Source organism: Pongo abelii, chromosome 16 (genome assembly GCF_028885655.2).
Source record: "Pongo abelii isolate AG06213 chromosome 16, NHGRI_mPonAbe1-v2.0_pri, whole genome shotgun sequence".
Classification (NCBI taxonomy): Eukaryota; Metazoa; Chordata; class Mammalia; order Primates; family Hominidae; genus Pongo; species Pongo abelii.
In genome coordinates, this window is record NC_072001.2 from 327,624 (window position 1) to 399,712 (window position 72,089).

At 43.8% G+C, this 72,089-nt stretch overlaps 1 protein-coding gene, 1 long non-coding RNA gene and 2 pseudogenes across 3 annotated transcripts; 3 read left to right on the forward strand and 1 right to left on the reverse strand.

Moving 5' to 3' along the window:
* Nucleotides 1–17,592: 17,592 nt before the first annotated feature.
* Nucleotides 17,593–41,729, forward strand: LOC134760185 (protein FRG2-like-2). Of its 2 annotated transcripts, XM_063716085.1 has the most exons (5): nucleotides 17,593–17,694; nucleotides 39,759–40,125; nucleotides 40,387–40,464; nucleotides 40,694–40,771; nucleotides 41,095–41,729. In XM_063716085.1, the coding sequence occupies exons 2-5, from the start codon at nucleotides 39,948–39,950 to the stop codon at nucleotides 41,607–41,609; spliced, it is 849 nt and encodes a 282-aa protein (XP_063572155.1). In that variant the 5' UTR covers nucleotides 17,593–17,694; nucleotides 39,759–39,947; the 3' UTR covers nucleotides 41,610–41,729. The 2 variants fall into 2 exon arrangements, with proteins under 2 accessions (XP_063572155.1, XP_063572154.1); XM_063716084.1 differs by lacking the exon at nucleotides 17,593–17,694 and having other exon boundaries at nucleotides 39,618–40,125; nucleotides 41,095–41,650.
* LOC129054815 (angiogenic factor with G patch and FHA domains 1-like) lies at nucleotides 23,928–26,566 on the reverse strand (annotated as a pseudogene).
* Nucleotides 28,514–29,411, forward strand: LOC129054816 (retinoic acid receptor responder protein 2-like; annotated as a pseudogene).
* An 11,172-nt stretch (nucleotides 41,730–52,901) lies between the features above and the next one.
* LOC129054822 (uncharacterized) lies at nucleotides 52,902–56,124 on the forward strand. Its single transcript, XR_008519441.2, has 4 exons — nucleotides 52,902–52,984; nucleotides 53,604–53,760; nucleotides 55,489–55,605; nucleotides 55,693–56,124. It is a non-coding gene; the product is annotated as an uncharacterized LOC129054822 (long non-coding RNA).
* Nucleotides 56,125–72,089: the final 15,965 nt, after the last annotated feature.

Sequence of the window (72,089 nt, forward strand, 5' to 3'; positions counted from 1 at the left end):
GGAAGAGAGGCCCACCTGCTTCTGTTTGACTTCAGGGCAGCCTCTCAGGGCAAGAACCCAGAGCAGATGGAGGCCTCACAGAAGGCTGTGGCAGGGCTCTGGGCTTGGTGGCTGAGCATCTCCCTCTCTGCTGCCAGCCATGGGGCCCAGAACCACCCATTCAAAAGGTTCACCACCACATTGCAGGTGTGCAGCTGGACGGCTCCCCAGGCAGAGCCTGCCATGGACTCCATGCACACAGAGGACGCACACCTTGAGGCTGGACTATGAGGAGAACATTCATGAAGAGGTGCATGCAGCCTGGTCCTGCCCTCACTGGGAACCCCCTTCCCTCTGGGTACCAGACAGAATTCTATGCACTTTCCTGGAGGCTCCATGCTGGTCTGTTCATTTGGAAGTTTGAGGCTGTCCATGAGGAAGTAACAAAAGAGATATCTCAGAGCAGCTTGTGGGTCACAGGCTGAGCCCTTACCTAGTCCCTCCCTAGTCCTTTTGCAGAGCCGGGGCTGGAACAAGGACCTGTGGATAATGAGGGAACTGCTCTGCAATAACCGGCCTGAGCAGCTGCTTCAAGAAACAGCCACAATCAAGGCGCCTATAGCCCCTGGTGAGTGACTGGCAGCCTCAGGCCCACCTGCCATCTGTGAGCAGGTTTTCTTGCTAACAGGATGAAAGCAAAGAAAGCTGGAATAAGCCCAGCCCTCTCAGGTACCTTGAAGGCTGTTGGGATTCCTTGCAAAGCCTTCTAGCCTTCTGCTTCTTGGCAGCCCACCCAAGCACTTTTTTCCGGCCTCTAAGACTTTGATGCTCTGGAAGGAGAGGGCCCTACTTTTCACTAGGCTATGGGGCCAGGCCCATCCAGCTCCCTACTTCCACTACCTACTTCCACTAACAACCATAGGGCACACACTGCCCAACCATGGCCCTTCTAAGGCAGAAGATCATTTGTCTTGCAGTTTCACCTTGCTAGGGCTTAAAAGTTATCAGTGCTGTTATTAAGATAGAGAAGTGAGATCATCAGCACAGGTGACAGCACAGGCCGGGCTGCTGGGGAGGCTGAGGGAGAGTGTCCAGCCTATTCTGCCAGCGGGGCCTTGCCAGAGGTGTCTCGTGACCCAGTCCCTCAGAGAAGCATGCAGACTTCTCAGCAAGGAGCTGGAAGGTGCAGATCAGGGCAGCCCAGCACCACTGATGGTGGAGTGGTGCTACCTCCCATCAAGCTGTGTCTCCACAGCTGACCCGTGGAGTCAGGAAGTGATTTAAAACACCTGCAAGGCAGTCAGCTCTGTCATCTGTATACCCTTCAACGTTCACTTCAACTCAAACATCCCACCGGAAAGCAGTGGGGACTGGCCAATGCAGAAGCCCAGCAAAGTGGAATAGAGCATCCTGGGGTGGGGGATCTGGGGCCTGCCTGCTCATCTGAGCGCTGCTCCCTGGGATTGTGCTCTGCAGGCTCACTGAAGGACGGCCGTGAGCTCATCAGGGAGACCCTGAGCCTGTGGAACATGCCTGAGGCCATGCCCAGGGGGATTTGTGCCTTCTTGCACCGGCTTGCTCATCTCACTACGCAATTGGTGACTGTGCTGAGGTGGGCCTCGAGAATCTCCTGGGCTGTGTCAGCACAGGGCTCTGGGCCTGGCCTGGCATTGAGGGATGGCAAATAAGGGGCCTGGGTTTGCATTGTCACCTGCTATGGTTCCAGAAAATATGGAAGTCCAGACCTGCAGGACTGGAACCCTATCAAAGGGGTTAGGAGGCTGCTCACTTTCCCTCAGGGCCCCATGTGGAAGAGCTGAGGGAGGTTAAGGAGACCCTGGGGACTCACTTGTTCTGTCTGGGCTTCCCCCAGCTCCACCCTTTGAAAACCATTTTCTGGGAAGAGCTCAGGAACCTCTTGTGCTCTAGTGAGGTGGGGCCTTCCCTCACAGGGTATTGGTGAGGAGGCATTCTGAGACTCTGTGAGTGAGAAGCTAACACAGTGCCTGAGAATACTCATGGGAGCTGTCATCCTCTGTGACCATCAGGTGACCTTGTAGTGTTCAGACTGCCTGGCCTGGCCTTGGGCTTGGTGAGGCTGTTTTGGGGTCAGCTGCTTTAGACTCCCACTTTCTCTGCATTCAAACAGTGACTGTTTTAGTGTTTGTTTATGGGTTTAAAAAATCCTAATATTTCATTTATAATAGTTTCAGCTTGTATGTGTGTATTTGTATAAATTTTATTAGAAGAAAGAGGGCTTAAGACAACAGCATTTTAAGGAGGTCTTAATGGGGCATAGACTTTTATGTCACAACAGCTAATACTGATCTCTTTTTCTACCTTTGCATAAAGTATACATAGAAAGTGTAGCCAGAGGTGGTGAGGCCAAGTGTCTGGAGCTGAGCTGCTTGGGCTTGCTTGCTGGCCTGCAGTCAGGTGGACTCTGGCTGCGAGGCGGTGCCCACCCTGGATGTATACCCCCCACCCCCTCTCCTTAGTTCCTGAGTAACCAACACAAGGCAGTGCTAATGAGCAGGGGAGTGATGGGCATCGGGAACCCCAATACTATCCGGGAAGATCTGAATGCCATCTGGGCTGGGGCTGTTGGGGGTAGGGGCTGTGACTGCCTTGGCTTGTCATGGTGCCACCCACAGATGTGCTTGCCCTGTGCTGCTTCTCCAGCAGCTGGCTGCCTATGGCCCTGAGCCTGTCACACCATGCTTGCTACCTCATGCTACTTGTGTTCGAAAAACCATCCCAAGATGGTGCTGCTGGATGTGAGTGCTGAAAAGGGGGCAGCACCTTTGTCCTGGGGGATTAGAAGCTGACCAGATTCCTCCTGACTCCCTCCCAAAACAAGTGGGGCTGGTGATGCCATTAATGATGCCCCCCAGAAGATGTGTTTGCACTGGCTGAACAAATACACGATGCACAGCCCTAAATGAAGACACATGAATGGGGTTTGTGGACATCAGTCAGCAGCTGGGAAACAGGTGCCTCTCAGGCCTCTCATTCTTCAGCAAGTGTGGAATGTGCCCATGCCCTTGAGTGTATACATCTGGAGTGTATACATCTGGAGTGTAGACATCTGGAGTGTAGACATCTGGAGTGTAGACTTCTGCCTGTTGATATTGCTGCCACTATCCCCAGGCCCAATCTGGCTTAAAGTCCAGGTTTTAAGTAAAAAAGATAAGAGGCTTTTCTGTGTTCTGGGATAGGAAGCCAGGGATCTGTGTAGGGCTGGGGTTGTGTGCACATTAGTTTTGTGACAGGATGAGAGCTGCAGTGGTTTTATTAATCGTGAGAGCCTGGCCTGGTTGTAGCTCCTGGTGAGGGGGAGGGAGTCAGCAGTGTTGGTCCGGGAGACATCCATGTGCCCAGCCCTGGCCTTCCTGCCCTCAGGCACAGCAAAAGGCACCGCCACAGGCCCCGACTTCCTTCCCTACTCTCTGCAGCCCAGATAGGAATAATTGGAGGCTACAATCTCAATGTATTTTTCTCCCATTTTAACCCAAGCTGCCTAACACACAGTGGGGGTAGGGTGGGTGAAGGGCCTGGGGGAAAGCAGGGCTGGATCATGGATCCTGGGTGAAATTTCGAGATACAGAAGTGGTTGTCACCTCTCTGTGGAACCCAGTTCCATACCTGGTCCTTGTCACACAGCCCTTTCTACAGAGAATAGCTCTGGGGCATTTGGGGATCCCTATGGCCCCGGGTGGCTTCCTGGCCCCCGCTGCCTGTGCTCCTTCCCTTGTCTGCTGTCAGAGCCCAACATAGAGGAGGAGGTTGCTGCCCTGGGAGCCTGAGGGAGCTCTTCCCTTGCCTGCTGGCAGAGCCCAACATGGAGGAGGAGGTTGCCGCCCTGTAAGCCTGAGGGAGCTGTGTCTGACTGGGGCTTCTGCCTGGGGTTTTGCAAAGAGCTACCAATGAATATAGTCTTTCCAGATACCTTGTTTCAAAGGAAGTGAGCATGAGCTAGCAAGTGTAGCAATCCCACAGCTGATAAACAACTTTGTCTTGGTTTTAAACCATCACATCTTCATTTCACATTGGAATAAAGTAAGTGAAACGTGCTACCCCTGCCTCGCCCGTGTGTTCTGTAACCCAGTCTCCTTTGGTTGTGAGGGCTGTTGTCAGAAATGTTATAAGAAAAGATTATGCATAAATTAAATCAAATGTAAAATTATGCTTATAATGTCACTTGAGTGAAAGGTAAGAGGGTAGAGTCACAGGCACTCAGCTGGGGTTTACCCACCCATCACTTACCAGGCTCATGAGAGTGTGGCACAGGTGAATGTCACCTGACATTGGTGACAGAAGAGAAAAGGCCGGCATGAAGGCTAGGTAGGGGAGAGGTGCCAGGCTGTGGGGCCAGGCCCTGAGCATGCTGGACCTGTGAGGTCACTGAACATCTAACTGCCCAGGCACCGGCCCTTTTCACATCAGTTGAGGTAAGAGGATGGGGGAGCACTCTCTGGAAGTCACACTGCGCTGGGAGAATGAAGGAGAGTCTACAACTCACCATCCTAGGGTAGGTTTTAGAGTGAGATGGACTGTCTTGGAGAGCTAATGAGACGGGAGGAAGGCAGTCCCCCAGGTGCATCTGAGGGCCACAGCCTATGAAGTAACCGGTGTGTGTGGGAGTGGCCTGTCCCTGTGAGAGGAGAAGTTTAAAGCTATTACAGCTGGTGGCTGCTGCTCAGCCTTCCCTCTGCAGAGCAGGCAGGTCTCAGCTGCATGTGTATCTGAATGTCTTTTGGAGTGTTTAGAGAGTCCTCTATGTCTTAGAAATTTTGAAAAGAAAAACAAATTTCAATTCTAATGTTTATTAGTTTCCCTGAGCTAATTGGAAAAAAAAAAGTCCTTCACCTCGAAGTTTTAAGTGACACCCAAGGGTAGCCACCAGTGTCTCGGCCACTGAAGCCTTGTGCATGCTCCCACTACCAGTTTGATTTGCAGCCTCATGGTTGCGTTGTGCTACATGTTCTTTCCTCTGGCCTTGTCCAGTGAAAACGGTTCACGTGGCTAACACCACTTCTTGAGATACGGGCACCATGTAAAGCTGAGAATGGATTGGGTTTAGTTACTATTGTGCCTCCTCCTCACCCGAGAGGCCCATTTTTCCTGGTTGATTCATTAAGTGTATTAGTGCTGTCAGTCGCCTTTGGACAACTCAAATGACAAGAGGCTGTTGTTTCATAAAGAAAATGAAGGCTTTATATGTGAAACCCTCCTTTTCTCTTCTGCTTCTCTTAGGTGAAAGATTTTATTTTTTTAAAAAGGGTACATAGTGGTATCCCAGAAGGTGTAGTGTGATAACTGGCATGTGCTAGGCTATGGTTTCGGTGTGGATGGGCAATTCTTCAAGATGGAAAACCAAGTTTCACTGAGTTGCTGGAGCCGCACTCACCTTTCTCCACATCCCCCAGCATGGGCTTTCACTTTTCTCCCGGGCTTGAATTTTTTTCACATCCATATTGTTTACACACACACACACACACACTCACACACACATCTGTCTGTCAGTGCAGTGGCTGAATCAGGGGTCAGTGCAGCCTCAAACTCTTAGGCTCAACTGATCCTTTCACATCAGCTTCTCAAAGAGCTAGGATTACACTACAGGCATGCAATGCTACACCCAGCCAATTTTAAAATTTTTTTGTAGAGGCTGAGCCTACTTATGTTGCCCAAACTGGTCTTGACTCATAGGATCCAGCGATCATCCCACCTTGGCTTCCCAAATTGTTTACATTCCAGGTGTGAGCTACCAAACTCAGCCAAAAATATTTTTTAAAGAACAGTTACAACCAAATTATGAGTTATGATTGTGCCACTGCCCTACAGCCTGGGCACCAGAGCAAGACCTTGTATCCAAAAACAAAGCAAAACAAAACAAGAACAAAAAACCTTATAACCAAATTAAACTTCGAAGATTGTGTCATCTGTGTCCCTCTCTGCCCTCCAGTTATCACTGTTAAATATAATGGTTATTGAGAAAACAGTTAGATATTATTAAGAAATTTCTATATCTACTCCAGCTGAGAATAGGTATTCTGATGTGGCCGAAACACTTTCTCACTGCTACCTTCAGGGTCTGAACTAGCAAATCAAATCAGGACACCTGCAGAGGACAGTTGGCCATTTTCAAATAGAAAGAGAAATACCCCCATTAATGAGAGTAATCCAGTGATTTTCAAAAAGACAAGTCAGACTGAGACGCAGCACAGTCAGGGCACAATTACCCTGGAATAATCACTTCGCACAGAATGGTTGTGGAGCCTTTCTAAGATGAGCAAATTTGGGCAACATCATTCTTGCTTATTTATTCCCAGCCCCCGCTGCCCACCTGATTCCTAACGGCCACCCCACAATGTGGTCAGCAGTGAGGTGCAGCGTGGTGAGAGAGGGGCTCAGAGATGGGATGAGGGTCTTTCCTGCATCATGAAAATGCCTAATAAGTTGTTTAAAAGATGTCCAAATGTTCTACTTCCTGCCCTTAAATAGCTGTTAAGATGCATGACACAACAGATCCTGGTAAGGGAAAGAGCATGCGCATTTCAAGTCTCAGCTCACTTCTTAATTAGCTGTGATACTCTGGGAATGTGACCCCAACTATTCGAGCCTGTTTGTCTGTCCACCCAAGACAATCCTAAGCAAAAACAACAAATCTGGAGGCATCATGCTACCAGACTTCTAACTATACTTCAAGGCAACAGTAACCGAAACACCATGGTATTGGTACCAAAACAGATATATAGACGAATGGAACAAAACAAAGACCTCAGAAATAACACCACACATCTACAACCATCTGATCTTCGACAAACCTGACAAAAACAAGCAATGGGGAAAGATTTTCTATTTAACAAATTGTGCTGGAAAAACTGGCTAGCCATATGCAGAAAACAGAAAGTGCACGCCTTCCTTACACCTTATACAAACATTATCTCAAGATGGATTAAAGTCTTAAATGTAAAACCCCAAACCATAAAAACCCTAGAAGAAAACCTAGGCAATACCATTCAGGACATATGCATGAGCAAAGAATTCATGACTAAAATACCAAAAGCAATTGCAACAAAAGCCAAAATTGACAAATGAGATCTAATTAAAGAGCTTCTGCACAGCAAAAGAAGCTATCATCAGAGTGAAAGCAACCTACAGAATGAGAAAATTTTTGCAATCTATCCATCTGACAAAGATCTAACATCCGGAATCTACAAGGAACTTAAACAAATTCACAGGAAAAAAAAAACATCAAAAAGTGGGCAGAGGATATGAACAGACTCTTCTCAAAAGAAGATATTTGACTGAGTGTGGTGGCTCATGCCTGTAATCCCAGCACTTTGGAACGTGGAGGCAGGTGGATCACGAAGTCAGGAGTTTGAGACCAGCCTGGCCAACATGGTGAAATCCTGTCTCTACTGAAAACACAAAAAATTAGCCAGGCATATTGGCAGGTGCCTGTAATCCCAGCTTCTCGGGAGGCTCAAGCAGGAGAATCACTTGAACCCGGGAAGCAGATGTTGCAGCTAGCCAAGATCCTGCCACTGCATTCCAGCCTGGAGCAGAAATACCATTTGACCCAGCAATCCCATTACTGGGTATATACCCAAAGGAATATAAATTTTTCTACTATAAAGACACATGCACATTTACGTTTATTGCAGCACTGTTTACAATAGCAAAGACTTGGAACCAACCCAAATGCCCATCAATGATAGACTGGAAAAAGAAAATGTGGCACATATACATCATGGAATACTATGCAGCCATAAAAAAGAATGAGTTCATGTCCTTTTCAGGGACGTGTGTGAAGCTGGAAACCATTATCCTCAGCAAACTAACACAGGAACAGGAAACCAAACACCATATGTTCTCACTCATATGTGGGAGTTGAACAATGAGAACACATGTACACCGGGAAGGAAACATCACACACCAGGGCCTGTTAGGGGGTTGGGGTCAAGGGGAGCGAGAGCATTAGGACAAATATCCAATGCATGTGGGGCTTAAAACCTAGATGGCAGGTTGATAGGTGCAGAAAACCACCATGGCACATGTAAACCTATGTAACAAACCTGCACGTTCTGCACATGTATCCCAAAACTTAAAGTAAAACAAAGAAACAAACAAAAATGCACTAACGCTCAGGGTGAGTGGGGGTAGGGGCTGGGGTGGGGCACGGGTGGGTGGGTCCTGGTGTTTTATTCAATCAGTGGCGCTGATGTGGGAACCACCAAATCAGGCGCGCAGTTTGAGAGGAGAGGAGGGCGTGGCTTCTGCCGTTTGGCGGGGCCTTTGTCTCTCGCTGGTGCTGGTGCAGGAGCTTGGGATGCATCTCCTCTTTTGGCTCCTTCACCTTGGGAAATCCGGACAACTCCCTCACAGCCCCTGTTGCCCTGTGATCTGTAGGTCCTTGGGGACGCATAGTTAAGGTGCTGTTACCATGGGGTGGTCCTTGCTCCCAGAGCTCCCAAGATGGTGGCGGGTGGCTTCCATAATTTCAGCAGGCCACTTCCAACATGGTGGCAAGCCTCCTGTTCTCTGACCTGGGGCTCTTGGCCTCACGGATGCCAAGGAATGGAATCTTGAGCCATGCGGTGAGTGCTATAGCTCTATTAGAAGCTGTGGGTCACGGAAGAGAACCGTGGAACCCAGTGACTAGTGTTCAGCTTGATTAGGATGAACCGAGGCACTTAGCTGTGCAGGAACAATGGCAAGCCTTTAGCCCTATTGGGAGTGGCAATGGGTGCCTTGCTGGATCAGGAGCACAGCGGACACCTTGCTAGCCAGGATGGTCTTGATCTCCTGATCTCGTGATCCGCCCGCCTCAGCCTCCCAAAGTGCTGGGATTACAGGCGTGAGCCATCGTGCCCAGCCAAGAACTGTCTTCACAACAATTGGTGCTGGGGAAATTGGGTACCCACATGTAAAAGAATGAACCTGGGCCCTTCACTTATACTGTAAGAAAAAATTAACTAACTGGATCAAATACCTAAATGTAAGAGCTAAAACTACAAAATTCTTAGAATAAAATATAGGAGAAACACATCATAACACTGGATTTGGCAGTTTTTTTTTTTAAACAGGGCACCCAAAACACAATAAACAAAAGAAAAATAGATGAATAGGACTCTATCCAGAATATGCAAAGAACAATTCAGCAACAATAAAACAAACTACTTGTTACATAGGCATGGGCAAGGACTTCATGTCTAAAACACCAAAAGCAACGGCAACAAAAGACAAAATTGACAAATGGGATCTAATTAAACTCAAGAGCTTCTGCACAGCAAAAGAAACTACCATCAGAGTGAACAGGCAACCTACAAAATGGGAGAAAATTTTCGCAACCTACTCATCTGACAAAGGGCTAATATCCAGAATCTACAATGAACTCCAACAAATTTACAAGAAAAAAACAAACAACCCCATCAAAAAGTGGGGGAAGGATATGAACAGACACTTCTCAAAAGAAAACATTTATGCAGCCAACAGACACATGAAAAAATGCTCACCATCACTGGCCATCAGAGAAATGCAAATCAAAACCACAATGAGATACCATCTCACACAAGTGAGAATGGTGATCATTAAAAAGTCAGGAAACAACAGGTGCTGGAGAGGATGTGGAGAAATAGGAACACTTTTACACTGTTGGTGGGACTGTAAACTAGTTCAACCATTGTGGAAGTCAGTGTGGTGATTCCTCAGGGATCTAGAACTAGAAATACCATTTGACCCAGCCATCCCATTACTGGGTATATACCCAAAGGACTATAAATCATACTGCTATAAAGACACATGCACACGTATGTTTATTGCAGCATTATTCACAATAGCAAAGACTTGGAACCAACCCAAATGTCCAACAATGATAGACTGGATTAAGAAAACGTGGCACATATACACCATGGAATACTATGCAGCCATAAAAAATGATGAGTTCATGTCCTTTGTAGGGACATGGATGAAATTGGAAATCATCATTCTCAGTAAACTATCACAAAAACAAAAAACCAAACACCGTATATTCTCACTCATATGTGGGAATTGAACAATGAGAAGACATGGACACAGGAAGGGGAACATCACACTCTGGGGACTGTTGTGGGATGGCAGGAGGGGGGAAGGATAGCTCTAGGAGATATAACCAATGCTAAGTGACGAGTTAATGGGTGCAGGACACCAGCATGGCACATGTATACATATGTAACTAACCTGCAGATTGTGCACATGTACCTAAAACTTAAAGTATAATAATAATAAAATAAAATATTGGCAAAAACTTAAGTAGACATTTCTCTAAAAATTATGTAAAGCGGCTAATAAGCACATGAAAAGATGCTCAACAAAACTCATCATTAGTGAAATGCAAATCTAACCCCAAATGACATATCATTTAATACCCATCAGCATAGCTACTACCAAAAGAAAAAAACAAAACAGAAAATCACAAGGGTTGGTGAGGAAGTGGAGCAATTAGAATCCTTGTACACTGTTGGTGGAAATGTAAAATGCTGCAGCTGCTATAAAATAACAACACAGTAACTAAAAAATTTACACATAAAATCACCATACGATCCAGCAATTTCACATCTGGGTATGCAGCAAAAGATATGAAAGCAAAGACACAAAATAATACACATACACCTATGTTCATAGCAGCATTACTCACATCACCAAAAAGGTGTTTGAATTACTCAAGTGTTGTTTGAATTACCATCAATGAATAAATAGATAAAATGTGATGTATACATACAGTGGAATGTTATTCAGCTATGTAAAATAAGGAAATTCTGAGACATGGTACGTCATGCATGAACCTTAAGGACATTGTGCAAAGTAACATAAGCCAGTCATAAAAGGACAAATACTGAATCATTCCACTTATGAGATACTTAGAGTAGTTAAATTCTAGAAACCCAAATAGAAGAGTGGTTCCTAGGAGCTAGAGGGGGAGTAACAAGGAGCTTATTTAATGGGTATAGAGTTTTGTTTCTGCAAGTTGAAAGAAGGTCCCTATGAATGGTAATGACAGTTGCAAAACAATGTGAAAGTAGTTAATTTTTCTGAGCTGCACACTTAAAATAGCTAAAATGGTTAATTTTATGTATACTTTACCACAATGTAAAAAATAATTTTTAAATAAACTATAGCTATCTGCAATATCATGAATTAATATCATAAATATAATGTTGCATAGAAGAAAGTAGATGTAAAAGTACACATATTACACAATCTCACTTATATAAAATCCAAAAAGTGAACAGAACTGAGGTTGTGGCTTCCAGTAACAACGAAGTAAAGTAGCTTGTTGAATACTTCACAGATAACTGTAACAAAGCTCTTTGGTCACAGGGCTGCAGCACTGCAATCCCAGCATGCACCAGGCACAGGGAGACTGCGCTAATCACTGGAGGAAGGGACGAGGCTCCGCGCGCCTCGCTGGTCTTGCTGGGAGTTGCAGTCTCAGCCCTTTGGTCACAGGGCTGCAGCACTACAGTTCTAGCATGCACGGGACTCCGGGAAAGTGCGCGTCACTGGAGGAAGAGGCAGGGCTGTGCGCGCCTCCCTAGAATTGTTGGAAGATGTATTCTCATAAACACTCCCAACCCTTTGGTCAAAGGGCTACAGGACTACAATCCCAGCATGCACCAGGCTCCAGGGCGAGGCGCAGCCTTGGAAGAAGGGGCAGAGTTGTACCCGCCCCACCTAATATGCTGGGAGCTGTAGTCCGTTAACTACTCTCAGCCTGTTTGTCGGTAGGCTTCAGAACTATAATCCGAGCATGCACCGGGATCCGGAGTGCATAGCCCTGGAGGGAGGGGCAGAGCGGTGTGGACTTCCCGGTGTCCAAAGCACTGCTGAGTTCTGATGCTATGCCCACTCTTTGCAAAGAGAGTGAGTACAGAGGTGCACATGGAGGACAGGTCTGCACTGAGCATTGAGGAGGGTGTTACCCTACGAAGACACCTTCCGTTTTCCCAAATCGGGCAGGTTGTCCTCACCTGATTGGCCCTATCCTTCTCAGGTTCCTCTTTCAGTTGCACTCAGCGTTCTTTCCAGAGCATTACCTCCTCTGCAGCCCAGGGCGCTGCCTTCTTTCCTAAACTGCTGTGGAAACTTTCCTGATGCCCAAGACACTGTCCATTGTGCCGCAGCCCTCTTTTTTCTCTAGCCAGAGCACGCACTCAACCGTTTTTGAGAGAAATCTTCCACCTGGCCTGCTTGTGAGCAGCTTCAGAGCTGTGCAGGGGTGACAAGGGCTGTGGCTTCCTGGAAATGTCACTCTCAATGGCGCCTTTTTCACGAATGTGAAAGTCTAGGCATCAGAAAGGTTAATTATTGGGTTGCACAAAATCAGCTAAGAGCAAAGGAAAAAAACCCATTTCCGAGGCGTGAGTCTTATGAGCCATTTTCATCAACCCATTTAAGTGGACAAGCTCCAAAATGCAACCTGAAGCTGCGGACTATTTAGGCATTTTACACTTGAAATCATTGGTCTCATCTCAAGTCAGGCCTGGCTTGCCAGTGTCTCAGAGACACAAATGGGACCTGATACCTCAGGAACAGATAGTGTTCCAGCTTTATGGGAGCAACTTTTAAGATGTGGAGCACTTGGGGTCATTTGAAACCCGCTGTCCTCAGTAGGGACTTTTACTTCTAGAGAGCATGTGCATTTTGATTTTATCTGTCCTCAAGCTGACCCTTTGTTCATTTTAATAGTAAAAAACACATTCCTGGGTGGAGATTTAAGATGCTAATGAGACATGCAATGTATGCGCAAATATGTACAGCTACTGTACATGTGTACCCAGAAGACGAGTCAGAACATGCTTACTGTAACACTTCTTTCCACCTTCTTATGAAATAATCATGCAAAACTCCCATAAAGAGGGTTTCTCCAGCAATAATTAATGCTGTCTCACTTTTATGAGCAGGCTGCCCTGGAATCTCTTTCTCAGACTGTACCGTCTATTCTGCACTTAATTTTCAAAATACTCTCTTTTTTTTTTTTTGCAATAAATTATGATGTACTTCTTTTGTTGTGTGTCTCGTTTAAATTCTTTTAAACTGAGAAGATAAGAACCAAGGTATGACATCAGCCATCAACATTTCTGGTGCCATGACCTGGGGAGAGGTTTGTCTGCTTCATTAATTTCAGTTTCCCTTTACTTGCAGTGAATACTATGGCAGTTCCAGACTACCTGGTTAACTATCGCTGCTTGTTCCAGCGCTGTTTCAGTAAAGTTCTGGGGAAACGTTTTTAAGTCGCCTGTATTCTTTAGAGAGAGAATATATGTCCGCTCTCCTTTTGGCTGCTGCTTCTGTAGTATCGGTAAATACGCTAACCACATGGGTTGCCCTCAACATTTCATATTTGGGCTATTTGCCGCTTAGTTTCACATCTTTCTGGCCACAGTTTAGACTCGGCTTATCGTTTGTTGTCCGTTCAGCAATACTCGATCGCCACCTAGTGGCTATTGTAATTTATTTTCTGGTCAGGTTTTCTGTTTACAAAATTTTTGTTTTGTTTTGAGCAGCACATTAAGAGAACCCTGTCCCTTCAGGCATTATGCATTTCCCAGCTCCTTGAAATCGTTCTCCAACAGGCTTTCTTTGCTGAACAAAAGATGCACAGTCATGTAGATGCCCAGTCGTAGGGATTGAATCTGAGCATTCCAGGTGTTGTAATTGGGCATCACAAATGGCAAACCAGTGAATTAGGGCAAGGCTTGTCAGCCACACATCTGCCCCCCAGCCAGCAGTGCGGGTCATCTCGGTAGGGCTGGAGATGTCCACCGCTGGGGGGAGCTAGGACGGTGTATGGCAAATGCCTATGACCTCCTAAAGCTTCAGTTAATGGGGTTTCCAGGGGATGCGCTGGACACCTTGGTGTTTCCACTTGGCTCATGAGGATGCCCACAGCCTCCTGGATTTCAGTAAATGTTCTGTCGTTGCAGGATTCTCTCGGCACCGTGGGAGCCGCTTCCTCTACTGTCACTGAAACACCCCTGGGATGTATATCTAAAAATTAGAACAGCTTTTGGCTAAATGAACTTAGAAAAAAGAAAACCTTATCTTCTTTTGTAACACTATTTAGCCTGCCTACAGATTAGCTGACAAAACATGGCTGGAGAATGAGACTGTGAACTTTGACTCCATCCTACAGCTAGATCTTTTCTGTAGTAATCAGGGAAAATGGTCTGAAGTATCCTATGTGCAAGCCTTTCTGGCCTGACATCAAAACCCTGCTCTATGCAGCACCTGTGGGCTAAAGCCTAGTAAGCCAGAAAGTCCCTCAGAACCATTAGAAGACCATCTCTTATTAAGGGGAAGGGACCCCAGACCCCACAGCCCAACACCAGCTCCAGACAGGGGCCCTCAGGGGCCCACACCTCCTTTAGAATCCCCAGCATCCCCACACTATCAGAGTCTTCTGTAGAATCTAAGCTTGTTTCACTTCCTCCTTATGCTCCTTTCTATTGGCCTTTGCCGGATACAATAGAGACCAGCCTAGCTGCAGTTACTCACAGTGGGACTTCACACCATTCAGGGCCAGAGAAATTGCTCCCCTTACAGAAAGTCCCAAATGGAGAGAGGACCATCAGAGTGCTTGTTCTACTCTCCATAAATGATCTAATCCAATATAAGCAACAACTCTGATGGCCCTCAGACAACTTCAGCGCATTTACTGAAGGCTTCCAGGCTCTAACTTTGACCACCATTCAACTGCACCATCCATAAATGGACCGAATGACTGCTGCCAACTTAGCTGCACAAAATTTTGCTTATTAGCAAAAAATAGAAAACACTTAAAACATTTGTTGCTTTCACCATTTTAATGCAAAATACTTTTGCAGCATAAATGTCACCATAAGGTGGAGCCTTGGGAATCCAGTATAAACTATCTCAGGAAACCTCAATGGTTCCGCAACAAGCAGCAGAAGGCCTCAATAGACTTCAACAATGTCTGGACTCCATGGCCACTGTAGTCCGAGAAAAGCAAAGAGCCTGGGATCTTCTCCCAGCCGGGCAAAGAGGAGCATGTTTATATCTAAAAGAAGAATGCTGTTTTTGAGATCAATCAGCCTGGTCTAGTCCAAGAAAATATTAATAATATCATCACCCAGGCAGACAAAATTGAATCTCTAGGAACTTCCATGGGAATATGAAAGCAATGTCTATTAACTGCCTTACTCTCTTTAATAGTAACAGTCACTACTATACTCTCAGCTTTTACTTTTGTTCCAATTTTGTTTAAAATGTTTACTGATTTCTTGCTCTCTTGCTTATGGCAACTCCATGTTTGCATGATGGTTTTGCAAGGCTTTCAACCTTTGGCTGCCAACATCTTGCCCACTGGTTCCACGAATGACATGGTTTACACCCGGTTAGATCACACAGGAAGAAACTTTAGGGCCCAGACTAGGCAGAAATTACACCCACTCAGCAGGAAACAGCTCCAGAAAAAATGACCTAGCCCCTCAACCTCCAATATGATTATGACCCTAAGATCTCTTAGGGGGAAACTGAGGCAGAATAGATCAGAATAGGTATTCAAGAAAATGACCATGATCTTGGGATACAGAAATGTGGGGAAAAGAGAGATCAGACTGTTACTGTGTCTATGTAGAAAGAAGTAGACATAAGAGACTCCATTTTGCTCTGTACTAAGAAAAATCCTTCTGCCTTGAGATGCTGTTAATCTGTAACCCTAGCCCCAACCCTGTGCTCACAGAGACTTGTGCTGTGTTGACTCAAGGTTTAATGGATTTAGGGCTATGCAGGATGTGGTTTGTTAAAAAAGTGCTTGAAGCAGTATGCTTGTTAAAATTCATCACCACTCTCTAATCTCAAATACCCAGGGACACAATACACTGCGGAAGGCCACAGGGACCCCTGCCTAGGAAAGCCAGGTATTGTCCAAGGTTTCTCCCCATGTGATAGTCTGAAATATGGCCTCCTGGGAAGGTAAAGACTTGACCATCCTCCAGCCCAACACCCATAAAAGGTCTGTGCTGAGGAAGATTAGTAAAAGAGGGAGGCCTATTTGCAGTTGAGATAAGAGGAAGGCATCTGTCTCCTGCTTATCCCCGGGGAATGGAATGTCTCAGTGTAAAACCCAATTGTATGTTCTATTTACTGAGATAGGAGAAAACCGCCTTAGGGCTGGAGTTGAGACATGCTGGTGGCAATACTGTTCTTTAATGCACCGAGATATTTGTATACACGCACATCAAGGCACAGCAACTTTTCTAACCTTGTTTATGACACAGAGACATTTGTTCACGTTTTCCTGCTGACCCTCTCCCCACTATTACCCTATTGTCCTGCCACATCCCCCTTTCCAAGATGGTAGAAATAGTGATCAATAAATACTGGGGGAATTCAGAGACCAGTGCCGGCGTGGGTCCTCTGTATGCTGAGCGCCAGTCCCCTGGGCTCACTTTTCTTTCTCTATACTTTGTCTCTGTGTCTCTTTCTTTTCTCAGTCTCTCATTCCACCTGATGAGAAACACCCACAGGTGTGGAGGGGTAGGCCACCCCTTCATTGAAACTGTGGTGACTGTACAGCCAACACAATGAGCCTTAGCATTCGCATTGTAATTGGGCTCATTCAAGCTAAGCTATCTTCATTAAGGACTTTCTGTTCTAAAGAGCATGTGCATTTTGATTTTCCCTGTCCTCAAACTTAACTTTTGCTTATTTTAATAGCAAAAAATACACCCCCCAGCTGGGCATGGTGGCTCACACCTGTACTCCCAGCAATTTGGGAGGCTGAGAAGAATGGATCACTTGAAACCAGAAGCTCAAGACTAGACTGGCCAACATAGTGAAACCCCATCTCAACTGAAAATACAAAAATTAGCCAGGTATGGTGGTGCATGCCTGTAATCCCAGCTACTCAGGAGGCCGAGGCATGAGAATGGCTTGAATTCGGGAGGCAGAGGTTGCAGTGAGCAGAGATTGCACCACCACACTCCAGCCTGGGCAACAGAGCGAGACTCTGTCTCAAGCAAACAAACAAAAATACACTACTGGCTAGAGGTCTAAGATGCCAATGAGACATGCAAAATATGAATAAGCATGTACAGCTACTGCACATGTGCACTCAGAAGACCACTCAGAACAGGCTTACTAGCAGCTCCTCTTCCCCCTCCTTATTAATAATAATGTAAAACTCCCATAAGGGGGTTTCTCCAGCGACAATCCACGCTGTCTCACTCTTATGAGCAGCCCGCCCTGGAATACCTCTCTCATGGTGTACTGTATCCTGCACTTAACTTTCAAAATTTTTTTTCTTTTCCAATAAATTATGCTGTAATTCTTTTCTGTGTGTCTCTTGTTTACATTATTACAAACCAAGAAGACAAAGATCGAGGTATTACATCAGCTCTCAACACAGCAATAAATCAGCCTCCTTCTTGTGGGCGTAGTCCATGCACAAAAGGAGTCACATCACCTAGGTGCTGGACCCAGAGATACAGCACAATTTATCCTATGCACAAAGTTAAGGTAATAGAGGAGAGTCATATTAAATAGTTTCTGGGCCCAGGGATATGTCACAATGGCTCCTGTGAGCAGAGATCAGGCAGAAGAATCACATAACTGGTGTGCTGGACACAGCGATAAGCCACCCTTTCATCTGTGGGAATGACCCAGGCAAGAAAGAAGAGTCACAGCATTTAGGTGCTTGCTGCTGAGGTACGTAACAATCTCTCTTATGGGCAAAGCCCAGGTAAGAGAGGAGAGTCACATCTCCAAGGTGATTAATGTAGAAATATGTCACAAGAAACTTTTTAGGCAGGGCCCATGCTGGATCTTCTTATCTTCCAGATGTTAGGTCCGGGGATATGTCAGAATACCCAAAATACACAGGGCTCAGTCAAAAAAGGAGAGCCACGTCACCTCGGTGCTGGGTCTAGACATATGTCACATCTCTTTTATGGGGAAAGCTCAGGTGAAAAAGCAGGTCACATCAAATAGTTGTTACGCAAAGAGATATGTCACAATGCCTCCTGCTTGAGTTGTCTAGGCCAAAGACTCACAACATCTTGGTGCTAGGCCCATGTTCATATATAAACATTCAACCAGAGTTAAAATGGTGGCTTATTTCTAAACCCAGCTTATAGGCAAGGGAGGACTGTCCTATCCTGACCTTAGTTAATTGTAATGACGTTGTCTCTCAAACCCGGGCTTAATGCCACAGGTACGACCATGGGTCCCTACCAGCAGGAAGGTCTCAAAGTTGATTGCAACTGTCATTCAGACTGTATAGTGCCATTGGGTAGTACACAGAGATTGCTAACTGCGCCGAGCACACAGGTGAGATTGTGGCACTCATATGCACACCCAGCCAACAGTAAATATTCTCATCCTCTCACATGAACACAGGTCACTGTTGAGGTTCTGAATTTCACACCTGTAGTCAGTCAAAGGTGGGAAAAATTGACATATATGGATACTCATGGGTTGGTGACTCTCAGGCCAAGATTCAGCACAACTGTGAGGCTGTGACTTCACTAAGGTGACATAGTCTGCAGAGGAATTGAGGCTCTCATGCACAAATCCAGTCTGGTGTTGAGATGGTTACTCATGGGCTTAGACCCAACATACAAGAGGTGTTGAATGTCATGCCTACAACTGTGACAGTTGTGGGATTGTTAATCTCATTCCCGGACCATTCTGCAGGTTTCATGGTGAAATTTCCCGGTGCCTAGCACCTGAGTGACTTGACGCATTTGCATGGACCCAGCCCACAGATGGGATACTAACATGTTGCTGGATCCAGCACCTTGAGGGTGTAACTCTATTCTCCTTCCTTGGCACTGCCCACAGTGAGCATTTTGACATATCACTAGACCTTGCACCCAGGTGATGTGAGTCTCCTCTTCCGCCTTGGCGCTGCCCACAGGAAGCATTGTTCTATATAGCTTGGCCTGGCACCCAAGTTATGTGACTCTCAGGCTTGTGCCCATATGGGACACTGTGGTATATTGCTGGGTCCACTACCCAGGTGATGTAACTCCTCTGCCTGGGCCCTGCCTACAAGGGGCATTGTGACAGATCTCTGTGCTCATTGGCCAGGTAATGTGATTCTCTTTTCCTGTCTGGTCCCTTTACACAGAAGGGATTGTGACATGTTGCTGGGCTTAGCACCAAGTTGATGTGAATCTTCTGCCTGGATCAAGTTCACAGAAGGCCTTGTGACATACCTCTGGGTCCATTACCTATTTGATGTGACTCTCCTCTCTTACCTGAGCATTGCCAATAAGAGAGATTGTGACATATCTTTGGGCCAAGCACCGGGATGATGTGACTCTTCTCCCTGCCTCGGTCATGCCCACAGAGGGAAGTGTGACTTATAACCAGGCACAGCACACGGGTGAAGTGATTCTTCTGCCCAGTCCCTACCTACAGTAGTCATTGTCAAATACCTCTGGGCCCATCATCTAGACTATGTGACTCTCTACTTCTTCCTAGGGCCTACTCACAGTAAGGATTGTGACATATTACTTTGCCCAGTACCTACATGATGTGACTTTTCTCTCATGTCTGGGCTCCGTCTTGGAGATGAATGTGACACACAGCTAGGCCTGGCCCCTAGGTTATGTAACTTCTCCTTTTTCAAAATCCTACTCACCAGGGGCATTGAAACATCTCTCTGGGCATGTCACTTAGGTAATGTTACCCTGTTGCCTGGAGCCTCCCCTCAGCAGGTATTGCGACACATTGCTGGACCCAGTATCTATGTCATATGCTCTCCTTTCTTGCCTGGGCCTTGTATACATTGTGTATTGTAATATATGGCTGGGTTCAATGACTAGGTGATGCAATTCTTATGCGTAGGCCCTACCCACAGGGACATTGTGACATTTCTTTAGCTCTGACTCTCCTCTTCTACCTTAGCCCTGCCAAAAATGGAGGTGGTGAAATATAACTGGACCTAGCAACCAGCTAATATGACTCTCCTCTTTTGCCTGCACCCAGCATATTTTGGGTATTGTGACATATCACTTATCTCAACACCTACAGGATGAGAGGCTCCTGCCTGAGCCCAGCCATCAGTAAAAATTGACATTTTCCCACATGAACACAGCCCACAATTGAGGTTCTGAATTTCACACCCAGAGGCAGTCAAAAGTTGGAAAGTTGGCTCTCATAAGTGGATGTTGTCCACAAGCGGGTTTGTGACTCCCTGACCAAGATCCAAAACACTTGTGAGGCTGTGACTCCACTAAGATAACTCAATTTTCAAAAGGCATTAAGCCTCTCATGGAAAAATCCATTCCACCATTGAGATTGTGACTTATGTACATAGATCCAACATACAGGAGGCTTTGGCTCTCATACCCAGAACTGGGACTTATGTGGGATTGTTAATCTCACCCAGGGACCTTCCTGAAGGTGTGATTCTGACATACACCTCTATGTGGGATTGTTAATCTCAGCCAGGGACTTTCCTGCAGGTGTGATTCTGAAGTATACCTCTATGTACATTGCAGCGAGCCGAGATTGTACCACTGCACTCCAGCCTGGGTGATAGAGTGAGATTCTCTCTCAAAGAAAAAAAAGAGGCAATGACCTTGCTTCCTGCCTCTGCCTGAAGTTAGGGGTCCCTGACCTCTGCTGGCACCTAGTAGTCAAAGTGGATGTGGTCAGGGGTCAACTCTCAGCCGAGCACAGGGCCCTTCCCCTCTCGCTACCCCACACAGGTGAAGCTGCTGGTCATGGCTAATCTGGAGCTGCTCTGTGTCCCACAGTTTCCTGCTGAACCAGTAATATTTATGGGGTACAGTGTGATGTTTCACTGCAGCATACTACACGGTACAGTGAGATGCAGTGTAACATCACATTGTACTCCATAAACATATATAACTATCACGTGTTAATTACATGATGCTTCACTGCATCATACTACATGGTACAGTGTGATGCAGTGAAACATAACACTGTACTCCGTAAACATATATAACTATCATGTGTTAATTATGTGATGCTTCACTGCATCATACTACACGGTACAGTGTGATGCAGTGAAACATCACACTGTACTCTGCAAACATGTATAATTATGTTAATTATGTTTCACTGCATCACATTGTACCATATACACTGTACAGTGATCCAACCAGAGTAATTAGCATATTTAACACTTTAAACATTTATTTCCTTGTGCTAGTAAAGTTCAAAATCCTCGCTTCAAGCTATTATAGAATAAACGGTACATTATTATTAGCTATAGTCATCGTGCTGTGTAACAGAACACCAGGATTTATTCTTCCTAACTGTAACTTTGTACCCAGTGACAAAGCTCTCCCCACTCCCTCATCCTTCTGCCATCGCTAACCTCTGGTAACCACCATCCTACTGTCTACTTCTATGAGATGGACTTCTTCAGATTTCACGTGAGTGAGAGCACGTGGTCTTTTTCTTTCTGTGCCTGGCTTATTCCACTTAACATAATGTCCTCTAGGCTCATCCATGTTGACACAAATGACAGAACTTCATTCTATTTTATGACTGAACATTATTCCTGTGTGTGTGTGCCTGTGTGTGCGTGTGTGTGTATAACATTTTCTTTATTCATTCTGTGGATGGGCACTTATACACTGTTGGTAGGAATGTAAGTTAGTACAATCATTTCCCATTTCTATAGGGAGAACAGTATGGATGTTTTTCAATAAATTCTAAATAGAACTACCATATGATCCAGCAATCTCATTGCTGGGTTTATATCAAAAGGAAACAAAATAAGCATGTCAAAAAAGATAACTGCACTCTCACGTTTATTAAGCAGTATTCACAAGAACCCAAACCACTATTTCTTCTAAGTATGTCTTAATTTACCTTTTTTTCATATATTACACCCTAAACTTTTAAAGGATTCATGTCTGGTTTCCAATTTCTGAAACTTACGAGTCACTGATTCTTTGACTGTTGCCTTCCTATTTAGAGAGTCTGGTAAAACAATTAAATTCTTTTTATTTCTTCTCAATCTAATCTTCATATATAAATATATTTATATTTTCTATTAATTTGCCTTCTATAACATATATGACTACATTAATTGTGATCAGCATTTCACTTTACTAGTCCTCTTTTTGGCTCAGCCTATTTTAATATGTAATCTGTATGTTGTACATTAAATTGTTTTACAACACTTTCAATACTTTATTTTTCATTTGCCTCTTTTCCAGAGATAGCTTGACAAGCTCGTAGTTTCTTTCCACATTATGTTGCTTTTTTGTTTTTCCATTATATTGACTTAAACATTTAAATATAAATTCAATATATGAGATTTATGTGCCATATAATTTCTTCTGATGCTTCACCCCAGTAGCTCATCTCCTTGTGTGCAACATAATTTATAATTTAATCCTCACATATGGGAGACACCACATTCCAATGCCTGCAGGCAGTGTCTCTTTGTTTATTCCATTTGCCTTGTCAGAAGGGAACAACCCACATGGACCTGACATTCTTGTAATCAGATGCATCTGAGTGGAGCCCTGGCCTCTTAGGTTGATTACTACTCTGGATCATTACCTTTATTTACTTCCAGTCCTGGGAAGTTTTCTTAATTTCCTTTCAACTATATTAGGCATTCTGTGAATTCTTGTAACTTCTTGGTGATTTTAATTGTCTGCATTAAGTGTTTATATTATTTTTCTGAAAAGCAGAAATATCAATAATTGCATATATGAGTGAAATATTTTACATAGATTTTCTATGGCATCTATCACCATGAGAAATTCCAAGTTTTTTTTCATTTGAAACACACCTCTCATCAATAGACCATATTGTAATAATTTGTAGAGTGTGATTACTTTATATTATTAAAAAATTAACTATATATTATGTACATATTTTTGAAATACTCCACTGCAATAAATAGTATATGGTCAGAAGTATTGTTTTCTCTAACATAAAACTAATATGAGTAAAATTATTTTCCTGAATTCAGACCTTTTGGCTTCAATGGCTATTCTGTCTCATTAGGACTTCCCTGATCCATAAAAGACATTTGTATTTTTTGTTAATTCATAATTTATTGAAATGAATAATTTAACGTTATAATGTTTTATGGCAATTTAGGACATTTTCAATAAATATATTGAGCTTGAGGCCCTTGCAAAGTATTCCTTTTGTGCTCGAAATCAGATTTTTCTGGCACAACTTCATTGCCTGCAATGGTATTTATAAGAAGTATGAATGCCAGCACATGGACTATTTCAATACTGTACTCATTTGTTCATGTATAAACATTTCATTAGCCATGAAACAAACCAAATGCAAATGCTGAATGTACAGTATATATCAACATATTCAGATTCTTCACCGCAGAAAACAATAAAAGACGAATTTTCTGTGACATGTCACCTGTTCATTAGTTCTTTAATATGATTTAGGCTATTCCAAATATAAGAAAATGTATGCATCACTATTCATGTTGTCTCAACATTTTTTATCTAGGTCCTGAAGGGCATAAAAAAGAATGTATATTGTCAGATTTATTTTTATAGATTTTAGATGTTTCTTTTGCTGTATTTTCTGTGCATACTAGTATGAATATATGGAGACAAGGACAAATAAACATTTAAGTGGTTATATGAATTTTGCTTATATGGCTAATTGCTTATATGGATGTTGTAAATGACAAGATAAAATAGTAAAGTTTGATAAACTTATCTGTGCCCTGTGAACTTTAGTTCACTTACTGTATAATTTAATTCAGTCACTAATAATTAGTTTAAAAAGTGTTTTTTAACAGCTGCAAACCACATTTTATTACACATTTCTGAATCAGGAAGGGGTAAACTGTGACACAGCTTTCTTGTGGCACTGACTTTTTTGGGGAGAAACATTCTGCAATAAAATAAGAGTTTCCAAACTCTATTTATAAAAAAGCTTGAGTTTTCTTCTGTGATTAGCCTTCACTCCTCAGTCCCTTTTACCCAAGGAATGGTTCCTAGGTCATCTTTTGGAAGTTTAGTTTCTGGAAAGTTTTCAGCAAACCTCTCCTGTGCTTTGTCCCAGTTGTTGTTGTTGTTGTTGTTGTTGTTCTTGTTTTGGAGAAGGTGAGTCTCTTTAATTGAGGATGGTTTGTCTGTCTCCAATCCTGCATATGTTTGCCAAAGCTGAAGCTGTATTGGAATTTTTATTCTCCCACCATCCCTCCTCAGGCCTTCTCCTGTTTTCAACGCATCTTTTTCAACATCTTCTGACCTTTGTCGCTATCAGTAATTTCAGAACGAACAGATGCAGGAGCATCATCTCTTTGGAAATTTCCTTCACTTCCAATCTGCTCCCTATGTTTTCCAACTCTATCTTTATATTTTTGATTCTCCAGTATCTTATCATTTTTGTAGTCTGTATTCTCTAAACCATATTTTACTCGTATATTTTTAAAATCCTTTTCTTATTTCCAACTCGTTTCCTTCTTAGTTAATGATGTACCAACAAATGATTCATCTTTCTTATCAAGGAAAAGGTGAGCTCTAACCTGCCCTGGTTCACATCCAACACAGCTATTACTGCCAGGGTGAATGTAATAAGATAACACAGTGTCTACAACTTTCACTTTATCTCCATGCTCAGGTTCATAAGGGTCACATTTAGTTTTCAGCTGAACAATCCATTTTCCATTAACAATTGTTCCATTTTGACTGCCTGATCCAAAAGGACATAACTTTGTAAGTCATGGTCAAAATAGATTTCTGCATGAAACTTACACCAACTTCAGGGATTTGAAGAGTATGCTCCATATCATTTTCTCTTCCAATTGTAGCAGGTTTTACAGCAGTAATGATGAAGAATGAGCCTGTCTGTAACACAGGTGATCTAACGACAATTACTGTCATATATGAGGGCCACACTTTTTCCTAATCTTCCTCCTCAGTATCTTTTGCAGTTGCATTGCCTTTACTGGTAATGCCTTCATCATAACTACCCTCGGTCTGAGAGTCGTAATTTCACCTTCTTCTGGTTCACTATCAGACTCTGTGATTTTCTCAACCTTAAAGATGAATTGAGATGTTTTCATTAAGAGGAGATTCCATAGCATTTCCACTAAATGGAACAGTGAATTTTGGGGGATTATTTTTGTGATGAATGCCTATTTTGGCTTTTTTTTCACATTTGTGAAATTGTTTTTCCCGTTGCAGCTTGTATAACACTGAAGGCTTCTTGATCCTCTGAATTCAAATCCTTTTCCTCACTTTTTTTTTTTGTAGAAGAATCTGGATCCTTTCTTTTCTCAATTTTTCATTTTTGTTTTGTGCTATAAGTCTGAAAATGTTGCAAATCTACTCGAGAATGAAATCCATAGCGACAACTTCCCACATCACAGTAGTAATAAATTAAATCATAATATATTTCATTCTCAGAATCTTAATAGAAACCAGTGCTGTGGTCAAAATACAGTCCAGTATTTTCATCATAACTTAATCCAGTCTGTGACAAAGCCGCTTCTGCTGCAGCTCTCAAACTTCCATCTAATGACGAACCTTCTAAGGACGTATCTTGTGCTGCTAATGCAGATGCTGGCTCCTGTGAATTTGAGGCAAATGACCCTCTTGTCTACATTTAACATTTGGTGTCTTATCAGTACCAGGGTGAGCATCATTTTCTATTTATAACTGGTCGTTAGAATTCAAAGCAAGAGTTTCAATATCCTGATCTTGCTGATTTGACAGTTCAGTCACTCACTTTGTTTGGAAGACTAACATCATTAGAGTAGGTCTGATAATAATAATCTGAGATTGACCAAGGAGCATGGTTCTCTGCGAGTACTTCTACATCAGACTTTTATTATCTCAATTTCTCCCACAGCGGAGTACGTGACTGAGTTCTTCCAGCTGCGTGCGGAGCTCCTGGCGGTTGCTCGTGTCGCTCTGAGCAGCCGTCCTGTGCGAAGCCATAGCGTCTCCCGTTCCCGCACCTGCCGCCTGCAGCTCCGCGTTCGGGTTCCAGCTTCTCCGCCCTCCTTCTCCGCTGGGCCAGCTCGGGCTCGGAGAGTGGGAGGAGCGGCCACAGCCAAGGCGCTGGCGGCGGGTACGGGCCCGAGGCCGTGAGTTCGGGCGCCCGACGGCTGCGGCCCCGGAGGGGCTGCGCGGGGCCGAAGCGGGGACCGGCGGAGCCACAGTCACGGGGACCGCGGGAGGAGCGTCGAAGTCCAGGGGCCAGAAGCGCTCCGGCTGTTCCCGAGTTGAGCTGTAAACAGTGGCCAAGCGTGTTTTAAATCGAGTTTCCCTGTGGTTAGATATGACCTGCTGCTTACTCTTAATTTTTTTCTCCATTCGTTGAGCTATGATTGACAAATTGAAAAGTGTGTATTTTTAGGGTGTACAATAGAGCGTTGGGAGATGTCAGTAGTCTTTACATTACCTCAGTTAAGCTAGTTAGCATATCTATCCCCTCACACAGTTAATACGTTTCTGTGTGTGTGGTGAGAGCACCTGAGATCTACTCTTGTAGCAAATTTCAAGTACACAGTGTTGTTAACTATAGTCACTATTCTGTACATTAGGTCCCAGCAGTTACTCACCTTGTAACAGAAGGTGCCCCCTTGCATGGAAATCTCCCCACTTTCCCCACTTCCTAGCCCGTGGGAACCACCGTTCTACTGTTTCCATAGCTTTTTATTCTTTTATTTTTATTTACTTTTTTAGATTTTACATACAAACGAGATCACGCAGTAGTTGTCCTGTATTCCGCTTATTTCACTTAGCATAATGTCTTCAAGATTCATCAATATTGTAGTAGATGAAAGAGTTTCATTTTTATTAAAGCTGAAATTATGTATCAGTTTATTTATCTGTATCAGAGGAATGCAGATACCCTTGATGATCCTGATTTTATGTCCTTTGGCTATATACTCCAAATTGGGATTAATGGTAGTTCTAGTTTAAAAATTTTAAGGAACCTCCATACTGTTTTTCATAATAGCTGCACCAATTGACATCCTCAGCAACAGTGGACAAGTGTTCTCTTTTTCGACACCCTAACACTTTTTATCTTTTGACTGTTTGATAATAGGCATCCAAACACCATGATAAGGTGATACCTCATTGTGATTTTGATTTTAATTACTCTTATAATTAGTGATGTTGAGCATTTTTTATATACCTGCTGGCCATTTGTATATCTTTGGAAAAATTGCTATTTATATATTTTGCTCAATTATTAATCAAGAAATTGCTTTTAATTCTGCTGTGGGTTCTTTTTTTGTATTGATTAGTATGACATATATTTTAGGTAGTAACATATTATCCTATATATGGTTTACAAATATTTTCTCCCATTTCCTATAATGCCTTTATATTTTGTTGATTGTTTCCTTTATTGTGCAGAAAATTTTTAATTTGACATAGTTCCACTTGTTCATTTTTGCTTTTGTTGACAGTGTTCTTGGTGTCATATCCAAAACATCATTGCCATGACCAGTGTCAAGGAGGTTTTTCCCCATTTTTTTTTAGAGGATTCATGATTACAGTTCTTATGTTTAAGTCTTTATTTCATTTCAAATTCATTTTGTGATGATATGAGAGAAAGGTTCACTTTTTTCTGTGCATATCTAGTTTTTCCTACACCACTCCTTGATGTGTTTATCCTTTCTCCATTCTGTGGGATTGGTTGACTGTATATCCTTGAGTTTATTTCTGGGTCCTCTATTCTGTTCTATTGGTTTTTATGTAGGTACTATACTATATTAATGACTACAGCTTTGTAATAGAGTTTGAAATCAGGAAGTGTGAGGCTTTCAGCCTTTTTGTTCTTCTCAGTATTTGGCTATCTGAGGTCTTTTGTGGTTCCATACTAATTTTAAAATTGTTGTTCTACATTTTAATAAAATGGCATTAAAATTTTGATAGAAATTTAACTCTGTAGGTCACTTTGTGTAGTATGGATATTTTAATAATATTAATTTTTAGAATCCATGAACACATATTTCTCATTTTGTATTCTTCATTTTCTTTCCTCAACATTTCATACTTTTCAGTACACAGATCTTTCATATTCTTTGTTAACTCATTCCTAAGTATTTCATTCTATTTGATAATATTGTAAATGGAACTATCTTTATTCCTGTTTCAGATATTTTGTTGTTACTGTAAAAAAATGCAACTGATGTTCATATGTTAATATTGTATCCTGAGAATTTACTGACTTGGTTAGTTATAACAGGTTTTTTTTTTTCTGGTAAAATGGTGGTTATTCTGAATTCTGGTTAAACTTTAAATTGATAATTGCTATTATCATTTCACAATTATTTAAAATATGACCAGATAGATTCCTGCTTTCATGAATTCAATGGAATTCAAACCTTCCCATTTAAAATAATTTTGTCTGGTTGACCTAGGCCCCAGGGATTGGGGGAACCCTGTGGGAGCCCGGAGATTCACTTGGGGGTGGGAGGGAGAAGCCGTCAGAGAGGCGGCTGAGCTGGGGAAGCAGAGAGGGGCTCTGGGGACAGCCGGGAGGAGAGAGGGTCTTGTCGGAGACCCAGTGGGGAGAGAGAATGGGCCAGAAAAGGAGGAAGGGTGAGAGTGGGCAACAGGACGGCTTCCCGGCGTGGCAGGGAACTTTGCTGAAACTGCGGGCCCCGGGGAACAGCGCGGGCAGAGTGGGAGGGAGTGGAGAGGACCCGGCACACCCCAAGGTCAGTGTGGAGAAAGGGACATTTCCCGGTTCCTTCGCCTCTGCCCAGCGTTCTGCGGGCATGGCCCCCCCCAGGGGCAGGGCAGGGGAGGAGGTGGCTCCCGGCGGGCTCGGAGAACTAAGGGGCGCACACCCGCTTCGCAGGGCCGGGGTGACAGGGGAAGCCTGAGACGGCTGTGGATCTCGCTGGCCCCGTGGGTGGGCGCGGGGGGCGCGCGGGGTGCCGAGCACAAGGGGCCAGCGCCGGGGCCTGCAGGTGGCCCTGGAGGAATCTGCTGCAAGCACCCGCCCGTGCAGCGGGCCTTCCGGGAGACCAGTGTGAACAGCGCCCTGGACACGCCCTTCCCAGCTGGAACATTTGTGAGGCTGGAATTTAAGCTCCGGCAGACAGAGAAGCGGCGGGAGGAAGGACTGGAAGAAACCCAAGTGCAAAGACCTGCCCGAGAGGAGGAAGCAGAAATGCCTGACCTGCGTCAAACTGGACTGTGAGGATAAGGTTCTGGGCACGATGGTTCGCTGCCCTCCAGAGACGCAGACTCGGCGGGAGCCTGAGGAGCACCAGGAGGCCCGGTGCAGCCGGGCGGAGCGGGCGGTGAGGACCCCACAGCTGCTGGTTCCCCGCACAGTTCGCCTTCTCCAAGGCCCGGCCCCCAGCGGAGCCCAGCACTGAATCGCATGGCGCCCCCTGGAGCCCTGGCGGGGGTAACCAGTGGAAGACCCACCTCCCAGGGAAAGGACCCCACCGTATCCCCAGATAATAAAACTGTTCTCTCCCCCCAAAAAATAAATAAATAATTTTGTCTGGTCTTTGAAAATGTGTGTCCTCTGTGTACTGGTCAAAATACTGCCAATTTATCTATATGCCTAATTAGTCAAACTTTTTAATGAAGTTATTTAACATTCTTTTTTATTATGAAACAAAACAGTAAATTTGTTAATGGTTTTAATATCATCTAATATGATTGGAAGTATGTCAGTTTGTCATTGCCAATGAATCTTTGTGTTATTTATTTTACTCTGTTACATATTCTGTCCATAAAGGTCTAAGTGGCTTAGAATCTTGCCTAACATATTGTATGTGCTAAGTACTAACTACTCGAATTCATCAAATTATCTTTCTATACCATTCTTAAAATACAATATTATTTTTTATTTATTTTTATTAAAATTTTTTGTCTAATATAATTATTTATGAAAATTATGAGGTCTATTCAGTTTGTCCTCTTGATAAAAGCCAAAGTTTTTTTTTTCTCTTTTTTTTTTTTTTGAGACGGAGTCTCCCTCTGTTCCCAGGCTGGAATGCAGTGACACAATCTCGGCTCACCACAACCTCCGCTTCCCGGGTTCAAGTGATTCTCCTGCCTCAGCCTCCCGAGTAGCTAGGACTACAGGCATGTGCCACCACGCCCAGCTAATTTTTGTATTTTTAGTAGAGATGGGATTTCACTATATTGGCCAGGCTGCTCTTGAACTCCTGGACCAAGTGATCTGCCCACCTCAGCCTCCCAAAGTGCTGGGATTATAGGCTTGAGCCACTGCACCAGGCCTTTTTTTTTTTTAATCTCTTTATTAATATGTTAGAGAGTACAAATGCAGCTCTCTCACAGGAGCATGTTGCATAGTGATGAAACATGGGCTTTTGGTGTGACAATCATCTGAATGTTGTTTATTGTCCCAATTAGTTATTTTCTCATTCCTAAACCCTCTCCAACCTCCAATCTTTCTGAGTTTCCAGTGTTTATTTTTCCAGTCTGTATATCCAAGTGTATGCGTAATTGAGTTCCCACTTACAAGTGAGAAAATACAGAATTTGATTTTCTGTTTCTGAGTTTTTTCACTTACAATAATGGCCTCCGGTTTTATTCATGTTGTTGCAAAAGACATGATTTTATTCTTCTTCATGGCTGAGTAGCATTCCATGGTATACTTGTAGAGCACATTTTCTTTATTCAATTGTTGATTGATAAATTTAAGTTGATTTCATATATCAGCTATTATGAATAGTGCTGTGATAAACATGTGAGCATGGGTATTTTCTTTATGTAACAAATTGTTTTCCTTTGGGTAGATACCAAGTAGTGGGAGTGCTGAATCAAACGGAAGTTCTATTTTTAGTCTATTTTGAAATCTCCATACTGTTTTCCATAGAGGTTGTAGAAAGTTACTTTCCCACAAACAATGTATAAGTGTTCCCTTTTCTCTGTATCCTTGCCGATAGCTCATTTTTCTGCTTTTTAGTAATAGCCATTCTGCATGGTGTAAGTTGGTATCTCATTGTGGTTTTTAAATGGTATTTCTCTGATCATTGACAAGGTTGAGCATCTTTTATGTGCTTGTTGACCATTGACCATCAGTGTCTTTTTTTTTTTTTTAATGTTCATGTTCTTTGCTTGCTTTTTAATGAGTTTACTTGTTTTATTTTTGTTGAGCTGTTTGAGTTCCTTGCATATTCTTGACACTAGATCTTTGTCACATGCAAAACTCATAAACATTTATCTCATTCCATAGGTTTTCTGTTCACTGTGTTAATTAGAATGCTCATTTTCAGGAGCTTTTTAGTTCAATTGAGTTCCTTTTGTCTATTTTTTGTTATTGGTACATCTGCTTTTGAGATATTAGTCATAAATCCTTTGTCCAAGTAAATGTCTAGAAGAGTTTATCCTAGAGTTTCTTCTAGCATTTTTATAGTTTCAGGTCTTACATTTTAGTCTTTTAATCCATATTGAGTTGATTTTTGTATATGGTGGGACATAGGGGTCCCATTCCATTCTTCTGCATATGGCAATATAATTTTTTCAGCACAATTTGTTGAATAGGATGTCATTTCTCCAGTGTGTGTTTTTGTTGACTTTGTAAAATATCAGTTGTTTGTAGGTATGTGGCTTTATTTCTAGGTTCTCTATTCTCTACCATTGATCTATGTGTCGATTTATATCAGTACCATGCTGTTTTGGTTACTACAGCCTTCTAGCACAATTTTAAGTCAAATAATGTAATATCTCCAGCTTTATTCTCTTTGCTTAGATTTGCTTTGACTATTCAGGCTCTTTTTGTGGTTCCATGTGAATTTTAGTGTTTTTTTTTCTAATTTTATAAAAAGTAACATTGGCATTTTTGTAGGAATTGCATTTAATATGTAGATTGCTTTGGGCAGTAGAGTCATTTTATTGATCATAATTCTTCCAATCCATGAGCATGGGATGTTTTTCTCTTTTGTGTCATGTACAATTTCTTTCATCAGTGTTTTGGAGTTTTTCTTGCAGGGATCGTTCATCTCTTTGACTAATTGTATTTCTAAGCATTTTACCTTTTTTGGTAGCTATTGTAAAAGGAAGTGACTTTTCAATTCAGTTCTCAGCTTGATCATCATTAGTGTATAAAAATGCTACCAATTTTTGTACACTGATTTTTGCATCCTGAAACATTATTAAATTTATTTATCAAACCTAAGAGTTTTTACGGTGGTCTTTAGAATTTTTGTATATATCATATTATATAATCAACAAAGAGGGACAATTTGACTTTCTAATTACAACCACTTAGATGCTTCCACCGAGATCAATAGACAGAGTCTCTGGGGAGGGCACAGGTGATGGTATTTCTTTAAACTGGCCATGTGATTATGGCTGGAAGCATGGGCTGAGAGTCACTTAGCTAAGCATTGCCTCTCAAGTCTTTTTCTTTCTTTCTTTCTTTCTTTGTTTCTTTCTTTCTTTTCTTTCTTTCTTTCTTTCTTTCTTTCTTTCTTTCTTTCTTCTTTCTTTCTTTCTTCCTTTCTTCCTTTCTTCCTTTCTTCCTTCTTTCTTTCTTTCTTTCTTTCTTTCTTTCTTTTCTTTCGACAGAGTTTTCACTCATTGTCCAGGCAGGAGTGCAGTGGCGCCATCTTGGCCCATTGCAACTTCCACCTCCCAGGTTCGAGTGATTCTGCAGTCTTAGTCACCCGAGTAGCTAGGATTACAGGCACCAGCCACCACACCTGGCTAATTTTTGTATGTTTTAGTAGAGACATGGTTTGGCCATGTTGCCCAGGCTGGTCTTGAACTCCTGACCTCAGGTGATCTGCCCACTTCGGCCTCTCAAAGTGTTGGGATTACAGGCATGAGTCACCGTGCCCAGCTGCCTCTCAAGTTTCAATGTGCATATGAATTATTTCCGATTCCAGGCTCTCTCTTAGTGATGTGATACTGCAGGTTTGGAAGGGGTCCATGAATTGGCTTCTTTAAAAAGTCTCCTCTTAATGCTGATGTTTCTTCCACTACATCCAATATAGTAGCACTCAGCTAGAGAAAGTAAGCACAGCACAGACCTCCTGACACCCAACACTGTTACCACAACACAAATACTTTTGGCCCAAAGTGGAAGCCACCAATCACCATTTTCAAACATGTCATTTTCTGCTGGCTCTTTACAGTTTAGAAAGCCTAGAGAAGGCATCAATGTTTGAATAAGTCTGCATTTGGAAAACATGTACACATGAGTTCATACAATGTTTATTGAGCACATACTATGTGTTCAGAAGTCTGTTACAGAGCACTGTTCAGGAAACATTACATGATGTGAGTTAATCCTCATAGTACCCTGGGAGTTGGGTGCTAAGTTTTCTGTAATTTTCAGGATTTAAATGAAGGGCCTAGCGTTTCTATTTTTTCTTCCATTTTAAAAATTATTTACCTGGAAAATAAAATGTGCAGAATAAAAGCTATATCGACAGATGAAAGGGATAGAGAAAAAACGGTGAACTGTTCAGAGAGATGTTTTATATTTATACTTACCTTCTTGTGCCTTGTGGAGCAGCTACTGAATTTGCAGGAATGGAAAACAAGTTGCTAGGTGGGGTGTCTCTAGAAGCACTGGCTTCAATGAAAAAGAAATTATAACCCCCAAATATAGAATTATTTGCTTCCACTTATCTGTTTTTCCATTTTAGGAAATTGTGGGCACCAGCTCAGGAGAGGCAGCAGGAGCCCCCGCCCGAATCTCTGGTCTCCTTTAATCAGTTCTGTGAGAGAAGATTCTAGGGTGAGGCCAGACCTGGATGAGGCCTTAGAAAAGGGTGGATCTGGGCAGGGCTGGAACAGAAAGTGGACCTCATGTTTCTGATGTTCATACTGGTGGAGTATTTCCAGTTCTGCCTTTTCTAAGCCTGCCCAACAGAGACTTGACTCTTAGAGCTTGTGTAATTTTAATCTGTTTTAGTCACTTCCCTGTCAATGTTTATAACACATGATAACAAGAAACTTAAGCAAAACTCTTAGGGTTTTTTAGGACAATTATATGAGAAGCTAAAAACTTATTTTTACCAAGATAAAAGAAATAGAAATAATCACAACAATAACAATAAATCTTCTCTCCATGAATAGCCCTTCAGGTGGTGACATCGGAACTCAAGGAACAGCATAAGGGAAATGGAGCAAATGCAGCCAAGGCCCCCTGTGCAGCTCCCTTCTCCCTTCCAACTACAGGATGCTGAATTCAGCCATTAATCCGTTTGCTCTAGATGAAAAGTTTCTGGACAGTAGAAACCATGAATTCTTCATCTGTTTTTCTGATGGTCATGTGATATAGTTTAGATGTCCCCTCCAAATCTCATATTGAATTTTAATCCTCAATGTGGCAGGTGGGGCCTGGGGAGGAGGTGGTTGAACCACCAGGTGAGTCCCTCATGGCTCTGTGCTGTCCTTGTGACAGTGAGTATTCTCAAGATCTGGTTGTTTAGAAGTGTGGCCCATCCCTTCCCCATCTTTCTTGCTTCTGCTTCTACCATGTGAGATGCCTGCTTCTCTTTCACCATGATTGTAAGCTTCCCCAGGCCTTCCCAGAAGCAGACCCTGGTGCTATGCTTCCTGTACAGCCTGCAGAACCATGAGCCAATCAAACTCTTTTCTTATAAATTACCCAGTCTCAGGTTTTTTAAATAGCAATGCAAAATAGCTTAATACATCATATGAAAAGAAAGCAATTGATATATTTACCAGTTTGAGTATTTACCAGTTTCAGTCTCCAGACCTCTGCCTTGCTTCAACGCAAAGAACAGGAAGGGAGCAACCCCCATCTGCTGCTCCTGATTATGGGAGAATCTTCAGTTCATCTTAAAACATTTCAGTCAAAAGCCTCGTGTTTTATGTAGAAGAATGAGGGTGTCTGAAAGAATGGGTCTCTTTAATCGTTTATTTTTTCTGAGACAGGATCTCTTTCCCTGTCATTCTGGCTGGGGTGCAGTGGCTCACTGCAGCTTTGACATTCTGTGCTCCAGCAATTCTCCCACCTCAGCCTCCCAAGTAGCTGGGACCACACGTGCACACTACCACAACCAGATAATATTTGTATTTTTGGCAGAGATGAGGTTTTGTTATGTTGAGCAGGCTGGTCTTGAGCTCCTGAGCTCAAGTGATCCTCCAGCCTCTGCCTTTCAAAGTGCTGGGATTACAGGTGTGAGCCACCACACCGGGCAGATGGGTCTTAACTGATTTTAATCAGGATACCTGAGCATGGAAGACATGCCCTTAATTTTTTTCCTAATACAATATTTGACAGTTATATAACTATGATTTTTTTATTCCTGTGATTCATAAGGATATGATAGTAAAAGGCCTTGAAAGCCTGTAGGAAAAAAGTGCTATATTGTGCTTGAAACCATCTTTTACTCTGAAAGCAAGTGCCATCCAGATACACCTGTTGAGAAGATATTTTCTCCTGCTGCATTTTAGTCAAACAGCTGAGTGTGTCTTGAAGTTGTTTTTTGATTTTTAACAGGACAAGTGTATTTTCTAAGACCCCAAACTCAGGAGTGGCCATCGGGTAAATCACCGCTGCACACAAGGAATGCATGCGCAGCAAATACATTTCTCACCCTGAACCAGGGGTTGTTTCCCCTGGGTGCACACGGGAATCACCAGGGAGGCTTTTAAAATTACCTAAACTCAAAAGGCAATAGATAAATGAATTCAGAATCCCTGCGGTGGGACCTGAGCCACAGTGCTGTTTAAAGCTCTCTGGGTGACTATGGGGTACAACCAAGCCCCCAAACTGCTGCTTTAAATCAGCCTCTTCGGGTGAACTAGTGGCAAATGGTTTCCTGAAATGAATGGTTTAAATCAGCCTCTTCCGGTGAACTAGTGGCAAATGGGTTCCTGAAATAAATGGAAAGATTTGCTGCTGGGTTGTGCTCTTCTGATCTTACCTGCATTACCTACTTTTCCTTGCCAAACTGACCTCTGCTACATATTTTATTCCTGATTCAATCCAGTTCTACTCATACCAAATGCATAGTATGCACTAGGTGCCCTTGCATTGCTGAACCTCACTCTGGGGAGAGGACTTTGCTGAACAATAATTGCATCCTAAAAAAACTCAAAATACTGGACTCGAATGATCCTCCTGCCTTGGCCTCCCAAAGAGCTGAGACTGTAGGCATGAGCCAGCATGCTTGGCCTATACTCTAAAAACTTAAAACTATCTTACTTACTAAATTGATGTAAACATGGGAAGACCTAGAAGATCACTGAAGTGTTACAACATAAGTAAATACCTTGGAATATTAATATCCATCTGATGATGCCCTGAACAAACATGTCCCACTTTAAAACAATACAAAACAGTGCTATTATTCTGAGATATAAAGTTAAAATTTTGTGCAAATAGGTAATATTTAAATTTTTATATATGTATAATATTCATGCAGAAAGACGTATACAAAGAAATCACGTAAAGTTCAATGAATTATTACAAGTGAACACGTGTGTAACCTAGAAATAGAACCAGCTTCACTGATGTCCTGGCAACCACTTTCTCTCTTTTTGCTCCCCCAAAGTCAGTAAGATCTTAAGAGCTAACATTGTAGATCAACTTTGTATTATTATACATGTTTTATTACAGAAAATTTAAAACATACACAAAATAAAAGAAACAGTACAATAGGCCTGTTACCCAGGCTCAACAACAACTAATAACATGTCAATTTTGTATTATCTACACTTCAACTCATTTCTCACATAGATTTTGTTATTTATTATTATTTTTTGTGGTATAAAATGTGTGCTTATTGAAGGTAAAATCTTGGCTGAGCACAATGGCTTAAGCCTGTGTAATCCCATCACTTTGGAATGACAAGGCAGGAGGATCATTTGAGGTCAGGAGTTTGAGAGCAGCCTGGGCTGCATAGTGAGACCACATCTTTATTAATTTTTTTTAAATTAATCAGGGGCAGTGGTGCATGCCTGTAGTTCCAGCTACTTGGGATGTTGACATAGCAGGATCCCTTGATTCTACGAGTTTGAGGCTACAGTAAGTTGTGATTGTGCCACTGCACATCAGCCTGGATGACAGAGTGAGACTCTGTCTCAAAAAAATAAATAAATAAAGGTTCGACCTTAACTAGCTTTTTACACATAAACACACCCATATAAACAATCCCTCTTTTAACAATAGAATTACCAAATTAAAAATCATTAATGTGAACCCATTTTTAACGCAGACTTTATCTTTTAATAAGTTTCTTTTTTTTTTTTTTTTTTGAGGTAAGATGTGCACTCATTGAAAGGTCTAATCTTGGCTGGGCACGGTGGCTCACATTCATAACCTCATCACTTTGGAAGCCAGAGCTCAGGAGTTTGAGACCAGCCTAGGCAACATAACAGGACCTCACTGGGACAAGATAGTGAGACCTCATCTCTACAACAATTTTTTAAAAGTTAGTTGGGCATAGTGGTGCACACTTGTAGTCACAGCTATTTGGGAGGCTGACTTGGGAGGATAACTGGAGTCTGGGAGGTCAAGGCTGCAGTGAGCTGTGATTGCACCACTGCACTCCATCCAGAGGAACAGAGTGAGGGTCTGTCAAAAAAAGGTACAATTTTAACTGTACGTGTTTGACACATCAACACATCCATATAAACAATCCCTCTCTTAAAAATAAAAGTACCCAATTTAACAGTTATTAATATTCATGGGAATTACCTAGAAATTTTTTGTTTGTTTTGGTTTGGATTTTTATTGAAAGGGGACACCTAGAAATGTTTCTTAAAATCTAGATTTTGATAAAAATAAGCCTGAGTTTTTTCTTTTTTTGAGAAGGAGTTTTGCTCTGGCACCCAGCTGGAGTGCAGTGGCGTGATCTCGGCTCACCAAAACCTCTGCCTCCTGGGTTCAAGCAATCCTCCTGCCTCCCAGGTAGCTGGGATTACAGGCGTGAACCACCACATTCAGTTTTTTTTTTATTTTTTGTATTTTTAGTACAGATGGGGTTTCCTTATGTTGGCTAGGCTAGCCTTGAGCTCCTGACCTAAGGTGATCCACCCGCCTTGGCCTCTCAAAGTGCTGGGATTACAGGCATGAGCCACCATGCCCAGCCAAGCCTCAGTTTTGCCTGATAATTTCTCTTTCTAAGAAAGTACATCATATGGCAGTTACAAGGTCTCTTTTATCTAAAATAAATAGAATTTAATAAATAAAAATTTCAAAAATTTACCTGAGATTAAAGGACAAATCAAAACACATGTGTAATATGCTGTCTGTAGGAGTATATTTTAACAATGACATAAATTATTGATAATCACTAAATGTTATAATAATTTATTAACTAAAATGAACAAAATTTCTATTACGATATCTATGAAAATACTTTCTTAGAGTAAAATATTCTCATATCTTGAGAGGTTAAAAGCAGCAAAGATGTGGAAGCCGATGTCTTATCAAGTACTTACTTATCAAGTAAGTAGCAGACCCCTCTTCATACCTTTTACAGAGTTATCCAACAAGCAGTCATTTACATAGAGCAGACAATTTTCCTAGCTTTCTATTGAGTTTATGTGTCAATGTTGTTACAAAATTTAACTCAATTTTCTTATAAAATTACCTGACCAAATTTTATATATCATAATATATAAAAAGGTATTCAGATGTCAAATAAATTTTATAACATAATATTATAATATATAATGATATCATATTATGATAAGTTCCATTTACATTCAGACAATTTCACTAGGCAGTGTCTACCACTAATTCTTTTTTCGTTCCACTATTTGCACAGGCAGCACAGCTGGGAAAACACAGACTCACCCAACACAGTCTCTTCCCCGTGTCTTTCTCCTCCTCAAGGAATCAGTTCATCAGTCAATCAAGTCATTTGGGACTGGAGGCTGTGTACTCCCTAACATAGAAGGTCTCATTCCTGCATGCTTTCCTCAGCAAAGGGGGAGACAAGAAGGTCCTTTTAGGGGACACTTGCTTGGACATAGACTAGGCTAGTTGGAGGGCTCTGACCAGCAGAGACAGACTCCGCCGCAGTAGGAAGGGATGAGGAAGCTGTTCTGAACCTGGAGCTCTGCCACATCTTGTTCCGTCTCACTGAAGCAATTTTGAGAGGCTGCCCTGGAATGCGTCTTGCTGGTGGATGTTGAGAAACAACGTGGGCTTTGATGGGATTCAGGTGGTGTCTGCGGTGTGAAGACAGGAGCTGATGTTCAGAATCTAGGCTGTTTTTCTTGTGATCAGTTGATGGTTTACCTGTTTGAAACCAAGTCCATTTTCAGTAGGGAGCTTGAATAAATTCCACAGAACACAATGGCGCTCCCAGGATGACTGAGGAAGTGTGAGAAAGGGGGAAAGTTTTTCCACCTAGACTTTTTGCTGCCTCAGGAATCAGGGGCTGATTAGGTTAGCACTGGCTCAACCTAATCAATTCAATTTTATTGCATTTGATCTAATTATCTTCCCATTTTTAAGGTAGGAAGGGCCATTTCATTTGGTATTTATTTTTTCTCTGCATTTTTATTTCATCATGTAGGTGTGGATCTAATACAATCAACCATAATTTAACATTTGTTGTTTCCAAGCATTTAAGAAGTTATAATATCTATGCATACAATGTTAACACTATGTATAATAAATTCTTCTTCTGGGCAAAATATATAACATATGTCAATATAGGCATGTTTAATTGTGCATCTTGAAAGGTGAACAGGATCATAAAACCTTCCAGGTAGGAACTGAAACAGAAATTGGAAGAAAAGATTCCCCGATCTTCCGATCCCTGTGCTCCCAGTTCTTTGTTTTCTTGACACTGTAAGAGGACCCTGAAAATGTCTCCCCTTAACTGTGTCTAGGTCCCCAGTAGAACTACAGCAAGAAACTTCTGATTGAGGCTCTAAGAAGCGGCAGAAATGAGAAAACTCTTCAGCCAATAAGAGTAAGCCACGCCCAGCCGAGGGAGGTATAAAAGGCAGGTCTTTCAGAATAACCCACACTCTGCCTTTGGACGTGTGAGAGAGCGCACCTTTGACTTGAGCTTCAACATGGGAAAGGGAAATGAAGACGCCGATCTCCACTGCTCCTCCATCCAGTGCTCCACTGACCAGCCCCCTTTCCAGCAGATCTCCTTTACAGAAAAGGGCTCAGATGAGAAGAAACCATTCAAAGGAAAAGGCAAGACCGCCTTCTCCCATTCCAGTGAGAAGCACACACAAAGGCAAGGTAAGGCCTTGGGCTGCTCCTGTGGAGGCTGGAAGGAGGGTTGGAATCAGGGATACTGAGTTATATGTCTTTAGTAGGGTTTTATTTTGAGATTTGGGGATTAGAAATGGCTTGGTGCTCTCAGGGGACTTTGAGAAATGTGTTCACTCGTGACACTGGCAGAAGAGCTTCACATGAAAGACTGATCTGCAAAAATGCATCAGAGATAGACTATGGGACTCTTCCTAGGGAGAGGTGACTCATCCAAACTTTCTTTTGCAGCAGGATCAGAGCCCAATCCAAACAAGGAGAATTCTGAGGAAACCAAGCTCAAGGCCGGGAACAGCACTGCTGGATCAGGTAAGATTTGGCTCTTTCAAGGTGAGAAGGGACAGGGTAGCAACACAGGCTCCCCTGGCAAGGAAACTGGGAGCTCCTTGGCAGCCAGGGCCGTACAGATCCTTGACACTGGAGAACAGAAGAGAGCTGGAGTTTGCTGGTAACCTCAGCTCCTGTGTGTCCAGGATAGACTAGGAATTTCAGGGTGTTCAGTTGGAGGCACTTTCTCAAACTTTCATTGTGTTCACAGAACCAGAGTCCAGCTCATACCGGGAAAACTGCAGGAAAAGAAAAATCAGTTCCAAGGACAGCTGCCAAGACAGAGCAGGTAGAATCTTGGTGTTTGTTGTTGTTGTTGTTGGTGGTGGTTTTTTTGTTTTTGGTTTGCCCCAAAAAGCAAATAATCAGGAAACTTTTATATGAGGCTGGAGCGGAAAGGGAGTTACTTATTGACAAGTAAATTTTTGAGATCTTGGCACTCTGAGAATATCTGGGGACTCACAAGCGGTTCAGCCTCACTTCATTCCAGTGCTGAGATGGACAGGAAGAAGTGGGAGAAACAAGTGGGGTTCACCTGGGTGCACAAGGGGTTCTGGAAATGAGGGTCTGTGGGGACTGCTCTGATGAGTCTCTCACATGCTTTCTTTGCAGGGAACTGTCCAGAAGAGGAGTGCAGCTTGACGTTGAATAAAAAATCAAGATCCTCCACCGCTGTGCACAACAGTGAAATCCAGGAGACCTGTGATGTCCACCATAGGGGACGTTCCAGGGTTCGCACTGGGCGCAGCGAGCGGCATAGATCTCGGGCCCTAGGAGTCCAAACACCGTCACTTCGAAAAAGCTTGGTGACCTCTGTGCGAGCTATGTCAGAGGCTGTTTATCAAGACCTAGCCCAGGTGTGGGCACAGCAGATCCATTCTCCACTGACCTGTGAGCAGCGGATACTGCTCACTCAGCTCCGGGGGCCTCTGTGTGCCCAGGTGCAGACCTTGTATTCCATGGCCACCCAGGCAGCTTATGTCTTCCCTGCTGAGAGCTGGCTTGTCCCAGCCACACTGCCTGGTCCTGGGGATTCAGCCTTGGAGAGAGAAACCCATCCCTTCCCTGGGCAGGAGATAACTGAGCCTGTCAGTGGATCAGATAAGGCTAAGCTGGGAGCACCCTGACCCTATTCAGCAGAGATGCAGCTCTAGGAATGAGAACAAGGACCTGCTTCTTCTCAGATTCTTCCAGATGACCAGCAGTGACAATTTTAGACACACTGTGTTAACAAATGACAGAACCTGAAGAAGTCATAGGAAAGAAACTTGAGCGGTATACTCAGAATGCTGAGCCCTGCATTTTGCAGACCGCTAAGGCTATAGACAAATTTTATATTTCATGTTAGACATTTGATGCCTTTTGGATGTCTGATGACAGTCGTGCATTTCTATATAATCAGAAAAATATTAGATTGTAATTGTGAATTTGCATATTTTAGATTGTAGAAAAGTAAATATAAAATTATATGCTCTTTTTTTTTTTTTTGAGACAGTCTTGCTATGTCACTCAGGCTGGAGTGCAGTGGTACAATCTTAGCCTACTGCAACCTCTGCTTCCTAGGTTCAAACAATTCTCATGCCTCAGCCTCCCAAGTAGCTGGGACTACAGGCATGTACCGCCATGCCTGGCTAATTTTTTTTTCTTGTATTGTTAGTAGAGTTTTGTCACGTTGGCCAGGTTGGCCTCGGACTCAAGTGATCTGCCAGCCTCCGCCTCCCAACGTGCTGGGGTTACAGGCATGAGCCGCTTTACCAAGAAATTGCTTCTCTTTTAATCCAGAAAATGTTGTAGGCTCTCACTCTTCCAGCCTGAACCCATGGAGTACTAATATCCACAAACCATTAGTAGCACTCCCTGTGGGAAAATGTCTATACATTTTTACAGTTTGATATAATTATAGTAAAATTACTATGCAATGTTTACTTTTAATATTTCTACATAAAATTTAAGTCAAGATATATTAAATGGTAAATGATTGTACTTATTTATTGACCTGTCTCATGTTTTATTTCATTTTAAACATCCTGAATTTATATTTTATTGTATTTTATACATTTCAATTGATTGTACTGTATTGCAGCATATGACTACAACACAGTGTATTTGTTATATTTGATGTATATTCTACTTGTATTTTGTACTGAGATCATACAATCTTTCATTATCTAAGTGTATTAATGACTTGTTTGGTTGCTTTATAATTTTCATTTTATGTAATGAAATAAACATTAATGTTGTTTGGAATTTTAAATTTATTTCATATGGAATTTGTATTTAATAAAGATGTGAAAAAGAGAATGTCTTATCTTCACTTCTGCATCATCCTAACCCTGACCTCCCCACAGTCCGCAGCTCTTGTCATAGTCCGGGAATAGTGTTCTGTCACTACAGGAAATGGGGCCAATTCAATGGCAATACACAGATACAAATTGGAGATATAGAGAATTTATTCTCAAGCACTGCAATAGAAAAGAATCACAGTAACGCGAGTCACACAATTTTTGGGTTGACACGGCTTATGAGTTATGCTTACACTACGCTGTAGAATAACTCTGAAATAAATTTATGTCTATTAAACAAATGCACATACATAAATAACATGTCTAAATAACAATATACATATCTTAATGAAAATGAACTTCATTGCTAAAAATGTTAACACACAGATACACACAGTGGGATCATATAATGTTGAAAAATAGAGATGGGGAGAGGAACAGAAACAGAGAGAAAAGGAGGAATGGAGCGAGAAAAGGACAGATGGACAGAGGGACATTGGAAAGGAGAAAGTGGGGAGGGGGGAGGAAGGGAGGTAGGGAGGGGGGAGGGAGGAAGGGAAGGACAGAGAGAGAAAGGGAGCAAGAGACAGAGAGAGCAAGGCAGAGAGAAAAGCGGTCTTCTGCCTCCAGGACCAGCAGGACCTCGCACTCCCGGAAAATGTTGGGTGCCCAGTGCAGGCTAAGTGCTTGGCCCACAGCCGCGTCTGCCTGCGGGGCGCTCACGGGCCCTCCGGATGGCCCGCCTGGGTCACTTCATCCCGGAGCGATTCGGACGAATTCCGCCTCCCGAGGAATGAGCGAATTGCCCAGAGAGCAATGAGCCGAGACTCGGGTGATTGTCCGTTTTCATCCACATGGTTCACAGATGACATATCCCCACCTTGAGCCTGCAACAGACCGCGAGGGGGATAGTCCCGTCCACACAGGAGTCACACTCAGGCCCACCCCTTTGCCTTCTGCAAGGGGGCCTGTTGCTCAGGTGTCTCTGGCCCCCGAAAGCGTGACCTCATTGACTGTTTGTTTCCCGAGCTCTGTGGGGACCCAGAAACCTCCAGCGAAGCGTGGAAAAGCAGCATCCTGTCTTCGCTCTCCTTTCCAGTTTCCAAACAGTTCACAGTGGAGACTCCCCTTGTTGCAGGAAACAGGAATCCGTCGTCAGGCCGTGATGCACGGGACGTTTCTTTTCTCTGTAGTTTCGCTCTCGTTTTCTACATGAAAATGAACGAGATCCACACCCTTGCGTGTGTGAGACTATCACGGCAACGGCGACATCCACAGGCATTGCCGCCTTCACGGAGAGGGCCTGGAAAACTCAAAACTGTCATGGAAGTTCAGTTCCACACTCCACCCTTCAGGGTGGTTTCTGCCTGAAAACTGGGAGTCAAGACAGCGGCATCCAGTTTCCATAGAATTACTGGAGAACCTCAGAGAGCCAGCCCCCGAGACCCCTTTTTTCCCCTCCAATCTGGCCCTACACCCACCCACCCCACAAGGCCCTGGTCCCTGTGGTTTTCAGCTTCGGAGGGCGGGCTACCCCGGGACCTTGGGCCCCGAGCTCATGCATGTTCATAACGGGGTGGAGGTGGCAGGTCTTTCTAAGGGCCTCCTGGCTGCACCTGCGTCCAGTGCACAGGCCGGCTGAGGTGCCCGGGAGCCCGCGGGCCTCTCTCTGCCCGTGTCCGTCCGTGAAATTGCGGCCGGGGCTCCCCGCGATGGCTCTCCCGACACCTTCGGACGGCACCCTCCCCGCGGAAGCCCGAGGACGAGGACGGCGAAGGAGACTCGTCTGGACCCCGAGCCAAAGCGAGGCCCTGCGAGCCTGCTTTGAGCGGAACCCGTACCCGGGCATCGCCACCAGAGAAGGGCTGGCCCAGGCCATCGGCGTTCCGGAGCCCAGGGTCCAGATTTGGTTTCAGAATGAGAGGTCACGCCAGCTGAGGCAGCACCGGAGGGAATCTCGGCCCTGGCCCGGGAGACGCGGCCCGCAAGAAGGCAGGCGAAATCGGACCGCCCTCACCGGATCCCAGACCGCCCTGCTCCTCCGCGCCTTTGAGAAGGATCGCTTTCCAGGCATCGCCGCCAGGGAAGAACTGGCCAGAGAGACGGGCCTCCCGGAGTCCAGGATTCAGATCTGGTTTCAGAATCGACGGGCCAGGCACCCGGGACAGGGTGGCAGGGCGCCCGCGCACGCAGCCGGCCTGTGCAACGCGGCCCCCGGCGGGTGTCACCCTGCTCCCTCGTGGGTCGCCTTCGCCCACGCCGGGGCGTGGGGACGGGGCTTCCGGCACCCCACGTGCCCTGCGCGCCTGGGGCTCTCCCCCAGGGAGCTTTCGTGAGCCAGGGAGCGAGGGCCGTCCCCGTGCTCCAGCCCAGCCAGGCCGCGCCGGCAGGAGGGATCTCCCAAGCGGCCCTGGCACGCGCGGATTTTGCCTACGCTGCCCTGGCTCCCCCGGACGGGGCGCTCTCCCACCCTCAGACTCCTCGGTGGCCTCCGCACCCCAACAAATGCCAGGAGGACCGGGACCCGCAGCGTGACGGCCTGCTGGGCGCGTGCTCAGTGGGACAGCCTAGGCCCCCTCAAGCTGAGTCACAGGGGCAAGGTGTGCTTGGGCCACCCATGTCCCACCGGAGTCCGCGGTGGGGCTGCAGCCCCAGGTCGCCAGGGCCGCGTGGGAACCCGAAGACGGGGCTCCTCCACCTCCGAAGCTCGCGACCCTGGAGGCCTCCTCGTCAAGCACAGATGCCAGCCAAGCAGGCGCCTCCCAACCGCTCCAGGAGCCGGGGCGCTCGTCTGCACTCACCTCCAGCCTGTTAGATGAGCTCCTGTCAACCCCAGAGTTTCAGCAAAAGGCACAACCTTTCCTAGGTCCGGTGTCACTGGGGGAGCTGAAGGAGGTGGAAGAGCCCGCTCTGCTGGAACCACTCCTCAGCCAGGAAGAACACCGGGCTCTGCTGGAGGAGCTTTAGGACGCGGGGTTGGGGCGGGGGCGGGGGCAGAGCGGCGGCCTCTCTTTCGCGGTGAACCTCTGGCTCGGTATGGAGAGGCGTGTCTTCCCTTCCAGCTGACCTGTCTAGGATCCCTAAGTTCCAGGTCCCGCGAGAGACTCCACACAGAGGAGGGCTGTCATTCTTTCCTGAGCATCCCGGGGATCCCAGGGCCCTTCCAGGTACCGGGAGGTGGACTGTCTACTGCACACGCGCGGGTTTGCAGGCAGCAGCCTAGGTTTTCTAACTAGCCCAGGAGGAGCTCTCATCCCTTTTTCCCCCGCGTTCTTCAGTCGGGTTGGCGGAGACCTCAGTCCTCGAAACACTGGGCCGGGACAGAAGCCAGGCGAGTTCTTTCCGCGGCTCGACTCCTCTGCCCCTTCGCTCACTATCACTTGCCAACCCGTGTCCCGCCAGCCTCCTCGCCAGCACCATGGAGCGCCTTGCAACTAAATAAAGACCCGAGACCCCGCGCAAACCGGGGTGCTGCCATTTCCAGGCAAGAGAGAAGGCAGGCAGAGATGAGGACAGGAACGGAGACAGAGTGGGACGGAAGGATGGAGCTAGGAAAGCATGGATGGACGGAGGGACCCTGGAAGGGAGAGAAAGAGGGAGGGAGGGAGAAAGGGAGGAAAAAATCGGGGGAGGGAGGGAAGAACAGAGGGAAGGATGGACCGAGGGACAAAAGGAGCAAGAAACAGATAAAGGAAGGCAGACAGAAAAACGGTCTTCTTCCTCCAGAACCAACAGGACCCAGCACTCCGGGAAAACGCTCGGTGACCAGTGCAGGTTGAGTGCTGGGCCCACAGCACCGTTGGCCGGCGGGGCGCTCAGCGGCCCTCCGGATCGCCAGCCTGGGTTACTTCATCCCGGAGCGATTCAGATGAATTCGAATTCCGTTTCCGAAGGAATGAGCGAATTCCCCAGAGAGCAATGAGCCGAGACTCAGGTGGTTGTCTGTTTTTCATCCACATGGTTCACAGATGACAAATCCCCACGTTGAGCCCTGCAACAGAGCGCGAGGCGGATAGTCCCATCCACACGGGAGTCACACTCAGGCCGACTGAAGCGTGATTCTGGATTCTACGTTTCTTTGCCCTCGGCGGAGGTGCCTGTTGCTCAAGTCTCTGCCCGCCCCCCCCCTCCCCGAAAGCGTGACCATTTTGACTGTTTCCCGAGCTCTGTGGGGACCCAGAAATTTCCAGGAATGCGTGGAAGGCCAGCATCGTGTCGGTGCTCTCCTTTCCAGTTTACAAACAGGCTATATTGGAGACTTCCCATTTTGCAGGAAACAAGAATCCATAGTCAGGCCTTGATGCACGGGACGTTTCTTTTCTCTGTGGTTTCACTCTCTTTGTCTACATGAAAATGAACGAGATCCACACACCTGCGTGTGTGAGACTATCATGGCAACTGTGACACCCACGCGCTGGCAATAGAGTTGGCAGCCTGATCCCGGGACAAAGGTACTGACGGACATCCAGACACACCCCATCACAATCACTAGCAAATCCACTCCCAAACAGACACACACGGGGGCACGCGCGGGAACACAAGCATACACACAGACACACAAAGACACAGACAGCTTGAAGAAGAGCAAGGGACAAAGAGATGGAAAGATAGAAACAGAAGGAGAGAGAGAAACAGCGATAGAGCGAGAGACAGAGAGGGACCGGGGAAACTGCGAGAGAGAGAGAGAGAGAGAGAGAGAGAGAGCGCGAGCGGGCAAGGTGGAGAGGTAAGTAGAGAAAGGGAGACGGTGAGGGAGCTAGAGAGGGAGAGCAACAGAGCCTTGGAGAGGGAGGCTCTGCTCTGGTAGACAGGGGCCCCTTTGGCCAGGGTAGGGTGGAGGGTGCCTGGGCCGGGCTAGAACAGGGGGGCAGGGCCGCCCACGCGGGAAAACCAAGGGAGCCCTGAGACGTGTTTTTACTTGGTTGGTTGCTTTGGGGGTGCATTTCGTAGCGTCATTCCTTTGCTGGCTCCTCCCTGTCCTCTTCGTGCTGTGGACCCTGAGAGTTGTCGAGTGCGCCCGTTCCCGTGGCGGGAGCAGTGGCGCTGAGCGTGCCCACGGGCCGAGGCCTGAGTCTCTCTCATGTTCAGAGTGGTATGGCCGTAGACAATGGCAGTGGTGCCTGGCTGGTCCAAGAGCCGGGTCCAGCTATGCCCGCCTGATTCCAGGCGTCACCACCAACCCGGGGCCACGAGGCTGCGATCAGGCACCCCAGAGCCGCTTGCCTGCGGCCGGGCTGCTCTCCCCCTCTATACGCCCAAGCACCACCAGTCGCTGCGCTGCGCTTTCCGCCGGCCTCCCAGAGCGTCCCGCTGTCGCCCGAGGCCAGACCACGCGCGGGACCGCCGAGGCGCCAGAGGCCTCCATCGCCTGCCAGGGCTCTGGACTCTCCAGGCGGCCTCCCTTTAGCTGACACTCCAGGCCTTCCCCTGGCTCTCGAGCTCCGAAGCTTCTAACAGTTGGGGCCTGCTCAGGACGGGGTGTGCTCCCAGGCGTCAGGGCCCAGGGCCGAGGGCCCACGGTCCTGGGATCCCCTCTGGTCCTCCGCCTTGCCGCGGAGAAATTATTTTGATTCCTCGCCGCCCCTCCTGCAAGGCCCCCTCTTGCCCCACACACCCAGATAAGCCAGGATTGCCCAGGGGCAAACAGCCGGCCCAGCCCCGCTGGCCCTTTTTCTCACAACGCCCACACCATTGTCGCTTGTCCTGAGGAAGATCCAGCCCGTGGCCAACGGGGCAGGAAGGCCCTGCTTTGTCCCGCGCTGGCACTAGAGCCCCGGCAGCCTGATCCCGGGAAAGAGGGGCTGATGGACACCCAGACACACCCCACTACCACCACGAGCAAACCCGCCCCCCCCCACACACACACATACGCACGGGCGAACGCACGCGCGCCGGCACGCACGCACACGGACACGCACGGACACACACACAAAGACAGACAGCTTCAAGGACAACAAGGGAGAGAGATGGAGAGATAGAAACAAAGGGTGAGACAGAGATAGAGATAGAGACAGAGAGGGTGGGGAGAGACGGAGAGAATGTGACAGAAGAGCTAGAGGTGGAGGGGAAGAAGAGAAAGAGAGAGGGTGAGGGAGCTGGAGAGTGACAGCGATAGAGCCTTGGAGAAAGAGGCTCTGCTCTGGTACACAGGGAGCCTTTGAGCAGGCCGGGGTGGGGTGGAGGGTGCTTGGGCTGGGCCAGAACAGGGGGGCAGGGCCGTCCAAGGGAGAGGACTAACTGAGCCCTGAGATGTGTTTACTTTTGGATTAGTTGGTTACTTCAGGGGTGCGTTTGGTAGGGTCCTTCCGTCGTCTGATCCTTTCTGTCTTCTTGATGCAGTAGGCTCCGAGAGTTGTAGAGTGCGCCTGTCCATCTGGCGGGAACCAGAACGCCGAGCGTGCTCACAGGGCACAAGACCTGGGTCTCTCTCGTGTCCCCGAGACTGGATTTTACACGAAGTCGGTGGCAATGAAAATCCAAGTGCACAGGGACGGTTTTCCTGGTGGCTGATGAAGGCAATGTCCTTTCCCGGTGGAAAGCAGCCCATGCGTTGTGGAGCGCAGGCGTGCGGAAAAGTCGGAGTAGAGTCAGGGGGCGGTTGGGAATCACGGCGACAAAAGGGGGAAAGAGGGAGGGAGCGGGGAGCCAAAAGCCTTCAGCACCCAGTATTCCCAGGGGGTCTTGCATCCCAAGTACTAACCAGGCCCAACTCTGCTTAGCTTTCAAGATCAGTCGAGATCCCGTGCGTTCAGGGTGGTGTGGCCATAAAGGCCGGTAGTGGTGCCTGGCTGCCACAAGAGCCCGGCCCAGTCACGCCTGCTCAACTCCAGGCTTCACCGCCACCCCGGGGCCGCGGGGCTCAGATCCGGGGCCCCAGAGCCGCTCCCCCGCGGCCGGGCTGCTCTCCCCATCAAGGCCCCAGCACCGCCGGCAGCCGCGCTGCGCCTTCCGCCGGCCTCCCAGAGACACCCCCTTCGCCTATGGCCAGACCACGCGCCGGACCGCCGTGGCACCGCCCTGCTGCAGCGCGGGAAAGCCAGAGACCTCAGCCCCCTGCCCAGGCTCCAGGCACACCAGGTGGCCTCCCTTTTCGCAGACGCTCCAGGCCTTTCCCTGCTCGGGAGCTCCCAAGTTTCCAACACATAGGGCCCGCTCAGGACGGGGTGTGCTCCGAGGTGTCAGGGCCCAGAGCCAACGGTCCTGGGTTCCCCTCTGGTCCTCCGCCTTGCCGCGGAAAAATTATTTTGGATCCCTCGCCGCCCCTCCTGCAAGACCCCCTTTTGCCCCACACACCCAGAGCTGTCAGGGCCCTCCAGGGGCAAACAGCCGGCCCAGCCTCGTGGGCCCTTTTTCTCACAACTCCCACACAATTGTCGCTTGTCCCAACGAGGACCCGCCCCGTTGGCCAAGGCCCTGCTTTGCCCCGCGCTGGCACTAGAGCCCCGGCAGCCTGATCCCGGGAGAAAGGGGCTGATGGGACACCCAGACACACCCCACCACCACGAGCAAACCCACCCCGACACACACACAGATACACACGGGAGCACGCGCGCGGGCACACACACACGGAGACACACACGGGCACACACACACGGACACACAAAGACACAGACAAAGATAGCTTGAAGTAAGGGATGAGACCACCCCTCATATTGTCTTATGCCCAGTTTCTGCGTACTGAGAGTATCACAGCAACTGTGACACCCACGCGCTGGCAATAGAGTCAGCAGCCTGATCCCAGGACAAAGGTACTGACGTACATCCAGACACACCCCACCACAATCACGAGCAAACCCATTCCCAAACAGACACACATGGGCGCACCCCTTTTAGTAAAAACTAAAAGGCAGAAATGAAATCCACAGGCAGACAGCCCGGTGCCACACCCTGGGCCTGGTAGTTAAAGATATAACCCTGACCTAATCGGTTATGTTATCTATAGATTACAGACATTGTATAGAAAAGCACTGTGAAAATCCCTGTCCTGTTTTGTTCTGATCTAATTACCGCTGCATGCAGCCCCCAGTCAGTACCCTCTGCTTCCTCAATGGATCACGACCCTCTCACGCAGACCCCCTTAGAGTTGTAAGCCCTTAAGAGGGACAGGAATTACTCAGTCTGGGAGCTCGGTTTTTGGAGAAGTGAGTCTGCCGATGATCCCAGCTGAATAAAGCCCTTCCTTCTACAACTCGGTGTCTGAGGGGTTTTGTCTGCGGCTCTTCCTGTTACAGAAGGAGAGCAAGGGAGAGCGGAATGGAGAGCTAGAACCAGAGGGAGAGAGAGAGACAGCGATAGAGAGAGAGACAGAGAGTGGGGGAGGAGAGAGAGAGGGAAAGAGGGAAAGAGAGCACGACAGAAGAGCGCGAGGTGGAGGGGGAAATAGAGAAAGGGAGAGGGTGAGGGAGTTGTAGAGCGAGAGCGACAGAGCCTTGGAGAGGGAGGCTCTGCTCAGGTAGACAGGGCCCCTTTGAGCAGGCCGGGGTGCGGTGGAGGGTGCTTAGGCCCGGCTACAACAGGGGGTCAGGGCCCCCCATGTGGGAAAACCAAGCCCTGAGACGTCTTTTATTTTCTTGGATTTGTTGGTTGCTTTGGGGGTGTGTTTCATGGGGTCCTTCCTTTGTTTGCTTCTTTCTGTCTTCTCGGTGCGGTGGCCCCCAGATTTGGAGAGTACGCCCAATCCGGCAGGCAAGAGCCGTGGCTCTGAGCCTGTCCACGGGGCCAGGCCTGGGTCTCTCTTGTGTCCTGGGGACTGGAGTTTACACGAAGCCGGTGGCAAAGTGCACAGGGACGGATTTCCTCGTGGCTGGCGAAGGCAATGTCCTTCCCCCGGGGTAAAGCAGCCCACGGGTTCCGGAGCGGAGGTCTTGGCTGGCTTCTGTGGGACCCGCTGCCCTTGCCCGCCCCTTCCCCCGGCTTGGACGGTTGTGTCGGCGCTGGATGAATTAATTGAATTGCCTGGGAGTCCGGGGAGCGGGAAAGACACCCGGGACCTCAGGAAACCCGCGCCTGCGCCCTCGGGGTCGGTCCCGTCCGCCCGGGTTGGAGCCGGGCTCCTGGTGGGGCTGCAGCGAGTGGGAAGAGGTGGGATGCTGCTGCCTGGTGGTGCTGCAGTGGCGGACCCTCAGGGGGAGGTCCTGGGCTTAGGCTGGGGCGCAGGGGCGGACAAGGTGGAGGGAGGGGGGCGGTTGGGAAGCACGGAGGCAAAAGGGGGAAAGAGGGAGGGAGCGGGAAGCCAAAAGCCTAGGGTACCCGCTATTCCCAGGCGGACTCCATCCAAGTACTAACCGGGCCCGACCCTGCTTAGCTTCACGAGATCAGAGGAGATGCGGCGCGTTCAGGGTGGTGTGTCCTAGACGCCCGCAGCGGCGCCTGGCTGCCCCAAGAGCCCGGCCCAGCCACGCCCGCCCGACTCCAGGCGTCACCGCCACCCCGGGGCAGCGGGGCTCGGATCCCAGACCCCCGAGCCGCTCGCCCGTGCCCCCGGGCAGCTGTCTCCCTCTACGCCCGAGCACCGCCGGCCTCCCAGAGCGTCCCGCCGTCGCCAGCGGCCAGGCCTCGCGCAGGACCAATGTGGCGCCGCCCTGCTGTTGCTGGGGGGCGCAGGAGGCCTCGGTCCCCTGCCCAGGCTTCCGGCTCTCGGGGCGGCCTCCCTTCCGCCCGCGCTCCTGGCCTTCCCCCGCTCCCCAGCTCCCAGCTTCCACCACGTCGGCCGGCTCAGGACGGGTGTGCTCATCCCTTCACTTTTTAACTTTTTGTTGTTTCTATTTATATTTTATTGTGCTATGTATTGAAATGTTGTTGTAGTTATTACTTTTGATTGGATATTATTTAGTATTCCTGCTTTGAATAAGAGTAGTTTGCAGACCGCACAGCTATAGTTTTATAAGATTCTGTTTTGTTTTGTATCCTATTAGCAGTGAGCATTTTTTTTTACCTTTAGGTGATCATTTATTGCTCATTAATGTCCTTTTCTTCCTGATTGAAGTACTCTCTTTAGCATTTCTTTAGGACAGATATGGTATTCATGAAATACTTCAGCTTTTGTTTGTCTGGAAAAGTCAGTATTTCTTCTTTTTATTTGAAGAACATTTTCACTGTATATGCTAATCTAAGGTAAAAGTATTTTTTTCCTTTAGTACTTTAAATATTTATTGCTTCTCTCTCCTGGCCGGTAGGGTTTCCACTGTAAAGTCTCCTGCCAGGGGTGTTGGAGCTCACCGGTATGTTATTTGTTTCTTTTCTCTTTCTTCCTTTAGAACTTTTCTTTATCTTTGACTTTTGGAAGATCTATTGAATGCTTTGAAGTAGTCTTTTTTGGGTTAAATCTGCTTAATGTCCTATAACATTTTTGTAGTTGGTTATGGATATCTTTCTCTAGGTTTGGAAAGTTTTCTGTTATTATCCCTTTGAATAAATTTTTCTACCCCTGCCTCTTTCTCTACATCTTCTTTAAAACCAATAACTTAGATCTGTCTTTGTGAGGCTATTTTTCTAGATCCTGTAGGCATGATTTTTTGTTTTTATTCTTTTTCTTTAGTCTCTTCTGACTATGTATTTTCAAATAGCCTGTCTTCAAGCTCGCTATTTCTTCTGCTTAATCCATTCTACTATTAAATGGTATTAAATGGCTCTAATGCATTCTTCAGCATGCCAATTGCATTTTTCAGCTCCAGAATTTCTGCTGAATTTGTTGTAACTATTTCAATCTCTTTGTTGAGTTTAGCTGATAAAATTTGGCATTTCTTTACTTTGTTATTTTAAATTTCTTTCAGTTTTTTTTTTTTAATACAGCTATGTTGAATTCTCTGTCCAAAAGGTCACATATCTCTTTTTCTCCAGGATTTGTCCCCGGTGCCTTATTTAGTTCACTTGGTGAGGTCATGTTTTCCTGGTTGGTGTTGATGCTAGTAGATGTTCTTCAGTGTCTGGACATTAAAATCTTGGCCATGCAGCACCATATGAGAGGTTTAAAAAATAAAATTAAAAAAGAGAAAAGGTGAGTATTTATTGTAGTCTTCACTGTCTGGGCTTATTTGTAGCTGTCTTTCTTGGGAAGACTTTTCACATATTTGAAAAGACTTCGGTGTTGTGATCTAAGCCATATCTGCTTTATGGGTACTTTGTACCCAATAATGCTGTAATTCTTCCAGACTCAGAGAAGTCCCACCTTGAAAGCCTTCAACAAGATCCAGGAGAATTTTCTGGATTACTAGCCAGAGACTCTTTTTCTCTACCGTTATTTTCTCACAGAGATACAGAGTCTTTCTCTCTGTTCTAAGCCACCTAAAGCTGGGAGAAGAAAGACACAAGCACCCCTGGCCACCACACTATGACTGCCCTGGATCAGACCTGAAGCTAGCACAGCACCGGGTCTTGCTCAAGTCTTGCGGCATGAACTTTCTGACGACTGCCTATGTTCACTCAAGGCCTTTGGTCTCTACAATTAGCAGGTGGCAAAGCCAGCCAGGCCTGTGTTCTTTCCTTTAGGGCAGTGAGTGCCCTCAGTCCCTGGCTGGGTCCAGAAGTGCCATTCAGAAGTCAGGGAGTAGAGTCAAAAATTTTAGAAGTCCACTTGGCATTCTATTGCATTGCAGCTGATCTGGCACTCAAACCATAAGACATAGTCCTTCCTATTCCTCCCTTCATTTCCTAAAGGCAGAGTAGCCACCGCCACTTCAGGCCACAATGAGTACTGCCAGGCTACCACCAATGTTCCCAGAAGGCCCAAAGCCTCTTGTCAGCTTGCGATGAATGCTGCCTGGCCTGGGTCTTGCTGTTTTCAGGGCAATGGGCTCCCTACTGGCCCTGGGCAGCTTCATAAATGCCAACCAAGAATCAAGCCCTGGAATCAGGGATTCTGAAATTTTGCTTGGTGCTCTACCCACCTCTGGCCTTGCTGGTACCTAAGGGGCAAGACAAAGTCCCCTTTAATTTTCCCTCTACTTTTCCCAAGAAGAAGGAGTTTTGCCTTTTAGCCACCACAGCTGGTAATGTGCTGAGTTCACCTAAGTCTAGCAAGTCTCTGAGGGTCATCCAAGGCCCTTGATGTAGTACCTGGGTATGGCTGCTGGTTATTCAGAGCCCAAAGGTTTTCAAGTTTGCAGGCGATAAATCCTGCCAGCACATGGTTCTTTTGTTCAAGGCAGCAGGTTTGCTTCTGGCCCAGGGTGTGTCTAGGAATGTCTAGGAGCCAGAGACTGGAAAGGAGGCCTCAGGATTCTGATCAGTGCACTATCTTGCTGTGATTGAGCTGGTGTCCAGGATGAAAGACAAAGTACTCCCTACTCTTTTCCCTCCTCTCCTCAAGCAGAAGGATGGTGTCCCTTTTGGAACCATGAGCCGTGCAGTCTGGTGTTAGCGGAGTGATAATGTCAGAACTCCTTTGGCTGCCCCAGCTGGTGTCTCAGTATGTTGCATGCCCTCCCCACCCCAGTCCACTGTCCCTGGGCCCAGTTCAGCCCTAGGCCTCACCTAAGAGTTGCAGTCCTGATGGCCTAGGCTGCCTTTCAAGTTTTCTTAGACACACAGAGTGCAGGAGCACTTAGTTGCCAGGTTTCCAAACACTCAAGTTCCAACCACTGGAATCTGATTCCCCTCTGGCTAGGGCTGGTTTAATTGATCCCTCTGTGGATGGGCATTAACTGCATTTGGTCTGGTTTTCCTGTCTGCTCTAACAGGACAGCACTGAGTTCAGTGCCTCACAATTGCTGTCTCCCTCCCGCAGAACCCAGAGTTGATCTCTGCACCATGCCATCACTGCTGGGGATGAGGAAATGGTGATTTCAGGACTGTTTTTTCTGTCTCTTCAGTGCCTCTTTCAGTGATCTGAGGTTAAAACCAGGTACTTCGAGTACTCAGCTGATTTTTGATTCTTATGAATGTATTTTCTATGTAGATATTAATAGTTGTTCATCTGGTGTCCTTGCAGGAGGGATTATCAGTGGAGCCTTCTTTCTGCCATCTTGCTTTACTCTTACACCCAAGAATCAGAATGCAGAACTTTTAATAAGAAAAGCTTTCAGAACTCAGGAAGGAGAAGGAAGACATTCTCGTTCTACATGCTTAACATTGGACTGTTTCTTCAACTTAGGTGCTTAGTACTGACTAATCAGGGATTATCATAGATAATTTGACTTGAACTATGCCGTTCGTTCAAATTCTTTATCTAGACAATTTAAGTACTAGCTGATTTGGCATGAAAATCTGGCAAAGTGTTTTCTTGGTATTCAATTGATTTTTATTCTGCTTGCGTTAGCAGTTTTATTAACCAGTCAGTCTCTTCATTAAAGTTCTAGGAATTCTTACCCAGTTCAAATAATGTAATTCTAAAGTTCTCAAAAACCTGTATTCAAGAGTGCTTCTCAGGGCCTTCTCCATCCTTTCATTAACCTCCTTAAAGATACAATATTCCAGGATTTTGCAGGCTTGTAAAGTTTTCAGAAACTGCCTCAGAATTAAGCAATTTACAATGGAAATGACTTTAAACTATCAGAGTTAGACATAATTGGCAAGATAATTTTATTATTTACAGGTGTGCGCCACCACGCCCAGCCTCTAAAGTTAATTTAATAAAACTTTATAAATAAATTTATCAAATGTTGTCTTTTAATCCCAGATTTTTGTGAACCTATGCTGTGCATTTTCCCCCAACTTTCTATATTTATCTAGTTTTATCTACTTTTTTTTTTACTTCTTCAATTTGAAATCTTTAAGTAACTTCAAACCAAAAAAAAATTAAAACACATTTTTATGTCTTTATAAGTTTTATCATCAAAAGCATATGTTCACAAGCCTGTAATCCCAGCACTTTGGGAGGCCGAGGCAGGTGCATCACTTGAGGTCAGGGGTTCAAGATCAGCCTGGCCAACATGGTAAAACTCTGTCTCTACTAAAAATACAAAAATTAGCCGAGTGTGGTTGCAAGCACCTGTAATCCCATCTACTCGGGAGGCTGAGGCAGGTGAATCCCTTGAACTGGGGAGGTTGCAGTGAGCTGAGATCATGCCACTGCATGCCAGCCTGGGCAACAGAACAAGACTCATTCTCAAAAAAGAAAAAAAAAAGCATATCTTGCTTTTTATACACTCTGTATGCAGAATTGTTTCTCTCATATCTAGTAATTAAGTCTTAGGAGCCCCAATTTTCAGTGAAAACCCTAAAAAGTGATATTCAACTGTCTTGTATCAGTATTTTTAGATAAAAACCATTTTATAACTTTTAAGAAATATAGTTCTTCAAATTACTGTTTATTAACAGAACTAAAGATATTTAGGTTTTCTATACCATATACAAGTAACATGTCATGGTATATAGACCTAAACTAATTTTTAATGGTTAATATTTCACTATTTTAGCTTACAAATGACTCAAGATATTTTCTGGTTATGTATTACTTAATTTAACGTGATTTTAAGATTTTAAATTAATGAACAGAATTTTGAAACTATGACACAGGTAGCATCCGTAATGTCTTCCCTCAGTAATTCTAGGTCCCAAGTAGCCACATGGCACCCAGGAAAACTATGATGATCAGGGCCTGCCTGAGTCCATTAGGACTAAAGACAGAGCTGTGAAGGCTGTAAGTGGAGGATCCAACCCCGCCTAAAATAGCCAGGAGGCAAAACAGGAAAAGCACAGAAAGAAGGGGCCGATTGCTTGATTCTGGCTTGTAGCTGCTGGTCTAGGCACTGAGAACATGTCTCCATACTTCATCATGGTCACCTATCAAGACCCATGAATCTAGAAACTTTCAACAAAAGACATAAGCTCACAGTTAAGTCAAGCAAGTATCTAATTATTTTTAATGGATAATTGTAAAGCCGTTTCTATTTAACTAACGATTTAAGAATGAGCTTTATTTACAAAATATTATCATATAACATGTAACACATATAGACATACAAACACACAGGAGCAGATCTTACAGCTTTCATAAAGGATTTAAAAAATTTTTTATTTTAGGTTTGGGGGTACATGTGAAGGTTTGTTACATAGATAAACTCATAACACAGGGGCTTGTTATACAGATTATTTCATAACACAAGTATTAAGCCCAGTACCCCATAGTTATCTTTTCTGTTCCTCTCCCTTCTCCCACCTTCTCTGCTCAAGTAGACCCCAGTGTCTGTTGTCTGTTGTTTCCTTCTTTGTGTTCATAAGTTCTCATTATTTAGCTCCTACTTACAAGTGAGAACATGTAGCTGCATAGTATTCCATGGTGCATATGTTTGTTCTGTGTGGGAAATGTGTGAAGAAAGAAAAGAAACACACAATACTTTTAAAGGTAAATAGACTTTATCCCGAGTATATGGCAATATAGATATAATAAGCAAATGATACAATAAAAAAATTTTAATGGGAACGGGAGAAGGGAAAAGGTATATACATACATATATATATATTTACACTCACCAGACTATGGAGGATTCATCACCAGACTGGGAAGCAACAGCCTGGGATTCAGAATTGGCCACTAGTCCATGCACAGATGAGGAGGGGTCCCATGAAGCTTCAGCACAGTCTGGGAACCGAGCTCTTTTTGTAACAGGTTGTTTGTCATGAAGCCCAGTCATGAGGGCCCTTCGCAACTGAGCTCAGGGAACACAAAAAGGTTAACTTGTTTTTGCAATTGCCTGTTGTTTTTCAATAACTGTTTTTCAATAACTGTGGTTTTTCAATAACTGTTTCTCCGAAGCAGCACTGGATGAATGCCTCAAGGGGCTCACACAACTCGTTCCAGGACTTAGTGACCATTGTTTGTGTCCCTGTTCAATTGAGTTCAAATTTAATATTTAACTTTTCCTCCACAGTGCGCCATATTATCTGCATCCAATCGGTCATCGTTGGGCATTTAGGTTGATTCCATGTCTTTACTATTGTGAATAGTCCTGCAATAAACATTTATGTGCTTGTGTCCTTATGACAGAACAATTTATATACCTCTGGGTATATACCCAGTAGTGAGATTGCTGGGTCAAGTGATAGTTCTGCTTTTATCACTTTCGAGGAAAGCACTGTTGTGCTTTCCACAATGGTGGGACCAATGTACACTCCCACCAACTGTGTATGTGTTCTCTTTCTCCACAACCTTGCCAGCATCTGTTATTTTTTGACTTTTTCATAATAGCCATTCTGACTGGTGTGAGATGGTGTCTCAGTGTGCCTTTGATTTGCATTTCTCTAATGATCAGTGATATTGAGCCTTGTATTCTATGGTTGTTGGTCACATGTATGTATTCTTTTGAAAAGTATTCATGTCCTTTGCCCACTTTTGAAACATTTTATTTCCATAGGTTTTAGGACAACAGGGGGCATTTGGTTACATTAGTAAGTTATTTATTGATTTGTAAGATTTTGGTGCTTCCATCACCTCATCTGTATACACTGAACCCAATTTCTAGCTTTTATCCCTCACCACCTTCTCCCCTTTCTCCCTGAGTCCCTAAAGTCCATTGTGTCATTCTTATGCTTCTGCATCCTTATAGCTTAGCTCCCAATTACAAGTGAGAATATATGATGTTTGGTTTTCCATTCCTGAGTTACTTCACTTAGAATAATAGTCTTCAATCCCATCCAGGTTGCTGCAACTGCCATTAATTCATTCCTTTTTATGGCTGAGTGGTATCCCATCGTACATATGTACCACAGTTTCCTCATCCACTCCTTGATTGATGGGCACTTGGATTGGTTCCACATTTTTGCAATTGCAAATTGTGCTGCTATAAATATGTGTGTGCAAGTATATTCTTTGTATAATGACTATTTTTTCCTCTGGGTGCATAGCCAGTAGTGGGATTGGTGGATCAAATGGTACTTCTACTTTTAGTTCTTTAAGGAATCGCCACACTATTGTCCATAGTGATTGTATTAGCTTGCATTCCCACCAGCAGTGCAGAAGTGTTCCCTTTTCACAACATTCACACCAACATCTATTGTTTTTTTCTTATGTCCATTCTTGTGGGAGTAGGGTGGCACTGCATTGTGGTTGTAATTTGCCTTTCCCTGATCATTAGTGATGCTGAGCATTTTTTCATATGTTTGTTGGCCATTTGTTCATCTTCTGAGAATCGTCTGTGACCATACTGCCAAAAGCAATCTACAAATTCAATGCAATTGCCATCAAAATACCATCATCATTCTTCACAGAACTAGAAAAAACAATCCTAAAATTCATATGGAACCAAAAAGGAGCCTGCATAGCCAAAGCAATATTAAACAAAAAGAACAAATCAGAAGACACCACATTACCTGATTTCAAACTATATCATGGGACCATAGTCACCAAAACAGCATGGTTCTGGTATAAAAACAGGCACATAGACAAATGGAACATAATGGAGAACCCAGAAATTAACCCAAATATTTACAGCCATCTGATCTTTGACAAAGCAAACAAAAACAAAGTGGGGAAAGAACACCATACCCAACAAATGGTACTGGGATAATTGGCAAGCCACAAGTAGGAGAATGAAATTGGATCTTTATCTCTCACCTTATACAAAAATCAACTCAAGATGGATCAAGAACTTAAATCTAGGACCTGAAAGTATAAAAATTCTAGATGACTACATCAAAAAAACCCTTCTAGACATTGGCTTAGGAAAAGATTTCATGACCAAGAACCCAACAGCAAATGCAAGAAAAACAAAGATAAATAGGTGGGATTTAGTTAAACTAAAGAGTTTTTTCACAGCAAAAGGAACAGTCAGCAGAATAAACAGACAATCCACAGAATGGGAGAAAATCTTCACAATCTGTATATCTGACAACTAATATCCAGAATATACAAAGAGCTCAAACAAATTAGCAAGAAAAAAACAAACAATCCCATCTAAAAGTAGGCTAAGGACATGAATAGACAATTCTTTGGCCACTTTTTAATAGGGTTGTTTGTTTTTCTCTTGTAAATTTAAGTTCCTTATATTGAATATTAGCTCTTTGTCAGAGACATAGTTTGTAAATACTTTTTCTCATTCTATAGATTGTCTGTTCACTCTATCGATAATTTCTTTTGCTGAGCAGAAGCTTTTAAGTTTAATTAGATCCTGCTTGTCAATAGTTGCATTTGTTTTAATTGTTTTTGGTGTCTTTATCATGAAATCTTTGCCTGTTTCTATGTCCAGGATGGTATTGCCTAGGTTGTCTTCCAGGGCTTTTATAGTTTTGGGTTTTACATTTAAGTCTTTAATCCATCTCGGGTTGATTTTTGTGTGTGGTATAAGGAAGAAGTCCAACTTCAATCTTCTGCATATGGTTAGCCAGTTATTCCAGCACCATTTATTGAATAGGGAATCTTTTCCCCATTGCTTGTTTTTGCCAGCTTTGTCAAAGATTAGATAGTTGTAGGTATGTGATCTTATTTCTGGGCTCTCTGTTCTGTTCCATTGGTGTATGTGTCTGTTTTTACACCAGTACCATGCTGTTTTGGTTACTGTAGTGCTGTAGTATAGTTTGAAGTCAAGTAATGTGATGCCTCAAGCTTTGTGGATTGCCTTGGCTACTTAGGTTCTTTGTTGTTGTATGTGAATTTTTAAATAGCTTTTTGTACTTCTGTGAAGCATGTCATTGGTAGTTTAATATAGCTTTGGGCAGTAAAACCATTTAAATGATATTACTTCTTTCTCTCCATTAACATGGAATGATTTTTCATTTGTTTGTGTTTTTTCTGACTTCTTTGAGCAGTGTTTTGTAATTTTCATTATAAAGATTTTTCACCACCCTGGTTAGCTGTATTCCTATGTATTTTATTCTTTTTGTGGAAATTGTGGATAAAATTGCCTCTCTGATTTGGTTTTTAGTTTGGCTCTTCTTGGTGTGTAGGAATGTTAGCAAATTTTGTACATTGATTTTGTATCCTGAAACTGTGTGGAAGTTGTATCAGCTTAAGGAGCTTTTGGGTCACAACTATAGGGTTCAGATTGAGAATTATGTTGTCTACAAACAGAAGTAGTTGGACTTCTCTTTCTATTTAAATACACTTTATTTCTTTCTCTTGTCTGATTGCTCCAGCAAGGACTTCTAATACTGTGTTGAATAGGAGTGGTGAGAGAGGGCATCCTTGTCTTGTGCCAGTTTTCAAGGAGAATGCTTCCAGACTTTGCCCATTTAGCATAATGTTGGCTGTGAGTTTATCATAGGTGGCCTTTATTATTTTGAGGTATATTCCTTCAATACCTCATTTATTGAGACTTTTTAACATGAAGCATTGCTGAATTTTATTGAAGCATTTTCTGCGTCTATTGAGACAATCATGTGGTTCTTGTCTTAAGTTTTATTTATGTTATGAATCACATTTTATTGATCTGCCCATGATGGACCAGCCTTCCATTCCAGGGAAGAAGCCTACTTCACTGTGGTGAATTAGCCTTTTGATGTGTTGCTGGCTTCGGTTTGCAAGGATTTTGTTGTGGATTATTGAATGGATGTTCATCAACGATACTGGCCTGAAGGTTTCATTTTGTTGTGTCACTGCCAGGCTTTGGTATCAGGATGATGCTGGCCTCGTAGAACAAGCTGGGGAGGAGTCCCTCCTCCTCTATTTCTTGAAATAGTTTTAGTAGGAATGGTACTGGCTCTTCTTCGTATATCTGTTAAAATTTGACTATTAATCTATCAGGTCCTAGGCTTTTTTTTTTTTTTTTTGGATGGTAGGCTATTTACTACTGATTCAATTTTTGGAGCTCATTATTGGTCTGTTCAGGGACTCAGTTTCTTCCTGGTTGAGTCTTCAGACTGTGTATGTGGCCAGGAATTTATCCATCTCTTCTAGGGTTTCTAGTTTGTGTGTGTAGATGTGTTCATAGTAGTTGCTGGTTGTTATTTTTACTTCTCTGGGGTCAGTGGTAACATTCACTTCATCATTTCTAATTTTGTTTATTTGAATCTTCTCTCTTTTCTTCTTTATTCATCTAGCTAGTACCCTATCTTATTAATTTTTTCAAAAAACTTTGATTAAGTGATTTTTTGAACAGTTTTTCATGTCTCTATTTCTTTCAATTCCGCTCTGATTTTAGTTATTTCTTGTCTTCTATAAGCTTTGTGGTTGAATTCTTCTTGCTTCTCTAATTCTTTCAATTGTGATGTTAGGTTTTTAATTTGAGATCTTTCTAACTTTTTGGTGTGGGCATTACTTCTTATGCCCTACCATAACTTTTCTCCTTCTCCTAGAAAACACAGAACTATGCTTTCTAAACCAATTCAAATTTTCTCAGTGAATCAACCTGGTCTCCCTGAGGCAAGGCTAACAATTTTCCATTACACATGGTCCTCTTTCTCTCTAAGAATATCTAATGCAACAATGCAAGTGTTTCATCCCTCCTGGGTATGCGAGGAATTCCTTTTGGCTGAGACCAAGACTTAAAACCTCATTCTTTCAACATTAATGAAGATCTATTTAGAAAGCCTCCATTTTTTTATAGCAGCATGATTTATAATCCTTGGGGTATATACCCAGTAATGGGATGGCTGGGTCAAATGGTATTTCTAGTTCTAGATCCTTGAGGAATCGCCACACTGTCTTCCACAATGGTTGAACTAGTTTAAGTCCCACCAACAATGTAAAAGTGTTCCTATTTCTCCACATCCTCTCCAGCACCTGTTGTTTCCTGACTTTTTAATGATCACCATTCTAACTGGTGTGAGATGGTATCTCATTGTGGTTTTGATTTGCATTTCTCTGATGATCAGTGATGATGAACCTTTTTTCATGTGTCTGTTGGCTGCATAAATGTCTTCTTTTGAGGAGTGTCTGTTCATATCCTTCACCCACTGGGGTTGTTTGTTTTTTTCGTGTAAATTTGTTTGAGTTCTTTGCAGAAATAGCTATACTTATACCAGATAAAAATAGATTTCAACAAAATACTGTAAGACTGTAGAAAGAGATTAAAAAGGTCATTATATAATAATAAAGAGATAAATTCATCAAGAGGATATAATAATTGAAAATATATATGCACCCAACACTAAAACACCTAGATAAATGAAGCAAATATTATAAGATCTAAAGAAAAAGACCTCAATACAATAATGGCTGGACACTTCAACACCCCACTTTAGTCATTGGATAGACTTTTCAGACGGAAAATCAGCAAAGAAACATCAGACAATCTGCACTATAGAACAAATGAACCTAATAGATATTTACAGAAAATTTCATGCAACAGCTGCAGAATAAACATTATTCTCCTCAGTGCATGGGTTATTCTCAAGGATAGACCATATGTTAAGTAACGTGTCTAAAAACATTCCAAAAAATTGAAGTAATATCAAGCATTTTCTCTGACTACAGGGAATAAAACTAGAAATCAAATAAAAAAAGAATTTCAGAAACTATACACACACGGACATTAAACAATAGGCTCCTGAATGATTAGTAGGTCAATAAGAAAGTTAAGAAGAAAAGAGAAAAATTTCTTGAAACAAATGATAATGGAAACATAGCATAGCAAAACCTATGAATATAGTAAAAGAGGTACTATTAAAAAAGGAAAATTTGTAACTGTAAGTGCCTACATAAAAAACAGAAAAGCTTCAAATAAATAACCTAATAATACATCTTAATTAACTAGAATAAAAAGGCCAAACCAAACCCAAAATTAGAGGAAAATAATAAAGATTACAGTGGAAGTAAATAAAGATAAAATGAAGAAAATGCAAAAGATTAATGAAACAAAAAGTTGATTTTTTGAAAAGTAAAACAATTGAAAAATATTTAGACAGGCTAACTAAAAAACAGAGAAGATACAAATTAGTAAAATCAGAGGTGAAAAGGAGACATTACAACTAATGCTTCAGAAAATCAAAAGATCATTAGTGGCTACTATCAGCAATTGTATGCCAACAAATTAGAAAATCTAGAGGAAATTAATTCTTACACACACACAGCTTACCAAGATTGAAGTAGGAAAAAATCTAAAACCTGAACAGACCAATAACAATTAACAAAATTAAAGCCTTAATAAAAAAGTCAGTAGGACCAGACTGAAAAATAGAGAAGGAAAGAACATTTCCAAACTCATTCTTTGAGGCTAGTATTACTCTGATATCAAAACCAGACAAAGACACATTAAAAAAGGAAACTACAGGCCCATATCTGAGAATATTGGTGCAAAAATTTGCAAAACACCTAGCAAACTCAATTAAACAATACATAAATAGGTAATTCATAATGACCAAGTGGGATTTATCCCAGGGATGCAAGGATGGTTCAACATTCAAATCAATCAATGTGATACATCACAGAAACACAATGAAGGGGTCGGGCAGAGTGGCTCACACCTGTAATCCCAGCACTTTGGGAAGCCGAGGTGGACAGATCACCTGAGTTCAGGAGTTTGAAACCAGTCTGGTCAACATGGCAAAACCCCATCTCTACTAAAAATACAAAAATTAACCAGGCACGGTGGTGGGCTCCTGTAATCCCAGCTACTCGGGAGGCTGAAGAAGGAGAATCACTTGAACCTGGGAGGAGAGGTTACAGTGAGCTGAGATCACGCCATTGCACTCCAGCCTGTGTGACAGAGGGAGACTTCACCTCAAAAAATAAATAAATAAAAGGACAAAATCCATATAATCTTTTCAATTATGCTAAAAAATTATTTGATAAAATTTAATATTCATTAATTATAAAAAGCTCTTTGAAAACTGGGTATGGAATGAACATACCTCAACATAATAAAAGTCATATATGACAGACCCACAGCTAGTATCATGCTAAGTGGGGAAAAACTAAAAGCCTTTCCTCTAAAATCTGGAAGATGACAAGAATGTCCACTTTTACCACTGTTATTCAACATAATTCTGAAAGTCCTATCTGGAACAGTTGGACAAGAGAAAGCAATAAAAGGCATCCCCATTGGAAAAGAAGTCAAATTATCTTTTTTTGCCAATGATATAATCTTATATTTGAAAAAACATAAAGACTCCTCTGATAGGGTTTGAATGTATGTCCCCTCCCAAATCTCATATTTAAATGTAATTCTCAATGTTGGAGGTGGGCCTGGTGAAAGGTGATTTAACCATCGGGGTGGATTACTCAGAAATGGCTTAGCACCATCCTATTTGGTACTATACTCATAACAGTGAGTGAGTTCCTATAAGATCTGGTTATTTAAAAGTGTGTAACAACTTGCCCCTCTGTTTTTTGCTCCGGCTTTTTGCCCTTTGATGTGCAAGATTCTGCTTCAACTTCTGCCATGACTGGAAACTTCCAGAGGCCTCCCCAGAAGCAGATGCCAGTGCTGTGTCTTCTATACAGCCTGTAGAACCATGAGCCACTTAAATCTCCTTTTTTAAAAATAAATTGTCCAGTCCCACTCTTATAGTGATGCAAAAATAGCTTAATACAGAAAATTGGCACCAAGGAGTGAAAAATTCTTATAAGAATACCTGAAAATGTGAAATTAGCTTTATAATTGGGTAAACAGGCAGAGGTTGGAAGAGTTTGTAGGATTCAGAGGAAGACAGAAAAATGAGGGAAAGTTGAGATTTTCTCAGAGACTGGTTGAATGGCTGTGTCCAAAATGCTGATAGTGATCTGGACAGTGAAGGCCAGGCTAAGGAGGTCTCAGATAAAATTAGAAACTTAATTAGGACCGAAACAAAGGTCATGCATGTTGTCTTAGCAAAGTAGTTGGCTGAATTTCTGTCATGCCCTAGGGATATATAAAACTTTGATTTGGAAATTGATGATTTAGGGTTTCTGTTGGAAAAATGTCTAAGCAGCAAAGCATTTGAGATGTTGCCTGGCTGCTTCTAAAAACCTATGCTCACATGATCTAGCAAAAAAAATATATAAGTTGTAACTTACAAGGGAAGCATAGTGTAAAAGCTTGAAAACTTTGCAGCCTAGTCATGTCGCTAAAAAATAAAAAGATTTTATAAGACAGGAACTGAAGCAGGCTATGGAGCAACGACTTGTTAGAGATATTTGTATAACCTAAAAAAAAGCAAGGGTTGATAGCCAATACAATGGGGAAGAGGAATTGAAGGCATTTTAGAAATCTAAAAGGCAGCCCCCCCATCAGAGGCCTTGAGGCCTAAAAGAAGTGAATAGTTTCTGGGATCAGGCCCAAGACCTGCTGCCTTGGGTAGCTTTGGAACGTGGCTCCCTGCATCCTGGCCACTGCTTCAGCTCCAGGTGTAGGTCAAATTGACCCAGTTTCAACTCCAGTCACTGCTTCAGAGGGTGCAAGCCATAAGCCTTGGTAGCTTCCATGTGGTGTTAGGCCTGTGGGTGTACAAAATGCAAGAATTGAGACTTGGGAGCCTCCACCTTTGTTTCAAAGGATGTGTGAACAAGCCAGGGTGTGCAGGCAGAATCATGCTGCAGGGGTGGAGCCCTCATGGAGAACCTCTACTAAAACAATGAAGAAAATAAATGTGGGGTGACAGTCTTCATGCAGGCTCCCCACTGGGGCATGGCCTAGTAGATCTGTGAGGAGAGGATCACTGTCCTCCAGACCCCAGAATGGTAGATATAGCTACAGCTTTCACCTTGCACCTTGAAAAGCCAGAGACACACAATACCAGCCAGAGGCACACAATGCCAGCCCATGAGAGCAGCTATGAGGGCTGAACCATGCAAAGTCACAAGGTTGAACCTTCCCAAGGCATTAGTGTGCCCTGGAAACGGGACACCGAGTCAAAAATAATTATTTTGGAGCCTTACAATTCAATAACTTCTCTTCTGGGTTTCAGACTTTTGTGGGTCCTGTGGCCCCTTTCTTTTGGCTGATTTCTTCCTTTTAGAATGGGACTATTTACCCATTGCCTCTGCCCCATTTTTATCTTGAAAGTGCCTAACTTTTTTTTTTATTTTACAGGCTTATAGGAGGAATAAACTAGCTTTGTCTTAGATGAGACTTTTGACTTTTAAGTTAAGGCTGAAATGAGTTAAGACTTTGGGAATTATTGGAAAGTCATGATTATATTTTGAAATATGAGAAGGATATGAGATTTGGAAAGGCCGGGGGCAAAATGATACAGTTTGGGTGTGTATTCTCACCAAAATCTTATACTGAAATGTAATCCTCAATGTTGGAAGTGGGCCTAGTGGGGAGGTGATTGAATCAAGAGGGCAGGATTTCCATGAACAGTTTGGCATCATTTCCTTTGGTGCCATTCCCACAATAGTAAGTTTTCATGAGAGCTGGTTATCTACAAGTGTGTAGCACTTACCCTCTGCCCTAGCACTTACCATGTGATGTGCAAGCACCGGATTTATTTTTCACCTTGTCAGTTGCCAGAGGCTTCCCCAGAAGCAGAAGCCAGTGCTATGCTTTCTGTACAGCCTGTAGAACCATGAACAAATTAAATCTATTTTCTTTATAAATTCACCAGTCACTGATTATTTTTTATAGCAATGTGATAATAGCCTAATACATCCACCAAAAAACTATTCGAAGTAATAACTTGAGTAAATTTGCAGAATACACAATCAACATATACAAATCAGTAGGATTTCTATATGCCAACAGTCAACAAACTGAAAAAGAATTCAAAAATATAATACTATTTGCAATAGTCACAAATAAAACAGAATGTGTGGGAATTTACCAAAGAAATAAAAGTTCTCAACAATTAAAACTGTAAAATACTGATAAAAGAAATGAAAGAGGACCCAAAAATTGGAAAGATATTTTTATGTTCACAGATTGGAAGAATCAGTATTTTTCTAAAATGTCCATACAATCCAAAGCAATGTATACATTTCATGCCATCTCTGTCAAAGTAACAGGCCAGGGGCAGTGGCTCATGCCTGTAATCCCAGCACTTTGGGAGGCCAAGATTGGTGGATCACGAGGTCAGGAGTTCAAGACCAGCCTGGCCAACTTGGTGAAACCCCATCTCTACTAAAAATACAAAAAAATTAGCTGGGCGTGGTGGCGGGTGCCTTCCCAGCTACTCAGGAGGCTGAGGCAGATAATTGCTTGAACCCAGGAGGCAGAGGTTGCAGTGAGCTGAGATCACATCAGTGCACTCCAACCTAGGTGACACAGTGAGATGCCATCTAAAAAAAAAAAAAAAGACATTCCTCACAGAAATAGAAAAAAAATTCTGAAATTTATATGGAACTGTCACAAAACACCACAATAGTCAAAGCTATGCTGAGTATATAAAAAAACTGGAGGAATTCCATTACCTGGTTTTAAATTACACTACTAAGTTATTGTAATTAAAACAGCATGACAGTAGCATAAAAACAGACATAAAGACAAATGGAATGAAGTAGAGACTTTAGAAACAAACTCATACAGCTAAACTAAACTTATTTTCAACAAAAGTGCCAAGAACATACAATAAAAAATAAGACAGTTTTTGTAATAAATAGGGCTGGGAAAACTGGCAAGCCATAGGCAGAAGAATAAAACTAGAACCCTATTTCTTGACACATACAAAAATCAAATTAAAATAAATTAAAGACTTAAACCTAATGCCTCAAAGTATCACACTTTTACTATAAAACATTGAGGAAACTCTTTAGGGCATTGGTTTGGGCAAAAATTTCTTAAATAATGCCCCATAAGCACAGACAACCAAAACAAACACGGGCAAATGGGATTACAGAAAGTCAGAAAGCCGTTTTAAAGTGAAGGAAACAATAAACAAAGTGAAGAGAAAATCCACAGAATTGGAGAAAATATTTGTAAATTATCCATCTGAAAAGCAATTAATAGCTGCATGATATGGTTAGGGTTTGTGTCCCCATCCAAATCTCATATTGAATTGTAATCCCCAGGTTTTGAGGGAGAGGCCTGGTAGAAGGTGATTGGATCATGGGGGTGGTTTCCCCCATGCTGTTCTTCTGATAATGAGTGAGTTCTCATGAGATCTGATGGTTTTATAAAGGACTCTTCCCCCTTTGCTTCACATACATGCTGTCTCGCCTGCTGTCATGTAAGAGCTGCCTGCTTCCCCATCTGCCATGAGTGTAAGTTTCCTGAGGCCTGCCAAGCCATGTGGAACTGTGAGTCAATTAAACCCATTTCCTTTATAAATTACCCAGTCTTGCCAGGTGCGGTGGTTCATGCCTGTAATCTCACCATTTTGGGAGGCCGAGGCAGGTAGATCACGAAGTCAGGAGTTCAAGACCAGCCTGGTCAAGATGGTGAAACCCCGTCTCTACTAAAAACACAAAAATTAGCCAGGCATGGTGGCAGGTGCCTGTAATCCCAGCTACTCAGGAGGCTGAGGCAGAGAGTTGCTTGAACCAGGAGGCGGAGGTTGCAGTGAGCCGAGACTGCACCACTGCACTTCAGCCTGGGCAACAGATCAAGACTTCATCTCACTAAATAAATAGATAACCCAGTCTTGATTTTTTTTTATACCAGTGCTGAAACAGAATAATACACTACAATATATTGAATTCAAAAATTATATAAAAAATATAATAATCCAATTAAAGGGTGGACAAAAAATGTAAATAGACATTTATGAAAAGAAGACATACAAATGTCAAACAGGCAAATGAAATGGTGCTACACATTACTGATCATCATAGAAATGCAAATCAAACCCAAAATGAGATATCATTTCACCCCAGTTAATGTGGCTTTTATGCAGAAGTCAGTAAAAAACCAATGCTGGTAAGTACGTGGAGTGAAGGGAATCCTTGTACACTGCTGTTGGGAGCACATTTAAGGACAGTTTGGATGTTCTTGATATAACTAAAAATAGAGCTACTATATGATCCAGCAATCCCACTGCTCAGTATATGTCTAAAAGAAATAAAATTGGTAAATCAAAGACATATTGGCACTCTCATATTTGCTACAGCAGGGTTTATAATAGCCAAGATTTGGAAGGAACTTAAATGTCCCTCAACAGCTGACTGGATGGAGAAAATGTGGTGCATATACCCAATGGAGTACTATTCAGCTATAAGAAATAATGAGAGGCTGCCATTTGCAATAACATAAATGGAACTGAAAGTCTTTATGTTAAGTGAAATAAGTCAGGCACAGAAAGACAAATGTCACATGTTCTCACTTATTTGTGTGTGCTAAAATTCGAAACAATTGGTGTCATAGAGATGGAGAGTATAAGGATGGTTACCAGAGGCTGGGAAGGGCAGTGAGGGAACAGGCGGTTAGTGGGGATGCGAAATGGGTACAAAAATTTGTTAGAAAGAATGAATAAGACAGTATTTGATAGCACAACAAGGTGATTATAGTAAAAAATAATTTAACTATACATTTTAAAAAACTAAAAGAGTATAATTAGATTGTTTATAACACAACCTAAAAATGCTTGAGGGGATGGACACCCCATTTTTTATTATGCATTACTCTTTGCATGCCTGTATCAAAGTATGTCATGTACCCCCATAAATATATACACCAACTATGTACCCACAAAAATAAATTAAAAATTGAAATTAAAATTAAAACCAAAGGGAGGAGAGTATAATGAGGCATGTGTGACCCATGGCTTGAACTAGCTGTTCAGGTTAACTTTGGAATGTCCTTATCCAAGAAGAGGGGTCCATTTAGTCAATAGGGGCTTAGAAATTTATTTTTAGTTTATTTATTTTTAGTTTAGTTTATAGCAATAACCTCTCCATCATTATGACTAGAAGTTGAAATGTGGTATTTAACAACCCTACATGATAAGATCAGATATGCCTGTTTAGTGACAGCCTCTTTTATGACAAAATTTATTTTTAGTTTATAAGTGGAAAAAAGGATTTTTAATCCTGAGCTATATCTTTCAGTCAATCAATCCCTGCAGGGAACCCTGTTCTTTTCCACTGAATAACACCACATTTCAAAGTGAGGGGAAACGTCTTGAAACTAAAAGGTACAGCCTTATTAAATTTTATTTGGTTTCAATTGTAATTAATTTAATCACATGTGTTCTAGAGTTTGTCCTCAGTCTTCTCCTACTTTAGGCCCACGATCTGTTGAATTTACTCAGCTCCCTGCTCAACAGCAGGAAATCAGTTAGAATTATTTAGAAATCTCACTGTGGCTGGGAGCAGTGGCTCATGCCTGTAATCCCAGAAATTTGGGAGGCCAAGGTGGGCAGATCACTTGTTGTCAGGGGTTTGAGACCAGCCCAGCCAACAGAGTGAAACCCCATCTATACTAAAGATACAAAAATTAGCTGCGTGTGTTGATGCATGCCTGTAATCGCAGCTACTTGGGAAGCTGATGCAGGAGAATTGCTTGAACCTGGGAGGCAGAGGTTTCAGTGAGCCAAGATGGTGCACTACACTCCAGCCTGGGCAACAGAGAAGACTCTGTCTCAAAATAATAATAATAATAAATAGGTAAAAATAAAAATCTCATTGTGTTTCAAACAAAATTTCTTTTGAATATCAACTGT

Bases quoted from the DNA above. Each gene is read 5' to 3' on its own strand.
- LOC134760185 (XM_063716085.1), top strand. From the start codon at position 39,948: ATGGGAAAGGGAAATGAAGACGCCGATCTCCACTGCTCCTCCATCCAG. The intron at 40,126-40,386 runs GTAAGGCCTTGG...TTTCTTTTGCAG, and splicing joins GAAGCACACACAAAGGCAAG to CAGGATCAGAGCCCAATCCA. The intron at 40,465-40,693 runs GTAAGATTTGGC...TTGTGTTCACAG, and splicing joins GAACAGCACTGCTGGATCAG to AACCAGAGTCCAGCTCATAC.